The following is a 72,089-nucleotide window of genomic DNA, read 5'->3' as shown; positions in this document are numbered from 1 at the left end:
TGTCACTCTCTTTGAAGAAGGTATGGACTCTGTGCCTGTCAGTCCCTTTGAAGAAGGTGTGGTCTCTATGCCTGTCAGTCGCATTGAAGAATGTGTGTCCTCTGTGCCTGTCAGTCTCTTTGAAGAAGGTATGGACTCTGTGCCTGTCAGTCCCTTTGAAGAATGTGTATCCTCTGTGCCTGTCAGTCTCCTTGAAGAATGTGTGTCCTCTGTGCCTGTCAGTCTCTTTGAAGAAGGTATGGACTCTGTGCCTGTCAGTCCCTTTGAAGAAGGTGTGGTCTCTATGCCTGTCAGTCGCATTGAAGAAGGTGTGGTCTCTGTGCCTGTCAGTCTCTTTGAAGAAAGCATGGCCTCTGTGCCTGGCAGTCTCAATAAAAAAGTATGGCCTCACTTCCAGCCAGTCTTAATCAAGAAGGTGTGGTCTCTGTGCCTGTCAGTCTCTTTGAAAGAGGTGTGGCCATTGTGCCTGTCAGTCCCATTGACAAAGACATGGCATTTGTCCCTGTCACTCTCACTCCAAAAGGTGTGGCCTCTGTGACTGGCACTCTCAAAGAAAAAGGTGTGGTCGCTGTACCTGCCAGTTTCTTTGAAGAAGGTGTGGCCTCTCCACCTGGCTGTTTAATCTAAGAAGGTGTGGCTTCTGTACTGGTCAGACTCAGAAAAGGAGGTGTGGCCTCAGTTCCTATCAGTCTCACTCAAGAAGGCGTGGCCTCTGTGCCTGTCAGTGTCTTTTAAAAAGGCATTACCCCGTGCATATTAGTTTCACTGAAGAAGGTGTGGCCTCTATGCTTGTCAGTCTCACTGAAAAAGGTGTGGCCTCTTCTAAGAATAGTAATAATGGCAAATAATTAAATCCTTCACTTCCTGTAATGGTAATGTAATTTCATTTTGCTCTAAACAAGTTAAATTAGACAAACCCTAACCCTGAGGACTTGTTCAAAGCATAAGACGAGACAGTGGCGAAAATTCAGAAGCTGATTATCATGAATTAACCATCACACCAGCTGTGGAGTCCCACTTTAACCTGCACAATCATGGTGATGTCACCTCCCTTTCTGTAATCACTGTAATTAAAAGTGTTATTGAATTATTTTGCAAAGTAAAACTCCTAAACTCTAACTAATTCCCTGGCTTCTTTAGTGCACAAAGGGTCTGTAGAAGTGGAATATTGAGCATTAATATTGAACATGAGAAATTCGTGAGGCTAAACACCATCCTTCAAAGATGAATACTTTTCAGGTTGTGTGGTGAAATCCATACACACGCCGAGCTTAAGGCAAGATACAATCTGCACTTTTGCGTGAATATAAGAGATGTTCCTGGGAGCGAGGGTGCGTTCTGTATCGGTTCAATCTGTCTAGCTAATGAGGTGAGCCGGTTTAATTAGAATTCCTGCTGTTTCTCCGGGTGAAGCGAGGTAAACTTCTGCTCTGCTGAGTCCCGATTCAATGCCTGTTCACTTTCCCTCGCTGCTAGCACTTGGGTAAACAAAGCTATACCAACAAGTTTACTTATTTTCATTAAAAGGTCTTTTCTCAGCATTTAAATCTGTAAGCTTGTTGGGCTGAAAGTTCATCCAGTACATTAGTGTATCACACACACACACACACACACACACACACACACACACACACACACACACACACACACACACACACCCTGATTTCCTGCATCTGCATTTTATTTATTTATTTTTATATTTAGTCCGTATTTCTTAATTTCTGTCATCCACAAATTAATGACAAATATGCAAACTTTTTATAACAGCACTGTAAACCAAGGTCTCTGGAGTCAGCTTATAAGAGAAGGGAATAAATAATTAAGGAATAATACACTCAGTGTCATGCTGTTAGAGGAAAATAATCAACAATAGCATGGTGTGTTGATACAAAGTTACTGGTATCACTCTGACGTTGATTGTTTTCCAGTAATAAAACATCCTGAAATGGGTTATTCCTCATATCTATAGCCTATAGCAATTTGCAAATAATTATTATAATTTTTTAATTAATGAGCAATGCTATAGTTTCTATTATTTATCCATTTATAGTTACATTTAATATCATGGTAGTTCCTGTTCTCACTTACATTATAGTAGCTATAAACAGTCGTCCCTTCACCAGCCTCTCTTATTTCTCATCTCATTTCATCTCATCTCATCTCATCATCTCTAGCCGCTTTATCCTGTTCTACAGGGTCGTAGGCAAGCTCTTGATAATAATAATATAACATAGAGACTGTGACTAAAGGCACAGTAATTTGCGCTAGCTGTTACAAACCGGGACGTCTAGTCACCGTACGATATAGATCCAGAATGGAAAGAGATAGAGAATGATGCTTAGTGAGGAAACGTTGTGCCCTGCCGCCCTGAACAATTTTTTTTAATGATTGAAAAAAATCATGAAAATTGACAGTTATAAGTGAATGAAAAAAATCCCGTTTTTCATGGGTCATTCTGGATCAGTGATCCAGATCAGTACCAAAAGTCATAGCAATTTAGTTCAGCCCAGAGGTATTTTTCATGTGAAATTTGGTGATGATTGGTTGAAAACTGAGGAAGAAATAGCATCCTGAAAAACTTTATAATAATAATAATAATAAAGTAGAAAGATCCTGAGTGAAAGTAACAATTTGCACCAGCGCTGCTAGCACAAATTAATAATTCTATCTATCTATCTATCTATCTATCTATCTATCTATCTATCTATCTATCTATCTATCTATCTATCTATCTATCTATCTATCTATCTATCTATCTATCTATCTATCTTGTCATGTTAAAAAGAAACTGCAGAAATGTAAATGACTCTGCCCTGAAGATTTTCCTGTGTCTGATTACTACAAAGTGCTGACACTGGAAGCTACTGGTGTCACAGGTTTTCTTTCTTTTTTTTGTTTAAATATTTTTAAACAAATTTATGTCCTGAAAATATGAACAAACTGGCATTCTGAAAAAAACAAACACAAAAACAATAATATACACTGAGCCGGCCGTCATTGCAAAATAAACTTCTGATGCCAGACCTGATCACCTCGTCTGGGTACAAAAGTTATCGGCGCCCCTTTTTTCCTTTTTTTTTAGTAGGCCTACAAACTTTATCAATGTTTATTTGATGGCGTCTACATTATCAATTTGGTACAAAAAAACAAACATTTTTAGATTCCCAAACATTACTATTTACTTTTCCAGCACAAAATGACGTACATCAGGAAAGAAAGCAAAGCAGCGTATGACATAAGAGACACTTTTCAGACAAAAGATGTAATAATATCATAATAAAGGCTACTGAGTTTTGCTTGCCAAATAAGAAGAAAGTGTGACAGTCAACATGTCCAGAAGAACTGTGGCTGGTTCTGGAAGGTGCTCAGTAAAACTTACAGCTCTTCTTTGGGGTCTCCACAGCAGATCTGTTCCGCATATTTGATTTGGCGTAGGTTTTACACCGGACGTTGCCCTTCCTGACGCAACCCTGCTCAATCTATCCAGGCTTGGGACTGGCACTCAGTATGCGCTGGCTTGTGCAACCCCAGTGGCTGGGTATTTTACTGAATCTGCATGTCTTTGGACTGTGGGAGGAAACCAGAGCACCCAGAGGAAATCCACACAGATACAGATACTATCCCAGCTGACTACGGGTGAAAGGCGGGGTACACCCTGGACAAGTCGCCAGGTCATCACAGGGCTGACACACAGACACAGACAACCATTCACACTCACATTCACACCTATGGTCAATTTAGAGCAGTGGCGGCTGGTAGTCTTTCAAACAGGGGAGGCTGGTCGGTTACGATATTTCCAGATTTTAAAAGAAAAAACACATCATTTTTGCCCATACTCTTGCCTCTGATCTGGCTGATTGTTGGCAGGGTCACAAACTGTGAAATAACAGGTTCTTTTGGCCCATTAGCCTACTGTCCAGTATACATGATGGTGGTGTTGGGGGGGGGTATATTTTCATCTCATCTCATTATCTCTAGCCGCTTTATCCTGTTCTACAGGGTCGCAGGCAAGCTGGAGCCTATCCCAGCTGACTACGGGCGAAAGGCGGGGTACACCCTGGACAAGTCGCCAGGTCATCACAGGGCTGACACATAGACACAGACAACCATTCACACTCACATTCACACCTACGCTCAATTTAGAGTCACCAGTTAACCTAACCTGCATGTCTTTGGACTGTGGGGGAAACCGGAGCACCCGGAGGAAACCCACGCAGACACGGGGAGAACATGCAAACTCCGCACAGAAAGGCCCTCGCCGGCCACGGGGCTCGAACCCGGACCTTCTTGCTGTGAGGCGACAGCGCTAACCACTACACCACCGTGCCGCCCGGGGTATATTTTAACATTTTATATTTTAAAATTGTGGCATGTTGTTTAAAAATTGATCATTATTGAAAGCAGCTCTTTGTCAGGAACCTCAGCAGTAACAGCAGAGTGTTCTGGAATAGGCACAAGCACTGACCTTGGGGAGCCAAACATAGAGCTGGGTGCCACACATTTCATTCAATGACACTTTCCCTATATTTTACTTATTTTGACTGAGAAATGTTTTATTGACAATTTTGATAACCCTTCACTTTTAATCCAGGTCTGTAGTGTGAAATGTTCTCGGCTGTGTTTTTGTTTAAAAATGTTTTCCAAATTGTAGCTGTGTTTAATTCATATCCAGAGAAATATATATTCCAATATAATATACTCAGCATAAACATTTTAAATAGATTCTATATTTTCGGTCCATAAATTACATATTACTAAAGTAGCCTATTTACTGTTGTTGATGTGGGTCACCACCATATCAGTATTATTTAAAAGAAAATTCTGCCCTCCTTTCTTTTTCTAGAAAATGTTCAGTTACCCTGTCATACCAGGTGGGAGTCTTCTCTAGAGACTTCACTAACTTCCTCTCAATTGCAAGTAGAGCAAGGTTGCTGAGTCGACTTTGACCCATGGTGTTTCGGCTGTATGACTTCACCCGTTTCAAGCAGGAGAAGCTCCTCTCTACACCTGCCGACATAACCTAGCCTGGGCCCGCCCATCCTAAGTGTGACGCAACACGAGGGCCTGTTGCAAGCTTAGTCTGGCAAGGCAAGCTATCTCCAGCTCTTCCAAGCTCCCGAAAAATCGGGAGCCAATCAACTTTGAGCATCTCCAACGGTCCTGGGTAGAGGCGTGTTCAAGGCAGTGACGTAGTAGAACTGCGACCGGAAGCCATAGATTGTTTACAGAATCTATGCTGGAAGCGCTTCATTCACTAGAAACATTACGAACATGGAGCAGCGGCAAGCTTTTGGCACAGTGGTAGATGCTGTATTGAAAGCATTCAGTGGGAAGTTCTCATTGAAAACGGAGCAAAGAGCAGCCCTGGAGGTATTTATCTTCTTCCTGTTACTCAAGCAGTTTCCGTTGCGTCACATACGTCAGAGGAGTGATGTGATTGGTTTAAGCTTTGTCACAGCCTTTTCTGGCTTCAACCAGTAGCAAACTGAGGCATTTCAGGGAGGCGGGTCAACCACGCCTTTGGGAAACGGTTGGGCTTAATATCTTTGCCAGACCAATGCTCGCAGACCTTTGAAGTCGTGTTAGCCAGACTAGACGTAACCCCAATTGTTGCCACTAAGGTCAACAGCTTGTACAGCTCAGGCATTGCACAATCCAGCCCCATGTCTTTAAAGAAAAGCAAATGTTCGCACAGCTTACCCCTGTTGCCCTGCAAGTCACGGTCTGCGTACAGGACTTGGAGTTCAGATCTCAGTCTACCTGACTCAAAGAAATGGCCATACATTTTCAAAACATTTTGAAATGCCTCCGTGCGCAGCTTTCTTGCTAGCTGACTAGCCCCCTCAAGTTCAAGTTCAGCCACTCAAATAAACAAAATTTCTGGAACTAAGATAGCAAACTTGACAACACTATATTTACACTTTATTTACAATGAAAATATATACAAACTAAAAAAGCTGGTAGAAACCGTATGTAATGAATGAAATCGAAATGTAAGCTGATCTCTTACAATACACCACAGCACTTGCGAATCCGCATGGGACTGAACTGAGATTCACCGCTGCCTGTCTATATTTGAAACGAGCTGTCAATCAAAGAAAATATCCGTCCGCTTTCACCAATCACCAGTCTCCTTGCGGAAAGCTTTGCCATGTCCCTCCTACTGTGAGGCTGGGAGTCCGTGGGCGGGCGTTTGCGCAGTATTTGTCCAATGATCGTCTTGCATTTTGATATTGAAAAGCGCATAGCTCCCAAATGCCATTGAAGTGCACTGAGGCTGGGCTGCATCGCGCTGTCACGATGGGGAAAAACTCACGCACACATTAGGTGAACTGGGGAAAGTTATAACGGAATGATTTCGCACTGTAGTTGGGTTGAGCACATATATTTCTATGATTCTGGATCTGAAATAGCAATGTTATAAGGTCGGCTATAACATAAGCCTAGCGCAATTCATCCTACACGATGTTCGTCATTTTTAGAGGAGGCTGAGCCTCCCTTGTTGTCTTAGAGCAATCGCCCGTGATTTAGAGTCACCAGTTAACCTAACCTGCATGTCTTTGGACTGTGGGGGAAACCGGAGCACCCGGAGGAAACCCACGTGGACACGGGGAGAACATGCAAACTCCACACAGAAAGGCCCTCGCTGGCCACGGGGCTCGAACCCGGACCTTCTTGCTGTGAGGTGACAGCGCTAACCACTACACCACCGTGCCGCCCCAGGATTGACTTTTTTTTTTCTGTTAATGGCTTTTTTATGTAAAAACATTTAATTTCATTATTTTTGAAGGCATCTTTGCTCTACAACATTTCTTTGCTTGTGCCTAAGACTCATATATATATACACATATATAAAGAGAGAGAGAGAGGCCAGTACTATATAACCTTGCCAGGGTGTGTGTTAGACCTCTAAAAATAAATCTGATTAGTGTTGCAGCCCAGGGCTGCGGAGGCCAGACCGATGAGAGTATTGATGAGTGGAGTTCAGCCTGGCAGGCAGCAGGGAGAGAAAGAGTGAGAGAGAGAGAAAGAAAGAAAGAGGGATAGAGGGAGCGTGGGGAAACAGCTACTGGCCAGCGGCCATAGTAAACCTATTGATCCGGCACATAGCCCATCTGTGTACGGCACAGTGAACGCACAGCCAATTCCCACCTCCCTTCCTCTCTCTCTCTCTTTCTCTCTCTCTCTCTCAATCTGTCACACTCTTAATCTGTCTCTCTGTCACTCACTCTGTCTCTCTCACTTTTTCTGCCTGTCTGTCACCCTGTGTTTATCTCTCTGTCACTCTCTCCCTCTGCTTCATTTACTTCGTCAATTTAGAACAAAAAGATGGGGGAAAAAACCCCAAATGAACTCGTGTTCTAAATGGAGTCATGCTGTAATTTCCTGGCGTGTGTTTATGTGAGTAATATGCGATTACACACGTCACAAAGCATGCGAAAGGACGTTATACCCTGAAGTCCCACATCATGTCAATAATGTGTGATAAATAAAAGCACATGTGGAAAAAATAATCAGGTGGGAGGGATGTGGGAGGGGTGTAAATAAATAATTCAGGTGCAGAGAAAAATGAAATAAATAAATTGCGGGGAAAATCGTTTGAAAATTGATGAATCATGTGTAAAAAAAAAAAGACGTGAAAATAAATGAATCATGCGGTAAAAGTGACACGTGAACCTTAATGAGTCAAGAAAAAAAAGAATCATTTGGTGAAAAAAATGACCGATAAACCGATCATGAATGAAATCGACTTAATTTTTCATAAGGTAACTTTTTTATATCAGAGAGCTTAAAAATGTAATTCAACTAAAAAATGTCAAATCTAATGTAGGTGAGAATTATTATTATTTATTTGCGTATTACACAACATTAAGATTGTAAGCAAACACACAAACAAAACACACAGATACGGGTGAACTAATACTTCATGTATTAGCATTCAGCTAGTTTGTATTGTTTTTATTATGCTAGCTAGCATATTGAGCATAGCTGTCTTTAATTAGTTTTAAGTTGATGATGAAACATGTTCCTGGTTTCCTTTCTGACTAATTTCACGTCTGTGATATGAATGAATTCACTCCACAGTGTGATCTGAGACGTCTTTTGTGTTTGTCGTTCCTTCTAATTTTACGATAATATTTAGGGTAGATTTAAGAGTTGGCATATTGTCTAGAGTAAGAAAATTTGAAGTTATATTTTAAGTCTTCACAGAGTTTTATTTCAGCCAATTGTACTGATCATCATGGATAAAAATCTCTCTCTCTCTCTCACACACACACACACACACACACACACATACACACAATGCAGTGTATGGGCAGTCACTTAGGCTTCCTCTCTCACTCACTTCTCACGTCTATCTGTGTGTAAAACCCAGAGATTAAAAGGCCTACAGTGAGAAAACAAGCATCACACCACTGTATGAATGTGAATAAGAGTCTCATATGTTTTGGCTGTTATTGATCCACTGAGTTCGCTGCATTAAGGGAAGAACAGAGGGAGAGAAAATCCTGGACACCCCCCACCCCACCTCACCCTCCCGTGTGTGTGTGTGTGTGTGTGTGTCTGTATCTATCCAGCCATTCATTTATTCCTCTATCCATCCATCCATCTTCAGTAAACACTTTATCCTGCTCAGGGTCACTGTGGATCCGGAGTCTCTCCCGGGAATACTAGATGTGAGGAAGACAGAACTCTATACTGCACATGTAGCAAATTCCAAAACTAAACCAGATTTTATTCTCTCCACATTCACTGGATATGAGCAATCGTGCTCTCTGATTGGCTACTCCACTATTAGGATATCAGCTCATATACCGTGAGTAGAGAAAAACAAAATGGTGGCGCGTGTTGCTGAACCAACCAAGGACAAAATAAAGACTCTACTCGAAAACAAAACCCCAAAAAATACAAAAAAAGCAACAAAATATGGAATAAAAGTATTTGATAGGGGCGGCACGGTGGTGTAGTGGTTAGTGCTGTCGTCTCACAGCAAGAAGGTCCGGGTTCGAGCCCCGGGGCCGGCGAGGGCCTTTCTGTGCGGAGTTTGCATGTTCTCCCCGTGTCCGCATGGGTTTCCTCCGGGTGCTCCGGTTTCCCCCACAGTCCAAAGACATGCAGGTTAGGTTAACTGGTGACTCTAAATTGAGCGTAGGTGTGAATGTGAGTGTGAATGGTTGTCTGTGTCTATGTGTCAGCCCTGTGATGACCTGGCGACTTGTCCAGGGTGAACCCCGCCTTTCGCCCGTAGTCAGCTGGGATAGGCTCCAGCTTGCCTGCAACCCTGTAGAACAGGATAAAGCGGCTACAGATAATGAGATGAGAATGAGAGATGAGTATTTGATGGTAAGAATGTGTCTCTTTTTTTTTTGCAAGACTTAATATTGCATTTTTCACAAATTGTTCCTGTCATTTCACCGGTTTGTTTACAATCTAAGCGGAAATGATTTTGTAAGACGTTTTGTATAAAGGTATTATTTATCGAATTTGAAAAAAATAAAAATGAAAACGCTCCATTTATCAAAATCCCGTGAATGTGGATAGAATAAAACAGTTATTCCACCCAATCTCGTCGTACATGGATTATAGACAACTCAGTGCTACGCGCCTCGTCATCTATCAGCTCATGTACGACTCGATTTCATGGAATAACTGTTAAATATTCATTAATTTTACAAAAACACCATCAGAATAAGTCCAACCAAAAAGAAACGAGCAGTAACAGTTTAATGTGTAACTTCACTCCCAGCTCTGAGTCTAACTCCACCCACTGCATAATTTTTTAAAAGTGCGAAAAAAGTGGGTGAGTGGCTGAGAGGTGTAGTGGGGAGGGGCTGAGATGACGTAGGATGGAGAGGGTTTTTGCATGGATGTGTGAGGCGTATTTGAAACTAATTAGAGGGTCCTTGCTGCAGCTTTCAGCATAGGGTGGGGCAGAATGTGGGTGGAGCGAGATATCACACACTTACCATATAAGGACAATTACAGAATACACCCTAACCCTAACCCTTATACATCATAGCCCATACTGTATAAGGTAAGTGCGCAACATCCCACAGGTTGCAGTGATGGATTCTTGAAAATGAGCTCTGTTTCACAGACTCCCACTCAAGGGCGAGGGCTTGGGCACGTGAGCTGCCCATCTCTGTTTAGAACATATTAACATCCTTTCTTCTTTTTTAAAAATACCATATGTAAAATTTTCATGGCATAAATAAATCCCAAACGGTCGACTCTACATCAGCATCGGCCTTGCAAGTTCCAGGATGATTTTAACCAGTAGGTGGCGTTTTGAGCCATTTTCATCCCATAAAATTTATAAAAAGAATTGTATTTTTTTTAAATATTAACACCAGCGTTGATGTGTTTCATCACAGTAGAGTTATATCGTTTAATTTACAGCTAAAAAAACACAATTAACTGTGCAGTATCTCTTTAAATGAAATATAAGCCATTACAATTATTTGTAGTAAATAGCCTGTAAACAGTTGAATGAACATAGAGTCTCGAGTTTAAGCTATGTACAATGAAATAAATAATAAAACAGGTCAGAAGGTGTGGATTCATTTTGTATGTCGGATGTTCCACATAATCTAAGACTAATACAACCCCCATTCCAAAAAAGTTGGGACAAAGTACAAATTGTAAATAAAAACGGAATGCAATAATTTACAAATCTCAAAAACTGATATTGTATTCACAATAGAACATAGACAACATATCAAATGTCGAAAGTGAGACATTTTGAAATTTCATGCCAAATATTGGCTCATTTGAAATTTCATGACAGCAACACGTCTCAAAAAAGTTGGGACAGGGGCAATAAGAGGCTGGAAAAGTTAAAGGTACAAAAAAGGAACAGCTGGAGGACCAAATTGCAACTCATTAGGTCAATTGGCAATAGGTCATTAACATGACTGGGTATAAAAAGAGCATCTTGGAGTGTCAGCGGCTCTCAGAAGTAAAGATGGGAAGAGGATCACCAATCCCCCTAATTCTGCGCCGACAAATAGTGGAGCAATATCAGAAAGGAGTTCGACAGTGTAAAATTGCAAAGAGTTTGAACATATCATCATCTACAGTGCATAATATCATCAAAAGATTCAGAGAATCTGGAAGAATCTCTGTGCGTAAGGGTCAAGGCCGGAAAACCATACTGGGTGCCCGTGATCTTCGGGCCCTTAGACGGCACTGCATCACATACAGGCATGCTTCTGTATTGGAAATCACAAAATGGGCTCAGGAATATTTCCAGAGAACATTATCTGTGAACACAATTCACTGTGCCATCCACCGTTGCCAGCTAAAACTCTATAGTTGTTAGGACTAGGACTGTTTTGGCCTCTAGAGGCCGCTGTTATTTCCTTTTCATGTCGTGTTTATTTTGGCCTCTAGAGGCTGCCACTGTTCCTGTGTTTTGTGTTTGTGTTAATTGCCTAATTATCTTCACCTGTGTCCTTAATTAGTTTGTCTATTTATACCCCTGAGTTCAGTCCTCTTGTCACGGAGTCTTTGTGCTGTTATGTTTATCTCCAGTTTCCTTTGTACTGTGTTTTTTGATCTTCTTAGCTTTTGTATTTTTGCACTTTGCTTTTCTTTTGGATTTTACTCTTTGGTTTTTTTTTTGTCTTTTGTTTTGCCCTGTATATAGTGTATATAGTTTAAATAAACCTTTTGATTCTTTTTCTACTTCCGCCTCACGCCTCTGCATTTGAGTCATCCCCCTGGTGGCCTAGTGGGGGTTTGCTGGATTATCACACCAACGAACCAGGTTCGAATCCCAGCAAAACCCTAACAGAAAGACTCCGTCATGACCGACTCAGCAGAGGCTGCTTCAACTGTCTACCCGGCCAACCTTCAGGGAATTATGGCAGCTTTGACACGCTTCGGAGCGACCATGGACGCTCATGGACGTACGCTCACCAGCCAACGTGAGGCCCTCGCTCGCCACGAGGAACTGCTTCAGCAAATTGGGAAAACCCTGGCACAGCTGACATCTCTGCCTGCATCTCCTGATCCAGTTCCTGCTCCTGATCCAGCTCCCACTCCTGCTCCAGTGCCTCCTGCAATGCTGCCTTCTTCACCTCGCGAACCCAGCCTTCCTGCACCACAGAGGTATGACGGCAAGCACAGTGAGTGCCGAGAGTTCCTTACCCAGTGTCAACTCACCTTTGAGCTTCAGCCTACCACCTACACTACGGATCGCCGCAAGATTGCCTTTGTGATCACCTTATTAGCTGGTAAGGCGCGAGCCTGGGCTACTGCTATCTGGCAAAGACAGGGACCTGAGTGCTTTGATTTCCAGCTGTTTTCTGAAGAGATGCTTCGGGTCTTCGATCAGGCAGACATCAGTACCGACGCAGCCCGAAAGCTCATGTCCATCCGGCAAGGAGGAAGCGTCGCAGATTACGCCATCTCGTTCCGAACACTCGCAGCAGTAAGTGGATGGAACGAGACTGCCCTGGTGTCAGCCTTCCACCATGGTCTGTCTGACCCCATCAAGGACGGTCTGGCCTCTATTGGATGCCCAAGTGACCTCGAAACCCTCATCTCACATGCTATTCGTCTGGACAACAGGATGAGAGAACGCCACCAAGCCTTGAGCCCCCCCAGCCTCCCTACCTCTACCTGGAGACCGTCTACCTCCTTCAGTGACTGTCCAGAACCCATGCAAGTGGGTCGTACTCGCCTCTCCGCATCTGAGAGGGAGCGCAGAAGGAGGGACAAGTGCTGCATCTACTGTGGCAAGCCTGGTCACTTCCGAGCATCATGTCCCGAACTCTTGGGAAAAGGACCGCCCCGTCCAGCCGAGGGAGGGTTGTGACGGGGCCTACCCTCTCTCCCGGACTCCCTGGCCAAGGAATCTACATCCCGGTCTCCATCTCCTGGGGTGAGTCTGTCCACTCTTGTCAAGCTTTGATAGACTCAGGGGCGGCTGGGAACTTTATGGATATTCACTTCGCCCAAAGCATCAATATACCTACTGCACCTCTTGAAGTCCCTCTGTCTGTGTCTGCCCTCGATGGCCAAGCGTTAGGTGATGGAAGAGTCACCCAAGTTACTTCTCCAGTCTTCCTCCAGTCTCAAGGTCACAAGGAAGAAATATCCCTGCACCTGATTCCTTCACCTGAGTTCCCAGTTATTCTAGGCCTTCCTTGGCTTATTCGCCACAACCCTCGCATAGACTGGGTAACAAGCCAGGTTGTGGAATGGGGCCCTGCATGCCATGCCTCTTGTCTGCTCTCTAGCTCTCCTGTGTCTCCTGCCGAGCCCCCTGATCTCACCGAGTTATCTCAAGTTCCCACAGAGTACTGGGATCTCAAGGAAGTATTCAGCAAGAGCAGGGCCGCCGTTCTTCCTCCGCACCGGGCCTACGACTGTGCCATCGACTTGCTCCCTGGGACTACCCCTCCTCGTGGCAGACTGTTTTCCCTCTCTCAGCCAGAACGCAAGGCTATGGAGGAATACCTCAAAGACGCCCTGGTCTCTGGGTTTATTCGACCCTCCACTTCACCTGCTGGAGCCGGCTTCTTCTTTGTCGGCAAGAAGGATGGGGGGCTCCGACCATGTATTGATTACAGGGGCCTGAATAAGATCACTGTGCGCAACCGATATCCCCTTCCGCTGATGTCCACAGCTTTCGACCTGCTCCAAGGCGCCACCGTCTTCACCAAGTTGGACCTACGGAACGCATACCACCTCATCCGTATCCGACAGGGAGACGAGTGGAAGACTGCCTTTAACACCCCGTCTGGGCACTACGAATACCAGGTGATGCCCTTCGGACTCACCAACGCACCAGCTGTTTTTCAGGCCCTAATCAACGACGTCTTAAGGGACATGATTAACCTATACGTTTTTGTCTACCTCGACGACATCCTTATCTTTTCCAAGACCGTGCAGGAGCACCGCCACCATGTCCGCCAGGTTCTCCAGAGGCTGCTACAGAACAATCTGTTCGCCAAGGCCCAGAAATGCGAATTTCATGTTCCCGAGGTCTCCTTTCTGGGATTTATTGTACGGACAGGCCAACTCCAAATGGACCCTGCCAAGACCCTGGCCGTCCGGGATTGGCCTACTCCCAAGTCCGTTAAGGAGGTTCAGCGGTTCTTAGGATTCGCTAACTTCTACCGCAAGTTCATCAGGGACTTCAGTTCTGTGGCAGCACCCATGTCAGACCTCACCAAAGGGACAGGTGGATCTTATGGCTGGTCTCCTCAGGCAGAAAAGGCGTTCAAAGACCTCAAGGACCGCTTCTGCACGGCACCCATTCTGGTTCTCCCGGACACCTCCCAACCATTCATCGTGGAGGTGGACGCCTCGGACAGTGGTGTCGGCGCGGTGCTCTCTCAACGTTCGGAAGGAAAGCTGCACCCCTGCGCTTACTTCTCCCACCGCCTGAGTCCTGCTGAGTCCCGGTACGATGTGGGGGATCGAGAACTGCTAGCGGTCAAACTGGCCCTTGAGGAGTGGAGGCACTGGCTGGAGGGAGCACAACATCCATTCCTGGTTTGGACTGACCACAAGAACCTGGAGTACCTCCAGCAAGCCAAGAGACTGAACCCTCGACAGGCTAGGTGGGCCCTGTTTTTCAGTCGGTTTGACTTCACCCTCTCATACCGCCCCGGCTCCAAGAACACCAAACCTGACGCACTGTCCAGACTGTTCTCTGCCACTAACAGGGAGAATGAAGTCGGGCCTATTATCCCTGTGTCCCGGATTGTGGCCCCTGTCCGCTGGGGTATTGAGGAGGCTGTCCGACGAGCCCAACGCCAGGACCCCGGTCCTGGGACGGGGCCACCAGGCCTCTTGTACGTCCCACATCAAGCCCGGGCCAAGGTTCTCCAGTGGGGTCACTCTTCCCCTCTCACCGCCCACCCGGGAGCTCGGAGGACCCTGGACTTCCTGAAAAGACGCTTCTGGTGGCCTAACATGGAGAAGGAAGTAAGGTCATTTGTCCTGTCCTGTGAGGTTTGCACCAGAACCAAGAACCCACGACAGCGTCCCCAGGGTCTCCTGCATCCTCTGACCATTCCCCGGCGTCCCTGGTCCCACGTGGCAGTCGACTTTATCACGGGTCTCCCTGAGTCACAAGGTAACACGGTCATTTTGGTCTTAGTTGACAGATTCTCCAAGGCCTGCCGCTTCATACCACTGTGCAAACTCCCCTCTGCTCTTGAAACTGCGAAACTTTTGTTTAATCATGTCTTCCGAGTCTTTGGTCTTCCACAGGACATCGTCTCAGACCGAGGGCCCCAGTTCTCCTCCCGAGTGTGGCACGGGTTCTGCAAGGTCATCGGAGCCACTGCCAGCCTCTCCTCTGGGTTTCACCCACAGTCCAATGGTCAGACGGAGAGGCTCAACCAGGACCTGGAAACCACCCTGCGAGGCCTGGCTATGGATAACCCGACATCGTGGAGCACCTGGCTGCCATGGGCGGAGTACGCCCACAACACCCTGCAGTCATCGGCCACCAAGCTGTCGCCATTCCAGTGCCAATTCGGGTTCCAGCCACCTCTGTTCCCGGACCAGGAGGAGGACGCGGGGGTGCCCTCGGTCAACCAATATGTGAGACGGTGTCGCAAGACCTGGAGCAAGGTCAGGAAGACCCTCATACAGACCTCCAGAACCAACCAGACTCAGGCCAACCGCCATAGAAGACCTGCACACGCTTTCCGCCCTGGGCAGCGTGTTTGGCTGTCCACTAAGGACCTTCCACTGCGGGTGGAGAACCGCAAGCTTGCTCCTCGCTACTTTGGCCCCTTCAAGGTGGTGCGCAGGGTGAACCCTGTCTCCTACCGGCTCCAGTTGCCCCGGACTCTGAGGATCAACCCCACTTTCCATGTTTCCCTGTTACGGCCCGTACTGACGTCTACGTATGCCCCTGCCCCTAGGAACCCCCCACCCCCCCGCATCTTCCAGGGGCAGACTGTGTTCACTGTGAATCGCCTGCTTGACTCCCGCCGGGTCCGCGGCGGGTTGCAATATCTGGTGGACTGGGAGGGCTATGGTCCTGAGGAGCGCTGCTGGGTTCCTGCTCGGGATGTCCTTGATAAAGAACTATGTCGGGACTTCCATTCGGCCCATCCGGATCGCCCTGGGAACGTCAGGAGACGCTCCTAGAGGGGGGGGTCCTGTTAGGACTAGGACTGTTTTGGCCTCTAGAGGCCGCTGTTATTTCCTTTTCATGTCGTGTTTATTTTGGCCTCTAGAGGCTGCCACTGTTCCTGTGTTTTGTGTTTGTGTTAATTGCCTAATTATCTTCACCTGTGTCCTTAATTAGTTTGTCTATTTATACCCCTGAGTTCAGTCCTCTTGTCACGGAGTCTTTGTGCTGTTATGTTTATCTCCAGTTTCCTTTGTACTGTGTTTTTTGATCTTCTTAGCTTTTGTATTTTTGCACTTTGCTTTTCTTTTGGATTTTACTCTTTGGTTTTTTTTTTGTCTTTTGTTTTGCCCTGTATATAGTGTATATAGTTTAAATAAACCTTTTGATTCTTTTTCTACTTCCGCCTCACGCCTCTGCATTTGAGTCATCCCCCTGGTGGCCTAGTGGGGGTTTGCTGGATTATCACACCAACGAACCAGGTTCGAATCCCAGCAAAACCCTAACAATAGTTCAAAGAAGAAGACGTATCTAAACATGATCCAGAAGCGCAGACGTCTTCTCTGGGCCAAGGCTCATTTAAAATGGACTGTGGCAAAGTGGAAAACTGTTCTGTGGTCAGACGAATCAAAATTTGAAGTTCTTTATGGAAATCAGGGACGCCGTGTCATTCGGACTAAAGAGGAGAAGGACGACCCAAGTTGTTATCAGCGCTCAGTTCAGAAGCCTGCATCTCTGATGGTATGGGGTTGCATTAGTGCGTGTGGCATGGGCAGCTTACACATCTGGAAAGACACCATCAATGCTGAAAGGTATATCCAGGTTCTAGAGCAACATATGCTCCCATCCAGACGACGTCTCTTTCAGGGAAGACCTTGCATTTTCCAACATGACAATGCCAAACCACATACTGCATCAATTACAGCATCATGGCTGCGTAGAAGAAGGGTCCGGGTACTGAACTGGCCAGCCTGCAGTCCAGATCTTTCACCCATAGAAAACATTTGGCGCATCATAAAACGGAAAATACGACAAAAAAGACCTAAGACAGTTGAGCAACTAGAATCCTACATTAGACAAGAATGGGTTAACATTCCTATCCCTAAACTTGAGCAACTTGTCTCCTCAGTCCCCAGACGTTTACAGACTGTTGTAAAGAGAAAAGGGGATGTCTCACAGTGGGAAACATGGCCTTGTCCCAACTTTTTTGAGATGTGTTGTTGTCATGAAATTTAAAATCACCTAATTTTTCTCTTTAAATGATACATTTTCTCAGTTTAAACATTTGATACGTCATCTATGTTCTATTCTGAATAAAATATGGAATTTTGAAACTTCCACATCATTACATTCCGTTTTTATTTACAATTTGTACTTTGTCCCAACTTTTTTGGAATCAGGGTTGTAATAAACGTTTTGTTTAAAATGTGTTTGAAGAAAAGAGAAAAGGGTATAATCGATTTTCTGTTATGAGACGCGACGTGATTTTACGTTTATGGACGGAGTCCTGGGTGTCAATGCTTCGGACCCAGTGCTTTGTAAAGCTGTCTTAATGTTTGACTGTGAACGCACACTCACCATGCAGCGTGGCACAAACTTCACCATCTGTCTCTGTCTCCGATTATCACAGTATTTCTCTCTTTCTCCATTTTAACATTTATCTCTGACCTCAGAAATGTAGCATGGCCCCCCGCTGTTAGTTTGCTGCATGCTCTGGCCTTCGATTGGACAGTTTATTTTGGACACCTTCCCTATCAACTCTGTGACTCTCTAAATCATTGATGGTGGTTTTATTGTACTTGGAATGCTACACACACACACACACACACACACACACACACAAGTCAGTCTTCATGGTACCTACGAAATTACTCTTAAAACTGATTCTGCAATCAATACCAAAACATGTCCACCAACCAGCAGGGCCAAGAGAAGGTCGAGTGGTGTTCAGTGACTCGGCTGGAGAGAGAGACAAAACACACTGCACTTTCTTTCAAAAGTGCTGGGAAAGAAAGGCAGGGAGAAAGACCGAAAGTGCCTTCAAGTCACTGTGCTGTATTACGTGATAAACTGAAAGCGAATTATTTCCTTATGAAGCCTGAATATAAAGATCTGAATGGGGAAAAGTTTTGCTAAAACACTCATCTCTTAACATGTTTATATTTTTCGATTAATTTTCAAAGTAAAAGCTGGGTGTGTACATTTCCAGACAAAAGTTCCACAAGCACAATATTACGTATTACAACCCCAATTCCAAAAAAGTTGTGATGCTGTGTAAACTGTAAAAAAAAAAAAAACAGAATGCAATAATTTGCAAATCATGGAAACCCTATATTTCATTGAAAATAGTAAAAAGATAACATAGCAAATGTTGAAACTGAGAAATTTTATTGTTTTTTGAAAAATATATGCTCATTTTGAATTTGATGTCAGCAACACACTTTAAAAAAGTTGGGACGGGGGTGTGTTTACCACTGTGTTTCATCACCTCTACTTTTAACAACACTCTGTAAACGTTTGGGAACTGAGGAGACCAATTGCTGTAGTTTTGAAAGAGAAATGTTGTCCCATTCTTGCCTGATATACAATTTCAGTTGCTCAACAGTTCGGGGTCTCCTTTGTTGTATTTTGCACTTCATAATGCGCCAAATGTTTTACAGTAAATGGGAGACAGGTCTGGATTGCAGGCAGGCCAGTTTAGCACCCGGACTCTTTTACTACGGAGCCATGCAGTTTTTATATATGCAGAAAGCAGTTTGACATTGTCTTGCTGAAAGAAGTAAGGCCTTCCCTGAAAAACATTTTGTCTGGATGGCAGCATATTGCTCTGAAACGTGTTCATATCATTCAGCATTAATGATGCCTTCCCAGATGTACAAGCTACCCATGGCATGTGCACTAATGCACCCTCATGCCATCACAGATGCTGGCTTTTGAACTGTACACTGATAACAAGCCGGATGGTCCCTCTCCTCTTTAGCCTGGAGGACATGGTGTCCATGATTTCTAAATAGAATTTCTACTTTTGATTCATCAGACCTTGGGACAATTTTCCACTTCACTTCAATCCATCATAAAAGAGCTCGGGTCAAGAGAAGGTGGCGGTGTTTCTGGATATTGTTTATATCTGGTTTTAACTTGCATTTGTGGATGCAGTAATGAACTGTTTTCACAGACAATGGTTTCCTCAAGCATTCCTGACCCCATGCAGTGATTTCCAATGCAGACATGTGTCTGCTTTTAATGCAGTGTCTCCTGAGGGCCTGAAGATCACAGGCATCCAATGTCAGTTTTCAGCCTTGTCTCTTGTCTACAGAGATTTCTCCAGATTCTCTGAATCTTTTCATGATATTATGTACCATAGATGATGTGATCCCCAAATTCTTTGCAATTTTACATTGAGGAACGTTATTCTTAGATTGTTGCACTGTTTGCCCATGCAGTCTTTCACTGAGTGGTGAACCCCTCCCCGTCTTTACTTCTGAGAGATTCAGCCTCTCTGGGATGTTCTTCTCCAATCATGTTACTGACCTGTTGCCAATTAACCAAATTATTATTATTTTTTATCATTACACAACTTTTTCAGTCTTTTGTTGCCCCTGTCCCAACTTTTTTGAAATGTGTTGCTGACATCAATGTCAAAATGAGCATATATTTTTAAAAAAACAATGACATTTCTCAGTTTCAACATTTGATGTGTTGTCTTTGTACTATTTTCAATGAAATATAGGGCTTACATGATTTGTAAATCATCATATTCTGTATTTATTTATGTTTTACACAGTGTCCCAACTTTTTTGGAATCGGGGTTGTAAAACTGAAATACAGAAATACATTTACAATCCAAATTGAAAGAATAAAAAAATACTGTTAGTAATCATTCACCTTTTTTTTTCTTGCCAACACATTCTTTTGCTTCCAGAATTTTCTGTGACAGTTTGTTGAGTGGGTGTGGCTAAAGGCCAGAGGGCTTTAACCCAGCAGATATCTTCGGAACCTGACCCAATCATGGAAATGTGTCAAAACAGACAGCGTCATCAAGAAGAGTAAAGAAGCAAGTGTCTAATTTTTAACTGTGTTCATTTCCTAGTGGATCTAATCATAGTTTCTAATCTAAGTCAAAGTTAGTCATTTGAATGTAAGTTTATATGGACACAAGTTTAAAAATAGTAAAAATAACTAGATAGAGACTGTGACTAAAGTCACAGTAATTTGCACTAGCTGTTACAAACCAGGACGTCTGGTCACCATACCCTATAGATCCGGAATGGTAAGAGATCGAGGATGATGCTTAGTGAGGAAAAAAGCCCGTTTTTCATGGATCATTCCAGATCAGTGATCCAGATCAGCACCAAAAGTCATAGCAACTTAATTCAGCCCAGAGGTATTCTTCATGTGAAATTTGGTGATGATTGGTTGAAAGCTGAGGGAGAAATAACATCCTAAAACATTCAGAGAATAATAATAAGAAGAAGAAAGTAGAAAGATCCTGAGTGAGAGTAACAATTTGTGCTACTGCTGTTAGCGCAAATTAATAACAGTGCGTAAAGACCTGAGTAAGACAAATAGGTTTGTATTTTTTCTTATCATAAAAAAAACATTCCCTATCACAGGAGATCGCAAGTTAGAAATCTGTGGAGCTAAAAGTGTAAAACTGGCTCTTTCTTCCCTATGACAGCAGCCATACTGTATGTGGAAAAGGGTAGATAGTGCTTTCCTCTGAGTGTGTTAGGGCCCGGTCCCACAACACCGATCTGGTGCTCACACCAGACCGATAATGATCCCTATAGCCCAGGCCTGGGCTTATCCGTATCTCTGAGATTGCTTCTGGAGCGACTTTTCCAGGCCTGGACCTGATCCTGTAAAACATCTCACCAATCAGGTAATTGTTTACGTGTGTCGTTGTCTGAGCACATGCTATTTTCCTTGGGTATCTTTGTACATCCTTGTTGTATCATGAAGTCATGGAAAATAAAAAAAAAATACAAAGTATGGATCTTTTATTCACAGATATGTGATATTTTCAGTGAAATATCAATAGTAAATTAATAAAATAAATATATAAATGTAGATAAGATATTTTAATTATGAACTTCAGCATTCCAAAGATTTAATTGTTTTCAACTTCTTCATTTTTTATCCATGATGCAGCATCCGTATGAAATCGGTAACCAATCTGTAATATACTGAAACCTCCGTGTCGCGTTCATGATGCATCCGTATTAAAATCTGTAACCACTCTGTATTTTGCATCCTTTTTTTATTACATTTCTGTAATCCGTGACCTATCTGTATTTTATTAACCACCGGAGTGTGTGCATGAGTTGTTCTGGAGTCCAAGCTGTACAGTATGACCCGGAATAATAATGTGCTACTATTTGGAGAAAACTTCCATGACTATTCCTAAGTTGCATGCATTTATTTCCCTGAGTGTCAGGACCAAGCGATATTATAGTCGGGATTATAGTTGTGGTGTTTCTGCTCCAGACTAGACCTAAATTCAGGCAGAGGGAGAGTCAGAGTTGGAGTTATAGGTATAGTTATAGTTATCGGTGTTGTGGGACCGAGCCCTTACACTGCCCTGTCATGCAACAGGAGCAGCAGTTTGAAAAAATGTCTCAGAGGAAGCATGTGTTAAGCCTTCACCCTCGTCAGTTGGCAGCTGTTGTGTAACAGGAATGAGAAGGTGGGTGAGAATTGGTACATGGCCAAAATTAGGGAGAAAACTTTTAAATCTCTTGGTTTGAGTTATTTTTTCAGTTTAGCGTTAGCCTGCATACCGTGTACGGCGGTTGCACGATTCCTTCTCCCACTGCGCTATGATTGACTGGTGTGTATTTCAGTCTATGATACAACAATACTAACTTGCTGTACCCTGTAACGGTGACTTTACCGAAGCAGACTCCCTGAGTAGATACAGATTTTCCTCTAAAGGCTGAAATGTGTGTTGAATGTGTTGAATTGTAGGGCCGCTGTCACTGACCCTGACTTAAAGGTCGTCAGCGTTGATATAATGACGACTCTTTTACAATCCAGTTGTCTGTCATATTCGTCACCATGGTGACATGAGAAAGGGCATTGAGTGGTTTGAGAACACATTCACAAACACAAGAAAAAGTGAGGAAATATAGAAAAGACACACAGTGGGGCATTAAATACAACGATTTAGCCAAAGGTCAATGTGAATCATAGTATAAGACATAAAACTAAACATGGCAGGGTGTGCTGGTATAGGAAAATAAATAATCAACGACAGGGTGGAGTGATGACATGGAGTTCCTATTACCACCCTGAAGTTGACTATTTTCCAAAAAAAAAATAATAAAAGGGCACATCCTTAATTGTTTTAGCGCAGCAACCTAAAAAACAAGTTACTTCCTTTTGACAAAATACAACACCTCTTGTCATGTTATCAAGAAACCACGGAACTTAAACTCCTTCCATGTTGTAAAACTTTATTGCTGACTGGAACAAAGGACTGAAACAAGACACTCCTTCCAAAGAAATGCGAAGTAAACTTACAATAACCTCAACCACATCAACGATTTCGCATTTTTAAGAATACTGTTTATGTAGAGCGTTTGCCAGAAAAGTCCACATGTAAGCTGTTACTATAGATACTATATATAGCTCACTCACTGTTCAGCTTTTGATTTATGTTGGAAATATTTCTTAGAAATGTGAAATTTCTGATTATAATTCTATCTTCATGTATCTCTAGTCAGGGCTTGTCTAGAGCGACCCTTTTTCAGGTACAATTTTCCTAATACAGGCGGCATGGCGGTGTAGTGGTTAGCACTGTTACCTCACAGCAAGAAGATTCTGGGTTTGAGCCCAGTGGTTGACGGGGGCTTTTCTGTGTGGAGTTTGCATGTTCTCCCCGTGTCTGTATGGGTTTCCTCTGGGTGCTCCGGTTTCCCCCACAGTCCAAAGACATGCAGGTTAGGATAATTGGTGGTTCTAAATTGACTGTAGGTGTGAATGTGAATGGTCGTTTGTCTCTGTGTCAGCCCTGTGATGATCTGGCGACTTGTCCAGGGTGTACCCCACCTCTCGCCCATAGTCAGCTGGGATAGGCTCCAGCTTGCCTGCGACCCTGTAGAACAGGATAAGCGGCTACAGATAATGGATGGATAGATGGCTAAACGCTTCTTATACAAGAACGGCTCCTTGTTTGCAAGAATTCCTAGAAGATTCTTGGAAGAAATTATTCAATGTGAAAGCAAACCTGTGATAATAAGCCCTGCCCCCAAACATGTCCAGAATTGATCTTGGGTGTGGCCATGAATATTAAAGTCAACTGTAAAAGTTTCTACTTGGAACACTTCTTGAAAGAGAAACACTCTGTAAGAGCATACGAGAGCATTCTGTTTATATAAGCACTATATATGATATGGCATAATGGGTTTTACACCCTGTGCCAAATGCCCAATAAAGAGCTATTTGGAATAAAGCTCCTTCCTCCAACTGCACTCCATCATGCATGCTAGAAAAAGCTAGAACTGTTAACCATCCCAAAAAAAAACAAGAACAAAACCATAAATGTTCAATATCATCATCCTTTCTGTACAAGGACACTCTGTAGGGTATGAAAATAATGGCATTAACAACCAAAGTAGTGCATTACATGGAATCCATCTCCTTACTCCCTATATAACTTCACTACCTTGGGTATTAAATAGTCACTAATACATCCTATGTAGTCCCTTGGTCCTTAGGGTATGAAACAGTGGCGGCTGGTAGTCTTTCAAACAGGGGAGGCTGGTCGGTTACGATATTTCCAGATTTTAAAAGAAAAAAGAAAAAACACATCAATTTTGCCCATACTCTTGCCTCTGATCTGGCTGATTGTTGGCAGGGTCACAAACTGTGAAATAACAGGTTCTTTTGGCCCATTAGCCTACTGTCCAGTATACATGATGGTGGTGTTGGGGGGGGTATATTTTAACATTTTATATTTTAAAATTGTGGCATGTTGTTTAAAAATTGATCATTATTGAAAACAGCTCTTTGTCAGGAACCTCAGCAGTAACAGCAGAGTGTTCTGGAATAGGCACAAGCACTGACCTTGGGGAGCCAAACATAGAGCTGGGTGCCACACATTTCATTCAATGACACTTTCCCTATATTTTACTTATTTTGACTGAGAAATGTTTTACTGACAATTTTGATAACCCTTCACTTTTAATCCAGGTCTGTAGTGTGAAATGTTCTTGGCTGTGTTTTTGTTTAAAAATGTTTTCCAGATTGTAGCTGTGTTTAATTCATATCCAGAGAAATATATATTCCAATATAATATACTCAGCATAAACATTTTAAATAGATTCTATATTTTTGGTCCATCCATGACATATTACTAAAGTAGCCTATTTACTGTTGTTGATGTGGGTCACTTGCTGTTAGCCAATTCACTTTCTCATACCAGGAGAGCTGAAAGGAACGAGTATTATTCCCTACCTTTTTCACCAAGTCAATTTGAGGCGTTGGTCTACCCTGCTGTTTAATTTTAATTTTTTCCTCGAAAGGAAGACTGGCAAATGGCTTCGGCAAAATTAAATCAGCAATGCTTCGCATCCGTGCGCAGCTTTCTTGCTAGCTGACTAGCCCCCTCAAGTTCAAGTTCAGCCACTCAAATAAACAAAATTTCTGGAACTAAGATAGCAAACTTGACAACACTATATTTACACTTTATTTATAATGAAAATATATACAAACTAAAAAAGCTGGTAGAAACCGTATGTAATGAATGAAATCGAAATGTAAGCAGATCTCTTACAATACACCACAGCACTTGCGAATCCACATGGGACTGAACTGAAATTCACCGCTGCCTGTCTATAGTTGAAACGAGCTGTCAATCAAAGAAAATATCCGGCCGCTTTCACCAATCACCAGTCTCCTCGCGGAAAGCTTTGCCATGTCCCTCCCACTGTGAGGCTGGGAGTCCGTGGGCGGGCGTTTTCGCAGTATTTGTCCAATAACCGTCTTGCATTTTGATACTGAAAGCGCAGAGCTCCCAAATGCCATTGAAATCCACTGAGGCTGGGCTGCATCGCACTGTCACGAGGGGGAAAATCTCACGCACACATTAGGCGAACTGGGGAAAGTTATAACGGAATGATTTCGCACTGTAGTTGGGTTGAGCACATATATTTCTATGATTCTGGATCTGAAATAGCAATGTTATAAGGTCGGCTATAACATAAGCCTAGCGCAATTCATCCTACACGATGTTCATCATTTTTAGAGGAGGCTGAGCCTCCCTCGTTGTCTTAGAGCAATCGCCCGTGGTATGAAATGAGACCATCAATGACGGTGTAGCTCACTCCGGCCCCATCTACTCCAGAAGGAATGATCTAAAGTGTGCAATAAATGTTGCAAGCTATATACACTTTATACAGGCTATACATATAGAAGCGATATCCACTTTAGGAATACCGACCTACTGGCCAGAAAGAATCCAAAACAGCAAGGAATTGACTTAGAAGAAGTGATTTTTGTTGAACTGCTGTTGAATTAAGACTTAATTAGTCCATAACTTCATGGCCTCACCCGGGACGGAGTCCACCAGGGGGCGAGGTATTGTTTTTGGTTGGGTTTCTTTGTTTGTTTCTTTGTTTTTTTGTTAACGATATTAGGGGAAAACAGCTGGATCAGTCTTCATGAAACTTTCAGGATAGATGGGCATTGGTCTCAAATAGAACCTCCAACATTTTGAGGGTCATCTGGTCAAGGTCACCAAAAAGGTCAAAATCATTTTTGTTGTGGCTACTGCCTCATATAGAGGCACCAGCCACTACGTCATCATGCTGTAAGAGTGTAACAGTCACGCACTGTGCATGCGCATACACGTGTTCCGATTAAAATGGCCGGTGAGTCTATACAATTCAGTTCACCGTTCGAAATAAATGGACTAGACTAAAGAAATCGCTTTCAGACATGTTTCTGCTTATTACAGAGGGAAAGTGCGTTCCACTGAGTTCTAGCGCCGGGCCATTTCCGGGAAATAAGAATTTGGGTCATGGTGACAAAGTGTGTATGTCAGCCTCGGTTCGGAGGTTTCAGTTTCCAAAACTGTAAGAGTAGAATAATATAAAGTACAGACACTTGGTATATTTTACTTCTGTGATTTTTAAATTGTTCATTTTTGAATTATGCTTCATTTTTGTGGCTACTGCCTCATAGAGTAAATATATATGCTATAGTTACTGTATGGACATGGGATCAGAAAACTATTTTATTTATAAGCAGTAGCCACATGGACCCATAGAGTACCTATTTTTTTCGCGATATCTTCCTTCATATTCATCATAAGTGCTACCTAGCGAAGTTTGTTTTGCCTGGCAACACTTGTTAATAATTGTAATTAAGCAAATCTGGGTAGAAGTTATATGCACCCTAGGTCCCCCTACCTTCATACCAGAAAGAATCAATATCGGTGAAGAATTGAGAGACAAGAAGCGATTTGTGTGGACACTGCTCATTAGGGATTGATTAATTACTTCATATCTTCATTATTAATTGCAATTATGCAAATTTGTGTAGAACCTATATGCACCCCAGGCAGACCTACCTTCCTGCCAAAAAGAATAAAAATCGGTGAAGAATTGAGAGAGAAGAAGCGATTTTCGTGAAATGTGGACGACGCTGGATGGACAACACATGATGGCATAAACTCATCACCTGTTGGCCGGATGAGCTAATAATAGGTTCTGCACTTTATGTAGTGCACTAATTGTATTATATGGAACCATTTAAAATTCCCTACCCCCTATTCAAGAGCACTCACTTCCTTTTTGAGTACATATATGATTATTACTTCTAATGTAGTGCACTACAGCTCTGGTAGAGTTCAGCCCAAACTTTGAGACTCCTGCTCCAGTGTCCTACTCCATCCTCTCTCGTCTCGTTCTGTCCTCATTCTTTCTTTCAGCCCTTGGAGAGATGAATGGTCTGTCTCTCTGGTTAGCTTCCCCCCAGGAGGTAGGACGAAGGAAATGAGGGGAAACAGTTAACCCTCTTGCCCAGAGTGAGCCTCCACATGCGGATCTTCATTAACCTCCTCAGCAAGTGAACTGTTCATCTCCGCCATCACCTCTTAATATGGGCAATAACAAGGCCACCTCTTTCTATTTTCCAATTAAGAAGGAGCCACGTTCTATTAACCTCTGGTCCCCTCGGCATGTCTCATCACGCGGGCCGTGGCGCTGAATCATGCGCTTCTCGAAGCCGTATATAACCCATGACTATCACCAAGTTTTCACCAGTTGACAGCAGCTGCCCAATCCGGACTAAAATATTGCAAAGTGTTCACGGGTGCAGAATCATATTTTTCTAAGCTAGGACTGGTGAATAATAAGGTGCATTCAATCACAAGCATGTCTTGGTGAGGAATTGTACTGAAAATCACCATTCCACTGCTCTGAGGAATGAAAATTATTCTCTCAGGCATTTAGGAGATGGTCACAGTTTCAACTGTAGTATGCAGAATGGGAAATTCAGACCTGCGCAGAGGAAACCATTTAACTAGCACACTTCAGATCCTACCATAGGTGCTATCAGCTACACATCTATATTTAAACAGCATCCCAAGAACCATAAATGTCGCTCGTGGATTCTCCTTCTGAGACTCAAGTGTCATAATCCAAAATGGGGGTCAGACCATAAGTGGACAGGGTCAATAAAAGAGATCCATATTTGTGGTCCTTAACACAGGTCAATACCAGAAACACTAGAAATAGGAGACTCGGGGAAAATAGAAGGGGTAGTATGGTGGTGCAGCAGGTAGCTGTGGCTCCAGGGTCAATCCTGAGCTTGAGTTACTGTCCATATGAAGTTTCACATGTTCTCAGTTGGGTTTTTCTATTTTAAATTGCCCCTAGTTATTGCTCAGTGAGAGCGTGATTTTTTTTTCTTTCTTAAGAGTGTAGGATAGTGTAATAAAAGTTTCACAAGTTGTATTTATTGAGCCTGGGTTTGCCTCCAAAATATGATGTTGAAGTGCACTTTGAATGGTATTGATGTAGCTACAGGTCAGGAAAAAACAGGCCTGAAGGCCAGTGTCCCTCAATCCGCTGGTGGACGAAGTATGGTGGCATAGCAATATCTGGAAACCCTGTAACTTGACTATATTTCTTTAGTAGTTACTGTCCAAATTTAGAGGAAATTGAAGAGGATAAAGGAGTCAGTGGTGGCAAGAAGGATGAATAAATCAAGGATGATTGACCTAATTAAGTCATTCATTTATTCATCTTGAGTTACCACTTCATCCTGGTCAGGGTTTTGGTGAATCCGGGTTCTGTCCAAGGAATACTGTGTGAATGAGGATGCTAGTCCAGATGATTGCATTGTATGCCAAAAAACAGCATTACTTCAATTCTATATTTGGGCAGAAAATAACTTCTTTTTGAATCGCTACACAACTCCTGTCCAGTGATAGGCACATTACATTAATAGCATTTAGCAGACGCTCTTATCCAGAGCGACGTACAACATACCCAGAGCAGCCTGGGGAGCAGTTGGGGGGGGGGGGGGGGGGGGGGTTAGGTGCCTTGCTCAAGGGCACTTCAGCCATTCCTGCTGGTTCAGGGAATCAAAGTGATTACCTTTTGGTCCCAAAACTGCTTCTCTAACCATTAAGCCATGGTATGGCGGTTCAGGGCTTCCAAGTCCTCAAAAGTGCATGGCTCTGGGAGAAGAGGGCACACCAGCAGATGTTCCATAGTCTGCTCCTCTTTGCTGTCACAAATCACTTCACCATCATCATATCCCCATCTCTGCATAAGGGATTTGCATCTTCCAGTAGCATACATGTCAACCTTTGGTCAATCAAACCTGTATAACCAACCTCCAAAATCCGTATTTCCCTTATAAAATCCGTATAAGATGCAAATTAAAATAATTTACCTAAAATTTGAATGATAATTAACAATGATATATCCCAGTTACTTTTTATTCAATATTAATAACAATAAACCTTCAGAATGAATACAAAGCTCCAATGTTTGACAAAAACACAAAGTGTTATCAGCGTAGTTACGAAGGAAATACTTCGTTGTTTGGAGATAGGTTTCACCGAGCGGCTATTATGCACGAGACTTCATATTAGCCACAAAGTCAGGAAAATCTGTTCGTAAAATTACGTTATAATGACCAAATACAATGAAAAGTATTTTTCCAGTCTCACCTGTGAAAGGTAATCCCATGTGATCTCGTTTGGACGGTAAACCTGTTGGTACAGTTAAACGCAGCACATGAATGAGGCATCTTTATTCTCGGCTACTGTCTAGACGCTATACCAGAGACGGGTGAAGAATCTCCACTTTGCCACATCCAATATGGTGGCGAGGATGACGTATGATTCTACGCAGAAGGCGGCGTCTATGTTTATATGTCTATGACTTCACGGTTGGCGGGATTCTCGCAATGCAGTGTGCGCATGATCAAAAGTGGAACGAAGTCTCGCTACCACAAGATAACGCGCGATTTCATAAGACTCTTTACTGGCTGTTTGTGCTTTCTGTGGTGTACAGTACGTTTGTAAATGTTATGCGCTCTTTTATCATAGTGGGAATTGATTATAGCTCTAAATAAATATTGAAGTTTTTTTAAAGAATCCGTATAACTTTATTTATATGCCCGTATACTACGTTTATTGAATCAAATCCGTATAAAATACGGACATTCCGTATAGGTTGACATGTATGCAGTAGCAGTTCTCAGACGGTTGAGACATAGCCAAAAGGGTCTCACTAGAGCCAGATAGGAGGGACTCAGAAAGTAACTGCTGCATTAGAATTGTGGAATATGGAATGTTGGAACTGTGGAATGTCATTCAGCCAAAATTATATATTTAACAGTTATTACACGAAATCGAGTCGTACATGAGCTGATAGCTGATGAGGTGCGTAACACCAAGTTGTCTATAATCCATCTACGATGAGATTAAGTGGAATAACTGCTTTATTCTATGCACATTCACTGGATTTTGAGAAACAGAGCATTTTTATTTTTTGCAAATTCGATACATAAAAACTTTATACAAAATTTCTTACAAAATCATTTCCGCTTAGAATGTAAACAAACCGGCGAAATGACAGGAGCAATTTGTGAAAAATGCGATAATAATAATAATTTATGAAAAAAAATTCTTACCATTAAATACTTTCATTCCATATTTTCTTGCTTTTTTGTATTTCTTGGGGTTTCTTCTTCTTCTTTAGGGTTTTTTGATAGTTGGCAAACCAACTTAAAGGTGCATTACTGCCACCGACTGGGCTGGAGTGTGGAACAGGAGATGGGGGGGGCTATATTCTTTTAGCTATTTCTCATTCTTTTAAATAACTGATGATAATTTTTGGGGTTTTGTTTTCAAGTAGAGTTTTTATTTTGTCCTCGGTTGGTTCAGCAACACGCTCCACCATTGTGTTTTTCTCTACTCATGGTATATGAGCTGATATCCCAGTAGTAGAGTAGCCAATCAGAGCACACGATTGCTCATATCCAGTGAATGTGGATAAAATAAATAGCTATATATATTACATATATAGCTCCCTACTGTGCTATATGAAATATAGAGCCACTATTATATACTCTATGTAGCATAACGACCAACATAGGAAGAACAGGAATTCTAGCTAGCTCACCATTTGTGCATTTGGTGCACTACATAAGGTGTTGAAGCCACCTTCAATATTTATGCCCTATGTAGTGCACTAACACCATTGATTCAACTTTTCCATGAACAAAACTAGGATTTAGGACACACAGGACAGAGTGGAGATCCTCTGATTGAGAGTGATTAACCCTGTCAGTCACTCTGCTGAACAAAAGCACTTATGCTATCACTTGATTTGTCAATTTGTGAAGTGCCAATCTTGGAACTTGTTAGTGGTTTCGTTCGTAAAGTGCTAAAAGGCCTCTCGTCTTTTGGCCCCAATATTGACTGGAACAACATTTGGATAAATAGCGTTGGGGGAATTTACTGTTCAGGACTACATTAATCGCTCATGAGGTGGAAAGAAATAGGCGCATCTGGGGAAAATGGCAAAATGTACGGCAGCCCTGAATGAGTGAGTGAACGGGAAAAGAAGAAAATGAAAATATGATCATTAATTCATTTCAGTGATATCACCTCCCAAGCGTTCTGCATCGCTTTCAGGGACAGGTCTGGAGTTGCCTTTTGTTTTACTCATTTATAAAGTTGGTTTTGATGGTGAGAGGGGAAAAAAATGTGATTCATTCATCTACCAGCCATTCCATCTACTGGCATTATTTATTAATGCTAAAAGGCTTCGTGCTTAAGGCATTAGTAATTATGCTTTCTCTCTCCAGCTCTAGCCACAGCGCAGTCAGACCTCGCTTTAGCTTTAATTTCCTTTAGTCTACATAAATCCACCAACTCTGCTTCCTCTAGGTTTATTAGCACCCACCATATATTTTATCTCCTCCAGTGTGGATCATTTATTAATGCGATAAGCACCTCGGGTGATGAGTGCGACCGGCCAGGACATCTTCTGAAACACTTCAGGGGAAACGCAGAGGTGAGGAAGATGACACCGGCGATGAAGACGAGGGTGTGAAAGCAACAGAGGCAGGACGCTGGGGAGGGGGATGCACTTCAGTTGCGCTGGTCCCGTGTAATGTGTAACATTAATGACACGCAAATATAAAGGCCACTTACTGCTTTGACAACAGTGCCCCCTTTATATTAATAATATCTTGAATCATTTATGAACTTTGTTATTAAATTATTCATCATATTATTAATATCGCCACACTGATGGAGAAATTCAACACTCGTCATGGGACTGAAAACAAGAACGAAAAGTCGTCCAGGTCTCCAGAGGCCAAGTAACTCTGAAGGAGCTGGAGAGATCCACAGCTCAAATGGGAGAAGCTGCTCACAGATAACCACGGCCCAGACACTCCACAAAGCTAGGCTTTATGGAAGAGTGGCATGAAGAAAGCTATTACTAAAGAAAAAAAAAACATGAAATCATGTTTGGAATCTCAACAAACGTGGAAAAATCTCTGGTGTGATGAGACCAAAACTAAGTGCTACATCTGATGAACTCCCATGGAGAACCATATGAAGATCCATGGTGGTGGTAGCATTAGCATTAATGAGTAGGAACTGGGAAACTGATCAAGGTTGAGGGCAAGATAGATGGAAAACCTGAGAAGAAAACAGGTTGCAGTCTGCAAGAGAGTTTCTGACAGGACAATGACCCTAAGTATACTGCCAAAGTTGCACTGGAGTTGTTCAAGACCTTCATCTTATTTAAGAATCCATGGCAAGACTTACAACATCCTGTTCACCAACTGTCTCCTTCCTTCCAATCTGATGTAACTTTAGCAAGAACAATGAGCAAATATCTCATGATCCAAATGTGCAAAGCAGATATGGACATAGAGTATCCCAGAAGATTATCAGCTATAACTTCAGCCAGAGGTTATGGACCTTTATATCACAATTAACAATATGCACCTCTAAATGTTGGACATATTGTGTCAATCAAATGGTAAAAATGTTCAAAGGTGGGTGAAGACACTGTATAAATCTGGTCTCCTTCTTCCTCCACTCTGTCTCCGAGTCTCTCCATCAGTAATTAGTGCTCAGTAAATATCCAGCAGTCGTGTAGGTTCACCTTGCAGTGATCAAGAGGAGCTCCGGTGACTCTGAACGTTTAATTATCAACCTAAAGATTAAGATTAGGTGACTGTGCAAGTCAAAGTTTATTAGAAGACTCTTTAAAAAATCGACAAGCTTATCGACGCTCTCGGACGTCTTCTTTTTTGTGTGAAGGGTTATCAGAAGAGAAAAATAGCATTGAGGATCCTTTAAACTTTCAAAGGTCTGAGCTAGATTAAGTTTTACTTTGATTTCTTTGCTCAGGCTTTGAAATGCATGTTTGAGAAGACACGTGGTTGCCGGGTGGTTTGGCATCTCCGTCTCTGTGTCTGGATCGGTAACCAAACCTGACATCAAAAACCACCATTTCAGGCTGCGTATTACTTATTAATGGATTTCAATTTTGAAATATCAAGAAGAAGAAGAAGAAGAAAGAGAGTTAGCATTAGACAGAGTTAGAGAGAGTTTCGTTCCTTGCATTAGAAATGTGCATTGATTTTAGAGGTTATGGAAAAATTAGGCGTATATAGCCGACCAAAGCGTGTGTATGAGAGAAGAGGAAAGTGAGAAAGAGAAACGCAGAGGCCTCTCACGGGTAGGAGAGCTGATCGTTTATGAATGAGGACTCGTCCTGTTCCCACGGAGACAGGTTAATAGGTACGGCTCGTCTCATCACTCAGAAAGGGCCTGAACGCGGCCTCACATATAATTCAGCTGCTAATTACCACGACCAAGATTACAATTTCTCCCTCTGACAGATATTGTCAAATATTCTGCAAAGGCAAATCGATATTTTATCATCTTTTCACATTACTCGGAGTTGGGTTAACAGCATCGAGGCAAGGATGGGGTAAAAGGGGTTTTTTGGGGGGTGGGGGGTTGGAGAGGTACTGATTCTGGGATTCAGAACAATTCACACGCGCGCGCACACACACACACACACACGCACACACACACACACAAGCATTATTTCGTGCCGTATACAGTGTTCTAAATCTAATGCCATCAAAGACCAGATGCAACTTTTTGCAAATCAATTTTTTAACACTGAATCTAAAAACCTCTCTCTCTCTCTCTCTCTCTCTCTCTCTCTCTCTCTGAGTTGATTTCTTTTCTAACCACAGAATTAGCACTAGCATCCATGCTAACTGCACTTTAAATAGATTTCTAATTAACAACTTACGTTCAGTTTATAATTTAAGTACTTTTAAAGCTGGCCTGCCTTTCAGATTTTTCAAGTGTAGGTCATGAAAAGAATTTTCCCCAACAACCAGTTATTTTTGTTTAGTGGATTGAAAGCTACTGAATTTGAATCACAGACTTCCAATTTTATTAGTTTTTTTTTTAAGTAGAACAATTAATGAATTTATCTCCACATGGCCCTAAATTCTCCGCTATTTTTTCCTGCTTCACCATGACCTAATACAAGATACTACGTCATGCATCACGTGGTGGGCTTTCCGTGTTCACGCAAGGCATTGTGGGATACAAATTTGAAACAGGAGAGAAAAATGGAGGACGTGAGTGTGCGAATGAAACGTGAAAGAGCGACTACAGTAACGGAAAGAAAGCGAGAAGAAAAGACGTTATGTTATATACGAAGGAAAGGAAACGCAGGACCAAACTAATAAATATTGGCGCTCAGCGAGCACCTCGGTGTGATCAGCTGTTCGTTTAGCGACAGAATGATGGAACTGTCAGTGCACGCTCAAAGGTAAACCTGTAGATGGCAGTATAAAACCCAAAAGAAGAAGAAGAAGAAGGTAAACCTGTGCATGCGCACACACACGGACTTCCTCTGTCTGCTTGACTGCACCAAGCGAGCAATTTCATGCACATTATTTGCTTTAATCCCCTCAAATTAAATAACTTCCCAGCCACAGAATGGCCTGATATTTTGAGATATTACAGAAATAAACAGATATCACAATGAGCACATTTCAGATGGAACTAAATTTCACTGATTTTATGAAATCGAAAGGCTGTCTAGCTTTAAAGTGACCTTCTTGGTCAGTACAAAAATATCGTTGAAAATAAAGATTCTTCCCATGATCGTCAGATGATGCAACTTCCTGTTGAACATGTGACTTGTGGAATATTCCAAATAATTCAGAGGGGTGAATGTGTTTATGTAACAGGGATGTGTATATGAATTAAAATGCACATTTTTCTATAAACTCTAATGGATGATTCATGGAAAAGTATGTTTCAGGCATGAGGTGTGAAATGGATTCAGACATTACTGCAAAAACAAGAATTTTCAAAACAAGTATTTTAACGATTTACGTATTTCACAGTAAAGTGTAGTTACAGTGAAATGGAACAGGTGGAAGGTTTATTTATCTGAAATATGGACATAGGTTGTTGCGAAAGTCTTAACGTACGATTACTCTAGATACAGATTTTACAGGTTTTTACATTTTACAAATACTTTGTCTCATCTCATGTCATCTCATTATCTCTAGCCGCTTTATCCTGTTCTACAGGGTCGCAGGCGAGCTGGATCCTATCCCAGCTGACTGCGGGCGAAAGGCGGGGTACACCCTGGACAAGTCGCCAGGTCATCACAGGGCTGACACATAGACACAGACAACCATTCACACTCACATTCACACCTACGCTCAATTTAGAGTCACCAGTTAACCTAACCTGCATGTCTTTGGACTGTGGGGGAAACCGGAGCACCCGGAGGAAACCCACGCGGACACGGGGAGAACATGCAAACTCCACACAGAAAGGCCCTCGCCGGCCACGGGGCTCGAACCCGGACCTTCTTGCTGTGAGGCGACAGTGCTAACCACTACACCACCGTGCCGCCCAAATACTTTATATAAATGTAATTTCAGTACAACACAAATTGATTAGATTAGATTAGATTAGATTAGATTAGATTAGATTAGATTAGATTAGATTAGATTAGATTAGATTAGATTAGATTAGATTAGATAGAACTTTATTGATCCCTTTGGGAGAGTTCCCTCAGCGAAATTAAAATTCCAGCATCATCATTACAGGATAAACAGAGAATAGAAAATAGAGAAAACTTCTAGATAAATTAAATTAAGTATTTACATATACAAATATAAAAAAGAATAAGATATGGGAAAAGAAGAAAGAAAAAAGGGGAGGGGAGTCCAGCAGGAGAGATATTGCACATTGTCCAGTATTGCTTTTTGTCAGGCTAGGCTATTGCTCCTTCCCATCCTCTGTCCTCCTGTTACTCCTCCTCCCCCCCAGAGAGGAGTTGTACAGTCTGATGGCATGAGTTTTTAAGTCTGTTCATCCTGCACTTGGGAAGGAGCATTCTGTCACTGAACAGGCTCCTCTGGTTGCTGATGATGGTGTGCAGAGGGTGACTGGCATCGTCCATGATGTTCAATAGTTTGTCCATAGTCCTCTTCTCTGCCACTGTCACCAGAGAGTCCAGCTTCATGCCGACCACAGAGCCGGCCCGCCTGATCAGTTTGTCCAGCCTGGATGTGTCCTTCTTGGATGTGCTGCCCCCCCAGCACACCACGGTGTAAAACAGGACACTGGCGACCACGGACTGATAGAACATCCACAGGAGTTTCCTGCAGATGTTAAAGGACCACAGCCTCCTCAGGAAGTATAGCCTGCTCTGTCCCTTCCTGTACAAGTGGTTGGTGTTGCAAGTCCAGTCCAGCTTGCTGTCCATCCACAGCCCGAGGTACTTGTAGGAATCCACAGCCTCCACCTCGACTCCCTCGATCAGAACTGGTCGTGACCTTGGTCTGGACCTCCCAAAGTCAATGACCAGCTCCTTGGTCTTTGAGGTGTTGAGCTGCAGATGGTTCCTGTTGCACCAGATGGCAAAGTCCCTCACCAGGCTCCTATACTCCTCCTCTCTGTTGTCCCTGATACACCCCACGATGGCTGTGTCATCGGCAAACTTCTGAATGTGACACAGCTCCGAGTTGTAGCAGAAGTCCGTGGTGTACAGGGTGAAGAGAAGAGGGGCCAGCACCATGCCCTGGAGTGCTCCGGTGCTGCTAATCAGTGTGAGACGTGATGTCCTTCAGCCTGACGTACTGTGACCTGTCAATGAGGTAGCTGGAGATCCAGGTGACCAGGCAGGGGTCCACTCGCATCCTGTTCAATTTGTCCTGAAGCATAAGGGGCTGAATGGTGTTGAAGGCACTTGAGAAGTCCAAGAAGAGGATCCTCACTGTGCCATTTCCCTTATCCAGATGCGAGTGGGCTCGGTGTAGCAGGTAGAGGATGGCGTCTTCTACACCAACACCTGCCCAGTATACAAACTGCAGACAGTCCTGGGCATGTTGCACCAGGGGTCTGAGGAGGCTGAGGAAGAGCCACTCCAACGTCTTCATCAGATGTGAAGTGAGTGCCACTGATCGGAAGTCATTCAGCTCACTGGGCCGGTTCTTCTTGGGAACTGGAATAATGCATGATGTCTTCCAGAGGGTGGGCACTCTCCCCAGCTGCAGGCTGAGGTTGAAGATGCTTTGGAGTGGTTCACCCAGTTCAGCAGCACAGGTCTTCAGTAGTCGGGGACACACCTTGTCTGGGCCTGCTGCTTTCCTGGGGTGAAGCTTCCTCAGTTGACCTCTGACCTGGTTTGCAGTAATGCAGTCTGTGTTGAGGTGGGGGAGGAGGGGGCTGCTACGATGACTGGGGGGAGGTGTGTTGAGGGAAGAAGGAGAGATGGCTGCAGTGAGAGGGAGGGTGGGGGGGACGTGGGCTGGTTGAACCAGTTGAAGAAGTCATTAAGCTCGTTCGCCCTCTCCACTGTCCCCTCAACGACTCTGGTCTTTGTGTTGTGGCCTGTGATGGTTTTCACACCTTCCCAGACCTCCCTCATGCTGTTCTCCTTCAGCTTCTGCTCCACCTTTCTCCTGTAGCTGTCCTTAGCTTCCCTCATGTAGCGTTTCACCTCCTGCTGTGCTGCTTTCATCGCCTCTCTGTCCCTGTTCCTGAAGGCAGCCTTCTTCCTGTTGAGGACAGCTTTGACTTCCTGTGTTACCCATGGCTTGTTATTAGATTAGATTAGATAAAACTTTATTGATTCCTTTGGGAGGGTTCCGTCAGGGAAATTAAGAAAATTAGGGTAACACCGTACAGTCTTAGTGGGGGAGACCACGTCTGCACAGAAGTTGAGGTAATCCATCAGACAGTGTATCAGCCCCTCTATGTCCTCACAGTGTGGGCTAAGCAGCACATCCCAGTCCGTGGTGTCATAACAGTCTCTGAGGGCATCTTCCATTTCAGGGGACCACCTCTTGATGGAGCTAGTTGTTGCAGGCTGCCTTTGGACCAGGGGGGTGTACTTCGGCTGTAGACGAACCAGGTTGTGGTCAGACTTCCCTGGTGGGGGAAGGGGTGTGACTCTGTATGCATCCCTTACATTAGCATACAGCAAGTCAATTGTCCTGTTGTTCCTCATTGGACAATCCACAACCTGGTAAAAAGCAGCCAAAGTAGAGTCCAAGGTAGCGTGATTAAAGTCCCCAGAAATTATCATAAATGGCTCAGGGTGCTGTGTCTGCAGCCTTGCTGTGACAGAGTGAATCCTCTCACATGCAGCGGCTGCGGCTGCCCTCGGAGGGATGTAAACACAGATGGTGATCACATAGCTGAACTCCCTTGGCAGATAATATGGCCGCAGGCTAACGGCTAGCAGCTCCAAGTCCGGGCAACATAAGACTGTCTTTATGGAGATATGTCCTGGGGTACACCAGCGGTTGTTCACATAGATGATGAGTCCCCCACCTTTGCCTTTCCTGCATGCTTTAGTGTCTCTGTCGGCTCTCACAGCAGTGAATCCCTGCAGGTCCACGTTAGCGCCCGGTACGAGGTGTGTTAGCCATGTCTCCATAAAGACAAACAAGCTGCTGCCACGGTAAATCCGCTGGTTGTTCAGTGCGGATAGCTCGTCGACCTTGTTCGGTAGCAAGTTCACATTCCCCATGATAACGGAGGGAATGGATGGTTTGCAGCGCCAACACAATTGGCGCTGCAAACACAATTTTGCAAACAAAAGTTTGGCGCAACACAAGACAAACAAAAGTTTGGCGCAACACAATTGCGCCACAATTGTGGAATCACACAAATAATTAACCCCAAGGCCAGTGTGTGATTTCATCTTCATTTCCCCTTCATCAAGTTTGTCACTGATGGCAGTCAGCATTCATTGTTAACAAGATCAATGATCAGTAAGGTGAAGTAATCAGTCGTACCTGATAAGAAAGCAGGATTGCGTAAGGATTGCTACTGTCGCGTTCTCCCTGAGCTCTTTATGGCACTCCTATCTTAAGTGCTATCTAACTCATGTCCCATGAAAGAACTTCACAGCACTGACTTCTGTCTAGTCGTGTTATTTACTTACCCAGAGCTGTTTTTAAGGCAGAAATGATGTGTATACATGGTCTATGATCTATAAAATGGTCTATGAACTATTTTGGCTATTGTTTGACCCAAACTTTTAATCCAAATTAGATCTAATGTTAGTTTGGTCTGTTTACCAAAATGAGATCTTAAAATAAGCCAAAATATTTAAATGAGTTTGACCAACATTTGGTTGAAATTTTGGTCGAGTCCTCGGCAAATTTTGGTTTAAAGTTTGGATTCATTTTGGTTTAGTTTTTGAAAAATTTTGAGTTGATTTTGATTTTTTTTTATTTCATTTTCTCATGTGGTGGCACTTAGAAATTTTTTTAGCTTAAAGCTAGACGGCCTTTCAATTTTATAAAATCAGCGAAATTTAGTTCCGCTTGAAATGTGGTCATTGTGAAATATGTTTATTTCTGTAATATCTCAAAATTTCAGGCCATTCTGTTCTGTGGCTGGGAAGTTATTTAATTTGAGGGGATTAAAACAAATAATGTGCATGAAATCGCTCGCTTCGCGCAGTCAAACAGACAGAGGAAGTCCGTGTGTGTGTGTGTGTGTGTGTGTGTGTGTGTGTGTGTGTGTGCGTGCGCAGGTTTACCTTTGAGCGTGCACTGACAGTTCCATCATTCTGTCGCTAAACGAACAGCTGATCACAGCGAGGTGCTCGCTGAGCGCCAATATTTATTAGTTTGGTCCTGCGTTTCCTTTCCTTCGTATATAACATAACGTCTTTTCTTCTCGCTTTCTTTCCGTTACTGTAGTCGGTCTTTCATGTTTCATTCGCACACTCACGTCCTCCATTTTTCAAATTTGTATCCCACAATGCCTTGCGTGAACGGAGAAAGCCCACCACGTGATGCATGATGTAGTATCTTGAATTGGGTCATGGTGAAGCAGGAAAAACAGCAGAGAATTTAGGGACACGTGGAGATAAATTCATTAATTGTTCTATTTTTAAAAAACTAATAAAATTGGAAGTCTGTGATTCAAATTCAGTAGATTTTGGTCTGGTAAACAAAAATAATTGGGCGTCGGGGAAAATTCTTTTTATGACCTACACTTGAAAAATCTGAAAGGCGGTCTAGCTTTAAGCCTCCATCAACTCTAGACTTGTAATGATTCACATCAGACTGGAGAATTCTCTCGACCAAAATTTGGTCAGGGGATTGCTTTTCATTCCTGAGAGTATAAACCAGACCAAAATTTGGTCAACTGAGCGAGTGTGTAAACCAAAATGTGGCTTTAGGACACAAGTGAAAATCTGGTTATGTCTTAATTTTCCATTAATTTAACTTCATTTCATTTATTTATTCATAAGGACAGCACACATTAATCAACATTTCTGTAAATGTGCCAGTGTTAGCCAGCAGGCTAATTTTCATCTCTAGTCCTTTGAGAAGATGTTTTGATAACCATTGATTGACTAGTAGTTCTTTAAAGCCAAATTTAAAAAAATAAAATAAAATAAACCACTAAACAGAACACCAGGATACTACAGGACACTATAAAATGACAGCAACAACACTAAGACTTGACACCAACCATATTGCCTGACACAAAACCATAAAACATTCAACCACCACAAGTGCAGCAGAAAACATTTTTGGTTCAAGAACAGGGAATAAACCAAATTTAAGTCTAATGTTGACCAAAATCTGGTTTATTCAAGCCAAATTATTTCATACAGGATTTCCTCAGAAATATCCTCACATCACATCGACAGATTAAATGTTTGTGAATAGCGAGCTTGCTATTATGACCAAATTGCTAGCTTTAATTTCAGAACTTTTAGGCTTTTAATTTCATATTTTAAATGTTACGCCAAATCACAAACATCACACCTATCTTGAGCTAGCAAATTCAAATAAAATGTTAAGCAACTCCGTGTTATACTAGCCAACTACTTTAGATAATGTTTAGCTTTTTAACAGTTTGTTGTAGAGCTACATATGTGATATGTTCAGTAAATATTTGGTTGTAACCAGTATTTGATCTTTACTTTAAATTAATATTACTTAGCTAGCTTGCTAAACCTGCAAACTATCATGCTAACTAGCACTCTAAACAACTGCTACTTTGCTAACTTTCTGTTTTGAGTGGAAAATATTGTATTTCTCGGTAGGTTATCATTCTATCCTTTATTTTTACTCTTACAGTTCCGTTGTGTCTTTCTTTAAACTCTTTTTAATTGTAGTATTCATACGTATGTATTCAAAATCATTTATCTAGAATCATATTGAAGGTATTACTTTTGCAGCACTTTGCCGATGAGATTTTATTGACCTGGAGAGAGAGAGAGAGAAAGAGAGAGAAAAGGATGAAACCATCACACTTGTCCATGTTTCGACTGCATCAAGTCCTTAATTCTATTCTTAGTCAAGTGTGTGTGTGTTTGCTAGACTTGCATGTCTTCTCCATTTCCTTAACTGCTTTGACACACATATTTAACGATATCAGCTTGGGGTAAAGCACAGGGTCTCAGGGAACACCACAAGAATGTGATAAGGCCCGAGCTGGAAAAGTGAAGGACACACAACCTCTGTGAATGGATAAACTATTAGCCACGGCTAACACACACTCAGTACTGTGCCAAGAGGAAGAGCAGAATGGGAGCTTTGTGTGCTTGAAAGCATCAAACGCTGATGAAAATCAGAGCAAACTCACTTCTCAAAGCAAATATTTATCCAGTGAGGACACTTACAGATGAAGGACACACCTCATGATTTTAACACTGACTCAGATGATAATAATGTACGACATGAATTCGGTTAAGTCGTCTTTCCTTTATTTTATTTTATTTTATTTTATTTTTAAATGATATAATTATTCATAAAATGGTATTCATATTCAACAGTGGAAATTTCCCCATACCATTTTGTTATTTTTAATGATGAATAATTTCTAAATGACATAAAAACAAGAGTAGAAGCTATTTTAAACATACATAATTTTAAAAACATTTATCCAAATAATCATTGGATAATTCGCAAAATATACACCATAAAAATAACCAAAGGGGGAAAATATATATTTTTAGTTTACAGTCTCTGTATTTTGCTTTGTTTTCTGTTTGTCTATCAGAAATTTCGCATTTCATTATGTAATATTTTTTTCTTTAATTTATGAAGAAATCAATGTTTTCACTCTTTCTACATATTTTGGTAAATAAAATTACTACACTTTTTAAATATTTTTGAAGAAAAAACATATAATACAGTTTTCAAATCCCACAAAATATACAGAATATTAATAAGTATATTTGTCTACGTTATGGACGTATAGTTATATTAACATGAAGTACAATTCATAAATAATTAAAAATGAATCATTTTAGTGTTCACAGTAACAAACCAAGCATTCATGGAAAGCCCAGGTATTTTCCCTGGCCTCTTATGAATGGTATGCCAAAAGTATTGGAATTTCCCCCCTACTTAACACTTTTAATGGATTCTCGTTAAGAGTCTCAGACACAGATTCAAATGGAAGACCCAGAGCACACTATAGCAACCTGGGCGTTCCTTTCTTCACTTGTTGTCATGACAGCAGGGGTGAAAGTTCACTCCTATTTTGTCATGGGTGTCAGACAGCAAGGGTGACATGCTGGGTAATGGCCACCTCATACACATCCCCCCATTTTTCTCTTTCTCGCTTGTTGTTTCATCAGTACAGACTGTAAGGAGTCACGTAGATCTCAACATGGAGCTGGTGTGTGTGTGTGTGTGTGTGTGTGTGTGTGTGTGTGTGTGTGTGTGTGTGTGTGTGTGTGCCATGTAACATGGAACCCAAGTAGACACATCCTCACTGTACAGCAAGAGAGAAATAAAACACTGTAGCGCACAGTGAAACAATTCTTAGACGGAAGGAAAGATCATGACAATATAAGAATTGGGGAAAAATAAGTTAGAGCGTTTATTGCAACAGGTCTGCTCAGAAAACAGCATCGCTCAGATCGAACGTTGAAAACGTTTGGACCTCTAAAGTTGCTGTTCAATTTTTGGTCTCTACTGTTGGGTTTTTTTGATTGAACACGCCCCACTGGGGGGTTTGAAGTAGTTTGCAGGAGGTTATGAGGCCATAGTCATACGTCCCAACTTATCTTGTGTTCTGGAACATTTGAAACGTAACACTGTAGTACATAAGGCGTCTAATCTTCTTTTGAAACGCTAACCTCAGTTTTCTGCTTGTTTCTGTTTATGTAGTGGACTTACAATTGTAACATAAAACCTGGTCAGAGTGATATATAATATAGTCATGCACAAGAGAAACTAGGATTTGAACAAGCAAAAATAAGTATATCAAGTAATTATCTAATAAGTCATTAAAGCTAGACTGCCTTTTAGATTTTTCAAGTGTAGGTCATAAAAAAAAATTTCCCCGACAGCCAATTATTTTTGTTCAGTGGACCGAAAGCTACTGAATTTGAATCACAGACTTCCAATTTTATTAGTTTTTTTAAATAGAACAATTAATGAATTTATTTCCACGTGGCCCTAAATTCTCCGCTATATTTTCCTGCTTCACCATGACCCAATACTAGATACTGTGTCATGCATCACGTGGTGGGCTTTCCCCGTTCATGCAAGGCATTGTGGGATACAAATTTGAAACAGGAGAGAAAAATGGAGGACGTGAGCATGCGAATGAAACGTGAAAGAGCGACTACAGTAACGGAAAGAAAGCAAGAAGAAAATGTTATGTTATATATGAAGGAAAGGAAACGCAGGACCAAACATAAATATTGGCGCTCAGCGAGCACCTCGGTGTGATCAGCTGTTCGTTTAGTGACAGAATGATGGAACTGTCAGTGCACGCTCAAAGGGAAACCTGTAGATGGCAGTAATGCGACACTGTGGATGCCAGCTGCTGTAAAACCCAAAAGAAGAAGAAAAAGGTAAACCTGCGCATGCGCACACGGACTTCCTCTGTCTGCTTGACTGCGCGAAGCGAGTGATTTCATGCACATTATTTGCTTTAATCCCCTCAAATTAAATAACTTCCCAGCCACAGAATGGCCTGATATTTTGAGATATTACAGAAATAAACATACATCACAATGACCACATTTCAGACGGAACTAAATTTCACCGATTTTGTGAAATCGAAAGGCCGTCAAGCTTTAATGCTTGGACCCCTAAAATTGCTCCCCAAAGCTATAAGTCTGATTAAAAAAAAAAAAAGCTGTTGTTCTGTGACATATCCAGAGAGATAAGTCTAAACGATTTCAAAACAGCAACCAAACCACTAAAAAGTCTTATAATTATCCAAAAAGCCATTAGGTATCACACACATGGAGTCATAATAAAAACATTTGCATGGTAAAGTGCTTGGACCCCAAAAGTCGCTCTTCAGAGCAATAGGTCCGATTGTAAAAGCTGTCACCTCCTGGTTTGTGATCTATCAGGACCATTAAAGGGGAATAACATCGACTGGAGGCTCCATCTGAATACATTAAGAGCTCAGGTTGAATACTTTGAACATGAACAGAGTCATCTAACAGTGGAACAGCTCATGGGTTGGGGATAAAGCGATAAAATTATGTATTCAAGGCTGGCTTTTGCTCGTTTTCAGGTTTAATTGAATGGAACCATTTGGGAGGCCGAGTCAACAGTCAAAGCTGCAACTACAGCACTTCAGGGAATCTTCTCTCTGCACTCCATCTGGGACCAACAGCCCATAAAGATACTGATTACATTTTTTTCTGAGATGAGCTAAAATATGCAGTCGATGTGATATAATTTCTTCTGCTGTTGATGAGAGGCACTTGCTGTTGCTGGGAAAGTGATACTTATTCATTTGGTTTGATCATTTGGGCTTCAGGTTCCTGAGTGAAAGTGGAAAGAGAGGGATAGAAGAACAAACTGAAAGTAGGATATGGATGGATGGATGGATGGATGGATGGATGGATGGATGGAATTGGGACAACTACAGCCAACCACAAGTATTTGAATCTTAAAAACACTGAAAAATCAGAAGTTCTTGAATATGACTTTAAACCGCACCCAGTGGTGAGTCTCAGGTCCGGGAGGACTTGAGTATTGGGGAAAGTGGAGTTACCCCTTAATCACCATCGCTCCCAGGTCCGCTCTGACCCAGAGTGGTAGAACCTGCCTGGGTTCCAGCTATGGGTTAAATAGTACATCATCAAAAGGGCGCTTGCAGCAGGGCACTTTTCAGTGCCATGTGGCAGATGAACCCAACAGGGTCAATGGTGCACCACCATATGGCATGCAGAAGAGCCACTCAAATGGCCAACGGATGACATCACCTGGCAAGTCAGTTGTCTACAAACTTTTGGTCATATAGCATATAGATTTTAAATGGCAAATACCTTAGAAGGGATTTTTTTTTTTTAATTTAAGTTATTTTGTCCCAGTTTGTCCTGTTGTAGGTGTTTATGTACAGTACAACCTACGACAGAGTGTTTCTCTTTAAGAATGGATTTCCAAATAAAATCCATTTAAACACTAAGAATCCACACTATCCAAAGAACTCCTGAGAAACCTGTATGTTGGCAAATGACGTGATTACGAATATATCAGTGATTAATGCTGAAGTTTGATGGTGAACGTTGGTGTTATGAATTATCCCCTCAACATTTTTTCAGAATATTGAGGTTTACAGAATCCAAGATAATAATTACCCACTTTATTCCTTTGCAACATGGTATTCAGACTCTCCACACCATTGTCCAACCATCAATCCATTTCGGCGAAGCTCTGACATTGACAAGAGCACAATGCAAAGCTGTCTGCATGCTGAGATTTATGGTGCTGTAGCTTCATCTCTCTCTCTCTCTCTCTCTCTCTCTCTTCTCTCTCTCTGCAGAACTGTCCTAATGAATGTGTGTGTGTGTGTGTGTGTGTGTGTGTGTGTGTGTGTGTGTGTGTGTGTGTGCGCACGTGATTGATACTGGTCAGCTCCACTGTGCGGAAATTGATCCAATGCAGCTCCAATCAGGCCAAGGCTCCCTGGTCAACCCATTGCCTAGCAACCGCAGCTCTGCTCGTCCAGCATGAGCAACCTGTACCACCCCCCACACCCTCTTCACCAACACACACACACACACACACACTCAAAACACAGATATGTAGCTCTCTAAGCCACTGACCTCTGAGCCATACATCAAAAAGCCCAGGACCATGTCCTCTCCTAACGCTGCTATTCATCTTGCCCACATCCCATCAAAATGGCCACCGTTTAACCTGAACATGACTCAGACTCAAGGCCTCATCCTGTGCCGCAATGCCCCATAGCTCATAACATATTTACCCTCTCTCGCTGTTCAGAGAAGATTGATTCTCACTCTTTTTTTCAGCTACCTGCTGTCACCAATGAGTTTCCACAACTATAATGAACTTCAAGAGGTCAAAGGGGTTGGAAAGGCGTGAAGTAAACACAAGACTCACATTGTTTTACACATGCATGCACATTTTTGGCTGTACATCCCCTACTGTAATCTTCCATTTACATCTGCAATCTGACTTAGGCCGTGTCTACATGTACAATATCAGGATATTTTAAAATTCTAGCGCCTGTTCAAACAAAAACGCTGTTTTGGGTCACTGAAAACAAACACTGATGTCACAGCATCATGAATGTACTAGGACTCCGTGTACCATGGTTTCTCTGGATAAGACCCAAACCAACACTGTAACCTTAAGCAAGCTTGTTTTTACGCAATTTCATCCTCTCTACTGCTCGATACGAAGATCATGGCATTATTCTTGAAGTGTTTAACATAACAATTTATGTTTATGATGCACTCTTACTGGGCTGGGGTGCTCAAGTGAACTTCAGATTGCTATTGCGTTTTCATGTGGACGGAGAAACGTTCGAAAACGCTGTTCTCGGAAATATCCATATGTGTTAACAAGGCCTTAATTTCATGCTCCTTTGAAGCTAAACTTCATTTGCTCATGCACAGGCTAGATGACATCTGGTGATTTATTGAGTATTCAGATCATCAATGGTGCTCGACATTTAAATAAAATTTATTTGACGCTCAAAAAAGGTCATGCATAATCTTTAATGTTGTGTTTTCAGAGATCTCGATATACTGATGTTAAAGAACAGCAAAGCCTGTCGAGAGTAAGTTCAACCATAATAAATGAAAACCCATATGAAATAATTTGGCTTGAGTAAACCAGACTTTGGTCAAAATTAGACCTAAATTTGGCGTATTCCCTGTTAATACAAATTAAACCATAACCAGATTTTTTGCTTGTGTCCCAAAGTCAAATTTTGGTTTACACACTCGCTCAGTTGACCAAATTTTGGTCTCGCTTATACTCTCAGGAATGAAAAGCAATCCCCTGACCAAATTTTGGTCGAGAGAATTCTCCAGTCTGAGGTGAATCGTTACAAGTCCAGAGTTGGACAGTGCTTAAGCTTGAAAAATGTCTGTGTGCCACCACCACATGAGAAAATGAGAATTTTTTTGTCAAAATCAAGCCAAAATTTTTGCCAAAACTAGACTTAAAGCGAGACGGCCTTTCAATTTCATAAAATCGGTGGAATTTAGTTCCGTCTGAAATGTGGTCATTGTGATGTATGTTTATTTCTGTAATATCTCACAAAATATCAGGCCATTCTGTGGCTGGGAAGTGATTTAATTTGAGGGGATTAAAGCAAATAATGTGCATGAAATCGCTCGCTTCGCGCAGTCAAGCAGACAGAGGAAGTCCGTGTGTGTGCGCATGCGCAGGTTTCCCTTTGAGCGTGCACTGACAGTTCCATCATTCTGTCGCTAAACGAACAGCTGATCACACCGAGGTGCTCGCTGAGCGCCCATATTTATTAGTTTGGTCCTGTGTTTCCTTTCCTTCGTATATAACATAACATCTTTTTATTTTTTTCACGGTCCAAATCCTGCGCTCTGATTGGCTGGCAAGCGGGTCTGTATCCTATGGTACGGACCCTGGTTATGGACCCCGGTTACAGACCTCTGGCGACTCGCTCGTTCACAACAACAACAAACATAGTAGCTTTTTTTGTCAACATTTATTTTCGCATTTCTCAGGAGAATAGCATTAATTTTACAGCATGGATAGCGATAACGACAGTCTTCACAGCGAAAGCGAGTTTTACTACCCTGAGGAAGAAGAAATAAAAGAAAACATTTCAGGAGAAAGCTAAAAACCTAACTTGCTAGCACCGAGCAAAAACATGGCTGAATCCTGAATGACTCAATTTTGTATAAATAGGGGACTACATAGGTGGCAAAATGTAGTGTTTTTCCTGCCATGGAAGTGCACTTGTATACCGAAGAGAAAGCAATTTGCATTACAGCCGTGAATGAGGATTCAAAATGGCGACCCGGCTCGGTTTTCCCTTTCGGGCGCTCTCGTTTTCTGTTAGAATTTGGTAAAGAAAAAAATAAATATATTATTTACCAGCTTAAGGTCGGTCCGTATGGTGAAATACCGTGACCTCGGCCTTGAATACTGACCTCGGCCCAGAGGCCTCGCTCAGTACTTTCAGGACCTTGGTCACGGTATTTCACCATACGGACCTCCCAGCTGGTAAATAACATATATTTCTTCTCACTTTCTTTCTGTTACTGTAGTCAGTCTTTCACATTTCATTTGCGCACTCACGTCCTCCATTTTTCTCTCCTGTTTCAAATTTGTATCCCACAATGCCTTGCGTGAACAGGGAAAGCCCACCACATGATGCATAACGTAGTATCTTGTATTGGGTCATGGTGAAGCAGGAAAAAATAGCGGAGAATTTTGGGCCACGTCGAGATAAATTCATTAATTGTTCTACTTTTAAAAAAAACGAATAAAATTGGAAGTCTGTGATTCAAATTCAGTAGCTTTCGGTCACTAAACAAAAATAATTGGGTGTCAGGAAAATAATTTTTATGACCTACACTTGAAAAATCTGAAAGGCAGTCTAGCTTTAAATTAATCAAAACTTTCAACCAGAATTTGCTCAAACTTATTTAAATATTTTGGCTTGTTTTTAAGGCCTAATTTTGATTAAAAATTTGAGTGAATTTTGGTCAAACCTTCACCAAAATATCTCGTAAGGGTAATATCAATCGTTGGATTAGATTTATGGTTAATACCACAACCAATGTTTAATTCTCGATTCTGATTGTTCAGAAGATGTTGATTAATCTTGAATTACTCTAAAGGCAGTTCAGATAGTAGTTTGGTTGCAACCTGAAGCAAAGGTTTTTTTTTTAATTAATGTGCTTGTTTTAATACATTATAACGTCGAATATTAGTTAGCTAACTCACAGTAAAGTGTAACTGAAACTGCTTTTGGAGAAAGAGTCAAACATTCCAGGGGTATTTGAACATAGAGCACCTCAGTTCCACACAAATTACACACAACCTCATCATGATGTAACAGCGAAAAAAGAAAAAAAACTGTCTCATGTGATTAGCCTGGTTTTGGCCAAAGTGCTTCTTGGCCAGGTCATTAACCTAAATGGGCTAATGGGAGATTCATGGGGCTTTGATTGGCTCGCGTTCTTCCAGCCCATTAAGCAGAGGGAGAGAGAATCTGACAGATCCCTCCAAGCATGGCCAACCGTTAATGCAGCTACACAACACAGTGCTGAACGCAGCAGCAAAATGCTCCGCTCTTTGTCTTCTCTAATTATTATTATTGATGTTGTTAACTCTACCACTGCAGTAAGATTGTTAATTACATCAAGCTTTTGTTAAACCTGGACAGTTCTACACTGTATCCTCTCACAGCGCAGGAATATTCATAAAGCTATGTGTAATTGATATCAATGGGACAGAAAGACTGACAGTCTACGGAGAGTCTTAGTGGAAAGACGACACCACACTCCTGAAATCTGAAATGGGGTTTGTCAGTGTTTTCTGAGTAAAACCAAGTCATCATGGCAAAACTGGCATAATTCAGTGTTTTGATTCACTCAACACATTGATTAAGGACATAATTTTCTGACAATCTCAAAACCAAACCTTTTGTTTTTGTTACTGTGCCGTTTCTGTGACTCAAGAAAGTTCTTCCTTTGTTCACATCACTTCATTTAGCTAATCACTTCTTTTACTGAAATAAAGTGTTAGATTTCTGAAGGTAAACGTTAATGTCTGGTGAAGAATGTTGGGGAAAATTTTTTTTTAACGTTGGCATTTGTGAATAAAAGTGTTGTTGTTTGGTGGTGAATGTCCATATTTGGTAGATATTGTTTGTGCTGGCGGCACGGTGGTGTAGTGGTTAGCGCTGTCGCCTCACAGCAAGAAGGTCCTGGGTTCGAGCCCCGGGGCCGGCGAGGGCCTTTCTGTGCGGAGTTTGCATGTTCTCCCCGTGTCCGCGTGGGTTTCCTCCGGGTGCTCCGGTTTCCCCCACAGTCCAAAGACATGCAGGTTAGGTTAACTGGTGACTCTAAATTGACCGTAGGTGTGAATGTGAGTGTGAATGGTTGTCTGTGTCTATGTGTCAGCCCTGTGATGACCTGGCGACTTGTCCAGGGTGAACCCCGCCTTTCGCCCGTAGTCAGCTGGGATAGGCTCCAGCTTGCCTGCGACCCTGTAGAAGGATAAAGCGGCTACAGATAATGAGATGAGAGATGAGATTGTTTGTGCTTGATGGTGATTAGTGGCGATTGTTGTTTTTTGATGGAGAATATTGGTGTTTGAAGGAGAATGGTAGGGTTTGATAGACAGACAATGCTGGTGTTTAATGATGAATATTAGTGTGTGATGGAGAATGATGGGATTTGATGGTGGTTGGTGGAGAATGATGGTGTTGTTGAATATTGGGATTTGATAGAGAATGTTGGTGTTGATGAATGATGGTGAATTGTGCTGTTTGATGGAGAATATCGGTGTTTCTTTTTGTAGGTGTGTTTTAGTTTTTGATTATGTACATTGGTGTTTGATGGTGACTGTTGGTGTTCAGTGATGAATGATGGTACTTGATAGTGAATGTTGTTGTTGGAGAATTTTTGTACTCCAACACAATGATGGAAAATAATGGTGTTTATTGATCATTGGTATTCAATGAAAATGTTTGGTTTGATGAAGAATGGTGGTGTTTGATAGTGAATGTTGGTGTCTAATGGAGAATGTTGGTGTTTGATGGTGAACGTTGGTGTTTGATGGAGAATGTTGGTTTTGATGAATGATGGTGTTTGATGGTGTACGTTGGTGTTGTATGGTGAATGTTAGTGTTTGATGGTGAGTGTTGGTGTTCAGTGATGAATGATGGTACTTGACAGTGAATGTTGTTGGAGAATTTTTGTACTCCAACACAATGATGGAAAATAATGGTGTTTATTGATCATTGGTATTTAATGAAAATTTTTGGCTTGATGAAGAATGGTGGGATTTGATAGTGAATGTTGGTGTCTAATGGAGAATGATGGTGTACATGGGTGTTTGTTGGTGAATGGTGGGATTTAATCAAGAATGTTGGTGTTTAATGCTGAATGATTGCATTTGATGTAGAATTCTGCTGTTTGTTGGAGAACATTTGTCCTTGATGGTAAATAACTCTTTGGTGCTTATTGGTTTTGATACAGATTTTTGGCATTTGGTTCAGAATGATGGTGTTTAGTCATGAATATCAGGGTCTGATCCAGAATTTGGATTTATTGGAGAATGTTTATGTGTTGGGGGACGCAAAGTTTATTGTTCACTAGCGGAGGTTGTGGGATTTTGGTATTTGTTGGAGAATGTAGATGAGTGATGATGAGTGACACTTCAATTCATTGTGGCACTAATTCATGTCAAGGATGGACTGGCTCAATAATGGATGTCCATCTTCTCAATATCAACCAGCTGAAAAATTAATTTGGTCATTCAGTCATCTTCAGTAACTCCTTTATCCTGGTCAGGGTCTCGGTGGAACCTGAGACGACGGAGTGTGAGTTGGTTGAAGGATATTATTAATTATTTGCATCACGGTTTACATTTTTGTTGGTACTTGTGATGTGTGTTTGTGCTGCTAAGTTCATTTTGTGAATGCATACAGTTGTGTAGCCTCAGAAATAAAGGTACCAGAGGTTTCCTGATATGTAGGCTGCTTTTAATAGGATATGTGTAGATTATTTACTTTATGATGTAGCTTTAATTAGGCGCCAAATCATTTTTCATGTTTCCAGGTGAAAGGTACCAAGCATGCCTAGTTCATACCAAGCAGAAGAATATTTTGGTACTGTACTATGATCTAGCCTATGCAGTGTTGTAAAGCAGGCACCCGGTGCTCCGGTTTCACCGATTTGTTTATTCCTCCAGTTTCTTCCCAAGACGAGTCTCCTTTAAATATCCACCGGAGCGCATTTATTAACCCGAAAAGCTCGCGCTTTCCCCCAGAGTGCTCTTTCTCACCGGAGATCCGCCATGGCAGCTCGGTGCACAGGTTCATCCCGGGAGGGAGCGCGAGGACCCGGAGAACGCGAGCAGCATCTCTCCGTTGCAGCATCCCTTCCATCGTCGCGAGCGCATCCGACATCCGGTGTGATGGGCTTCCCGTAGACTTGCATATGAATGCATGCATTTGCGTTGTCTCGCGCATCCTTCGGCATCCTGTTGTTGTTGTTGTTTGTTTGTTCTTTTTTGCCCCTGGCCGGGGAATGAGAGCAAGGCATCATGGTGCGCATCCTCAGCGCCCTCGGCTTGGTCATGTTCAGCGTGGCTTTGCTCATCCTGTCTCTCATCAGCTACGTGTCCATAAAGAAGGACGCCATCTTCACGGGCCCCAGATACCCGAGCGGCGGTGGCGGCGGTCCGAGGATGTACATGTTCCACACGGGCTTCAGGTGAGAGAGTGAGTGAGTGACAGAGTGAGGACCTCCGGCCATGCATGAACACCTACAGTGCTGATTTACACGGTTGGATTTGTATGAGCTGTTATTGCTTTCTTACACCAACATCAAAAATATCAACACTGATCCCTACATCTAGTGGGTGTTTATTTGTTTGTTTGTTTGTTTGTTTGCTATATACAGAACAAAAATCTCTACCCATCCACATCAGAATGCTGCTTAAGACATCACAGGAGCCATTATTTTCCTCAAATAAATAATCAAGTGCATGATTCTTCACGTCACTGACTATTTATTTATTTATTTATTTATTTATTTTAAAGGGCCTCAGTTTTATGGTACAGTAACCAGCTCCATCACTGCGCCTGCGCACTGAACGCCACAAAAAAAAAAAGGCATAACAATGACGAAGCAGCTCATATAGCTACTGTAGCAGGTACTAAAAATAAAAAGGCTCTTGCTGAGAGACTTATCATGTTTCAGCCCAAGAAGAATATATAAGGGTCCGTCTCAGAAACTGGTCTCTCATTTGGGACATTATGGTCAAAAAAGATTTTTCTAATTTTACTTTTTTTTTTTGCATTTACCTAACAATGTTTCTTTTGTCATGTTTAATAAGAATAAAGATAGCATTCTGATTACAATTCAAATGCTTTTGTAAAATCGATTTACATATAAAATAACGACATCATGAAGAATTAAAGCCCCTCCTTCACAGATGAGTGAAAATATTGAATAAATTTCCTCTTTTTGATTGCTTGGGTTAAAAATGCCAAGTTATGATGACTGAATTGATTATTCACTTAAATATGAATGATATGATGCATTTTGGGTATTTGATATGGCGAAATAGGACACAATGGAAAAATCAAGAACACACTGGAAAGATGAGAATAATGGCGGTGGTAAAAGAACAGCGACTGTACCGGCTGAAGGTTGCGCGGGTCTTTGCTGCGGCGCGTGAGCAACGAGACATCACTACCGCACTGGACGGGGCAGGGGTGGGGCAAAATGACTGGCCGTAGATTCTATCAAAAGTTTGATCTAAATTGACCGTGGTTGCAAAATATTGGCCAAAAATACGTAAACACTACGAAATATGAAAGTAAGATGAAAAAGAAACATTCTATTGCCTTATACTGCAAGACTAAAACAAAATAAAACTGTCAAAACTCACCTTTTCAGTGATAACGTCCGAACAGATCACTCGCGTAACAGAAAGACCGCAAATGGAAGTGCGATCAACTTCTAACTGTTGGAGTGGAAAATTCCATTCTACACGAGCAAATTGTTAATGCGTGTCCTTCCCCGCACACAAATAACACGCTACGGTAAAAAATAGACCACAACTCATTTTATAGCTCAGAAATTCATACAAGACCAGCTACCATCGTAACATATTCTGTAAGAAACGTATTCTAAACCTAACTTTCAGCTTTCGTTTTAAAAAACAAAATCGCAGATTTATAACTAAATTTTTATACGCCATAGTGATTTTAAGTTCCTACTTTTGGTGAGGTCGTGACCTTGACCCTGAGGCTTTCCGTTTAGATCAAAACACACGATCGTATTGGTTTTGGGTTTGCGGAAAACGGAGTTACAACGGTGATCAAATATTTTGCATGATGTTTTATTACGGTTATGATTATTCTGTGAGCGCACCAATCCGTAGGTGTATAAAGTTACAACTTAAAATACAATTAGTGATAACTGTAGACTTTTCAGTGGGCTACAACCTTTTTAAGGGAATGCGATGGAGTCAACCATTTATCATGTTGCAGATCAAGCCGCCATTTTCCCACAAATTTGCAGAATTTTTGCCAAATTCTGAATATTCACATCAAAGATTTAGTTTTATCTGTATTATTTCTTTCATCATTTTATTTCAAATTAAAACCAACATCACCATTCAAAACCGTATAGTTTATTGACTGTGAGTATATTTAGTGGGGGACCCCCACAGTACCCAGTTTCTGAGACAGATATATATATATATATATATATCATCTCATCTCATTATCTGTAGCCGCTTTATCCTGTTCTACAGGGTCACAGGCAAGCTGGAGCCTATCCCAGCTGACTACGGGTGAAAGGCGGGGTACACCCTGGACAAGTCGCCAGGTCATCACAGGGCTGACACATAGACACAGACAACCATTCACACTCACATTCACACCTACGCTCAATTTAGAGTCACCAGTTAACCTAACCTGCATGTCTTTGGACTGTGGGGGAAACCGGAGCACCCGGAGGAAACCCACGCGGACACGGGGAGAACATGCAAACTCCGCACAGAAAGGCCCTCGCCGGCCACGGGGTTCGAACCCACAACCTTCTTGCTGTGAGGTGACAGCGCTAACCACTACACCACCATGCCGCCCACAAAAACAAACAAACAAAAACAGAGAAAATCCATTATAACCTATGTATAGGTTATTTATTTAATGAGAACGTTTTGTTAATGTTTAGATCACAGTTCATTTCAATCACAGGATCCAAACCACTTACACTGTATTCAATTGAAGGTCTAAAACATTCCTCATACAGAGCTTATTTTTATACAGTAGTTGAATGAAGGTGGTTAGATTAAAGGTGCAAGAGTTGATTCATAGTTTTGTTTTGTTTTGTTTTTTAAAGGTAGACTGCCTTTCAGATTTTTCAGGTGTAGGTCATAAAAAGAATTTTCCTGACACCCAATTATTTTTGTTTAGTGGACTGAAAGCTACTGAATTTGAATCACAGCCTTCCAATTTTATTCGTTTTTTAAAAAGTAGAACAATTAATGAATTTAGGGCCATGTGGCCCTAAATTCTGCGCTGTTTTTTCCTGCTTCACCATGACCCAATTTAAGATATTACGTCATGCATCACGTGGTGGGCTTTCCCCGTTCGCACAAGGCATTGTGGGATACAAATTTGAAACAGAAGAGAAAAATGGAGGACGTGAGTGTGCGAATGAAACATGAAAGACTGACTACAGTAACGGAAAGAAAGCGAGAAGAAAAGACGTTATGTGCTATACGAAGGAAAGGAAACGCAGGACCAAACTAATAAATATGGGCGCTCAGCGAGCACCTCGGTGTGATCAGCTGTTCGTTTAGCGACAGAATGATGGAACTGTCAGTGCACGCTCAAAGGGAAACCTGTAGATGGCAGTAATGCAACACTGTGGATGCCAGCTGCCGTAAAACCCAAAAGAAGAAGAAGGTAAACCTGCGCATGCGCACATGGACTTCCTCTGTCTGCTTGACTGTGCGAAGCGAGCGATTTCATGCACATTATTTGCTTTAATCCCCTCAAATTAAATAACTTCCCAGCCACAGAATGGCCTGATATTTTGTGAGATATTACAGAAATAAACAGATATCACAATGACCGCATTTCAGACGGAACTAAATTTCACCGATTTTATGAAATCGAAAGAAAACCTCTTTGGGAAACTAACACCCAATCTAGAATACTTGTTTGTGTTTGGATACACCTCCTGTCAGTCATTTTATAGTCATGTAAGATCATGGGGGCGGAGCTTTGTGAACATGGGCAGGAATTATTCAAATGTCAAACCTACCTAACTATTAGAGACCTAATAGAAAAAAATAAAAACACTAATCTTACCTTGATAATTGACTTTGAACTTTAAAGTTGCTGAGTTTTAAATCAAACACTTTCAACATTCCCAGGAATAAAAGTGTACCACAAAATTGTACTATTCCTTGGTGATGGGCTGGCACCAAGAAGAGGACATATTTTTGACCTTAAGTATGTATCTTTCACAGTGAAGACAGAATACATTATCGGACTGTAAGGACCACTGATGCACCTTTAAAGCATTACTCAAAAAGCTGCTTAAAGGCGAAACTTTCCAGGTAAAAATAAAAACATGAAAGGTGCAAAAGATGTACCCTTGTTGTACCACCCCGGTGATAATGAAAAGGAAAAGTAGAGCTCATTGCCTTTTTGTCTGAGAGTGAATTCAAGTGGCCCATCAGTTATGATGATTCATTCATTCATCTTCAGTAAGAACTTTATCCCACTCGGGGTTGCAGTGGCGCTTATCCCAGGAGCGCTGGATATGGGGCGGGAATACATTCTGAATGGGACGCCAATGTCACAGAGCACAACATGCACACAATCACAGGAGGCTAGGAGCAATTTAAAGTAGCCAATCCACCTAATAGAATGCTTTTTGGAGGAAACCAGGCATCACAGGAAACCCACACAGATACAGGTAGAACATGTGAAACTCCATACAGACAGTAATCAGGTAATAACAGGAAACACAAACACTACAAGATGCAGTTTAGGAAGACGCAGCATCTGAGAACCGATGCCAAACAGAAATTCTAGGCATGCTAGACATGAACGGTGTCTCTGTTTTGTTGTTGGAAGGCCGTGAAACGGTTGCGATGTGGCAGATTGTAAAACTCTTCTCTCTGATTGAGACCGGAGTGGAAGCCCGAGGAGCTGTCCTTGGTCCTGATTTACTCAGCTGGCAGTTCAATTTCCTGCCAATGATCATCCTGCGTTTTGTTGCATCCAAGGTTATAAAATGGGAGCCATTTTGCTGAAGCGTGTAGGAGTTGCTTTCTGGGAGGGAGGGAGGGAGGGAGGGAGGGAGGGAGGGAAGGAAGGAGGGAAGAAAAGAAAGAAGGAGGCTTGGACCATCTGCTGTCGCAGTAGGGTGATTTGTTGACCTCACCATGACTTGCTTTTCAGTTAAGGCTTATGAACTTCAAGAACGATGACATTCAGAAATCGTATACTCAAACCACATCATTCGGAACAACAGCACTCCGTTCAGTTTAGTCATGCTTGTTCTCAGATTACCATCTCCCTCTGACATTTCTGAGACAAAGTTCTGAGACAGCAGCCCCATCCTTAATAACCTTACTAATAAACCAGTACAAGCTCTTAACGAGTCAGGCTGAGTAACTGACCAGGTCTGAAGTCTAAAAAGAGGCAGTTTAATTAGAATGGCCATCGACTGCCTGAGGCAGGGGGATTGGTGCTGGGGCCGATGGGGTGGCATTGATCTAAGCTACTTTCAGCAGCTGCCACCGCTGTGACATCAGGACCGGGTCTTCCTGTGAAATGGAACGGAAACTCTATTTTCCTGTTGCCCCCACTGACCAGCTGCCCCCCTACTTAGACCTAATTTTTTCATGCTTTTTTCCCCCTTTATTTCTCTTCCATAGATCCCAACTGGCAATGAAGTTTCTGGACCCAGCATTTACACCCCTGAACAATGCCCTCAATGAAAACCTCCGGGACAATTCATCCAAGTGGAAGTTTAATAAGACGGGCTATTTAGAGCAAAGGTAAAGTACTATGTGTCATCAATACGATGGATGTGTCGTGGTGTTATTAGTACCAACATAAGCCATACATTATCCAAAGCTGTCCGTACTCTATTATATATTATAGCATGGATCATCTGAGAAGATTAAGTCATTAAAAAGTAGAACACATCCAACCAAGTAAGGCCCCGGTCCCACAACACCGATAACTATAACTGTATCTAAAACTCCAACTCTGACTCTCCGTCTGCCTGAATTTAGTTCCAGTCTGGAGCAGAAACACCACAACTATAACCCCGACTATAATATCGCTCAGTGCTGACACTCAGAGAAATAAACGCATGCAACTTAGGAATAGTCATGGAAGGTTTTTCCAAGTAGTAGCACATTATTATTCAGGGTCGTACTGTACAGCTTGGACTCCAAAACAACCCATGCACACACTCCGGTGGTTGATAAAACACGGATAGGTCACGGATTACGGAAATATAATAAAAAAGGACACAAAATACAGAGTGGTTACGGATTTTAATACAGACGCATCACGGATGCTAATAATTTACGGATCAGTCACGGACGTTTCAGTATATTAAAGATTGGTTACTGATTTCATACGGATGATGCACCATGGATAAAAAATTAAGAAGTCGAAAACAATTAAATGTTTTGACTGCCGAAGTTCATAATTAAAATATCTTACCTACATTTATATGTTTATTTTATGAATTTACAATTGAAATTTCACAGGAAAAAATCACATATCTGTGAATAAAAGATCCATGTTTTGTATTATATTTTTTTATTTTCCGTGAATCCGTATTCCATGACTTCATAATGCAACAAAGATTCCCGGGGAAAAAAGACCACGTGCTCAGGCATGTAAACAATGACCTGATTGGTCAGATGTTTTATCAGAACAGGTCCAGGCCTGGAAAAATTGCTCCAGAAGCAAATCTCAGTGATATGGATAAACCCAAGCCTGGGCTATAGGTATTGTTATTGGTCTGGTGTGAGCACCGACCACATAAACTGCAGGGGATGCATTTATTTATAGTTATCATCAGGGGCGTGTTTAGCCTATTTTTGGGGGTGCTCAAGCACCCCCAAAAACGAGCTCAGCACCCCCTAGCTCAGCACCCTCAAAAACACTGCTTTTGCACGTAATTTTCAGAAATAAGTGCCCTTGCGCACTGCGCAATGAATGTGTGCGCGGGCGTGTGTGTGTTCTTGAATTCACCTGTTACGTGATAGTTCTATGACCAGTAAAATACCTCTCCTCCTTGAGTCCCCTCTGATTGGGTTGCCTGTCCGCGTGAGTGCTTGCTACGACATGGTGTTTTTTTTAACTGGATTCCACGCCGATGAGGAACTCGAAGTAACACCTGAGTATTACTGGCATAGCGAGATGTGAAGGTACGGACTGGAGTTACAATTGTTAAACACAACACAATAATATGCATAATGCAATATTGATGTTCCCTGGTCTATGAACAGAATGATTAAAACGACATTTATCATCTATATCGAGATACTTTTGTGCAGAGCTGTACAAGTGCTACGGTGCTAGACCACCGTGTGTTAGTCAATTTTATTTAATGTAACATAGCGTTTACTAATGTAAACTAATGTAAAATCATAATAATACACACTATTATTACACAATACACAATAACACATTAATTAACAATTACCACTGTTCAAAATGAATAGCTCCAACATTACAAATGCAGTAGTAGGTCTTGTTTAGTTAAAAATATAACGTAAATATTTGTGTCAGTGGTTGTAAATGTGTAGATATCATAGTTTATTGGGTCAGCTTCTGTTAAAACATTGCATAAGTCTAGTCTTGTCTAGTCTAGTCTTCTTGTCTAGTTAAGTCTAGTCTAAATGCGGAATAAACGTGGAAACACTGTCGTTCAAGCCAGGTGCCTCTGTCAGCTCTGGGGGCTAAGCACCCCCAAAGATCAGATGCTAGAATCGCCCCTGGTTATCATTATAGTTGTAGTTATAGTTATCAGTAATGTGGGACTGGGCCTTAACCCTGATGCTCCAAGGTCTGAAGTAACAAAAATAGTCTCCATCGAATGTTGAATATTACCCCTAGTATATATACCTCTATAGTACTATCAACGCTTTTTCTTCCTTAAGTGTAACTATTGCAGTTAAATGCTTTTTAATTATCAGGGATAAAGCTGTTTCTTTATATTTTGCTGTTTCTCTGTAACGTCAAGCTACATTTTTGTGTCATTTGACTTTTTTGAGGTTGTTCCACAATATTAAATGCAACTATAACCATGATACATATAAAGTTTTTAAAAAATCTTTTGAAAATTGCTGTAGTATAAGAGGAATAAAACAGTTTGTGTGTTACAGGAAAATAATCAACAGTAAAGTGATACCAGTAACTCATCATCACATCAGCTTCATCGCACCACACTGTCATTGATTATTTCCTATTATTTCCTAACAGTAAGCCACGTCATGTTTTATTCATTATATAACATATTTAACAAGTCTTCGAAGTATTAATCGTTATTTCATCACAAATTACAGTGTCCCTGAAGCTGTTAGTGATGAGTAAAGCAGTTAATCTTCCTTTTTTTTTCAACGAGCTACAGAAAAAAAATTGCCTCTGTGGAAGTAGGCAGTCCTTATTCACATTTATTGATGGAATGTACGAGACTTTCTATCGAATGCTCGTGAGACCAAAAATCCATGTTTCTAAGAATACAGAAAGAATGCAAGAAGTCATGGAAGTACCTGAAAGGATCTAGATCTCAGAAAATGTCCAAGAACCTAGCAAGCACCTGTACATTTAGAAAACAAAAATGTTAAAACTAGAAACCTTTCTTTGATGCGTCTGTGACGGAGCCCAGAATAAACCTTACATCAGAGTATTTTCTTGAGAATCAAAGAATTTGAAGTAAAATATTTTGAAGAAGAATCTTTACAACCCAGAGAACCCTTGGAGAACCCTGGTGTGTACTATGTTGATAATGATCCAGGGCGTATCCTAATCCAGTGTGATGTTAGTGATGGTGTGTGTTTTGCAGTAAAGAGATTGCCCAGTACATCGATGTGCCACGTAACTTTACCCTGACCAAGAGCAGCGTTCGTGTGGGTCAGCTGATGCACTACGACTACTCCAGTCATAAATACGTCTTCTCCATCGGCGAGAACTTCCGTTCCCTCTTGCCTGACTCGTCGCCCATCCTTAACAAGCGCTACAACACGTGCGCCTTGGTGGGAAACAGCGGCATCCTGACAGGCAGCCGGTGTGGTGCCGTCATCGACGCGTACGACTTCGTCTTCCGCTGCAACTTTGCACCCACCGAGGTCTTCCGCAGGGACGTGGGCCGTCGCACAAACCTCACGACCTTTAATCCCAGCATTCTGGAGAAGTACTATAACAACCTGCTCACCATCCAAGACCGAAATAACTTCTTCCTGAGCTTGAAGAAGCTGGACGGAGCCATCCTGTGGATTCCAGCGTTTTTCTTCCACACCTCGGCCACAGTCACGCGCACTTTGGTGGACTTCTTTGTGGAGCACCGGGGGCAGCTGAGGGTGCAGCTCGCCTGGCCTGGGAACATCATGCAGTATGTCAACAGGTTAGTCATTAATTACACCAGAGTGCATTAAATTCTGAGCTGATCTCACACACACACACACACACACTGCATATTTACAGTACATGCACAACTTCCATGGACAGTAGAATACCAGTGCTGCAATAGATCACACGTTCATGCCATTACATGGCCCGTTCTGTAACTGCGGCTACATTTCAGGTGTTGACGCTGTTAGTCATCGTCAACTCTGGTATCGTTAAACCGGGAAACCCATTAACAGAATCGATGATAACAGAGTTGACGTTTTTCCACCATTTTGTGTCTCAACGCTACATGCTAACCTCAAACTAGCTACCACACGACATGTATAAAAGTGAAGTTTTATGGATTTTAATCGTATTATTGTTGTTTTTAAAAAAAAAAAACGAGCAAGAGATTCACTCCGATATCACAACAACAGAGTTGACGAATAATTTATCTACTGTCGGTGTAAAATCCTCAACATTTTGTTCAAATTAATGAGAGAAGGAACATAACACTCTGCCCCTCACTGCCTTTCTGAAGTTTCCTGCTAGAGGAAGTGACATCACTCGGTGCAGGTGTCATGCGTGTTATTAAAAGTCTTTGTGGATTTTATGTGGTTTTGTAATGGAGTTAACAGAGTTGACAAGAACATTGGGATGGATGAAAAATATATTTCAGGTTGAATGGATGATTCAGGGGCGGCACGGTGGTGTAGTGGTTAGCGCTGTTGCCTCACAGCAAGAAGGTCCGGGTTCGAGCCCCGTGGCCGGCGAGAGCCTTTCTGTGCGGAGTTTGCATGTTCTCCCCGTGTCCGCGTGGGTTTCCTCCGGGTGCTCCGGTTTACCCCACAGTCCAAAGACATGCAGGTTAGGTTAACTGGTGACTCTAAATTGAGCGTAGGTGTGAATGTGAGTGTGAATGGTTGTCTGTGTCTATGTGTCAGCCCTGTGATGACCTGGCGACTTGTCCAGGGTGTACCTCGCCTTTCGCCCGTAGTCAGCTGGGATAGGCTCCAGCTTGCCTGCGACCCTGTAGAACAGGATAAAGCGGCTAGAGATAATGAGATGAGATGAGATGAGATGAGATGAGATGAGATGGATGATTCAGGAGTTGAAGACGGCCAATAATGTGGGGGGAGGGGTGGGAGTTGTTTAGTTAATGTTTTATGGATAAATTGGGTCTAAAACGTACATCGAGCATCACTATTGGTGAAAGTTTGTCATAATTAGTATTATAGTTAAAAACTCATTCAATAAAGATTTCTTTTGTGGAAAATAACAAAAGGTTTATCTTGGAGACGCAAAATGTACCCTGAATTCTAGAATGACCCACATACAAGATACAACTCAAGTGCGTAAACTCAGAGCGTGGGTCAGTACACAAGAAGGCAGTAATAAACCATGATAATCCATAAACACGAGGCTCGGACTTATAGATGCGTGATACAGCTTCGTAACGAAACAAAGAAACAGCAGGGTAGATAATGGAGTGGATAGCTGGTAAAATATTTCACTTGGTGAGCAAAGCACCAAATTTTGCATGAAACTTTGTCTGCATGTACCTGACCAAAAATCATCGTTGGCCACTCAAGTTTCCACCATTTTCAAGATGGCTGCCATGATTTTCAAAATGGTGTCATTTTTACAGTTTTCGCCTACTAGTTTTATTATTATATGTACCATTTTTAATTTAAATTCTTTTCTTTTGCTAATATCTACCTCAATATGACTCCCCATAGCCATAATAGTTATTTTGTACAAAACTAACGTGAATACTCACTGCGCATGCGCAAGACATTCCAGAAATACAGACTTTTTTTTATAAATAGCCGTTTACACGAAGACTCAGCGGATCTAATCTTCTGAGCAGTTACAACTACAGAGAGCAGTGCAAGACAGTCCTGATTTAAAGCATTTACAGTTGCCAGAACAGTTTATTCTACATCCACACTTGACCAGTTCCTGACATGATGCTGCTATAGGTGCTACTGACGTCCAATACGGCACCTAAACCCCATCATTTTTTGTCCAACCCCAACTTGATGGTGATGGTAAGTCCTGCATTTTACAAAGTGACTGACCCCATGTGTGTCCAGCCTGTAGAATTGATCTTTTGATGTGTTCGACTAGGGCAGCTCTGGATGGTAGGATGTTGTTATAAGACCGTTGTTTGCGGGCAAAAAGATCAAGACGAGTCTCATTAACTTTCGTTGAAATGCTTGACCGATCGTACATGATGACAACAAATTCCTCAATGACATCCATGTCTTGCTCTGTCAAAGAGTCACATGGTTTGCTTAGACTACGGAACGTTTCTGTGGTGTTGTCGCACACATTCCAGGCCTGCCATGCTGTCTTTTTCCCTTTTCTTTTCGACATAATTATCAAAACAAATGATCAAACAAACAAATTCAAATGTAATTGCAAAAAGATACAAACGCAGTAATAAGGAAAATGACTTGTCACTATCAATAACTGAAGGCCGAGGGATTATCCATTATTTTACCACCTACAGCTATAACACTTTAACGTATGGGATACAACTAGGTTCGAAGATGGAATTCCTACACCTAGCCCGATCGTTCATCCAGTGCAATTTAACTCCCGTGCGATCTGTACACCATTCGAGGGACTTTTAGCCCCGTCCCTCTTGGCTCGGCTCTCCCGCGTCGGCACACTCCGTCAATTCGGATATGACATCACGACCTGTATATACGGGGCAGATCGTAATGTATTTGGGAGACTTTGTATCAATAATGAACAAAGCTTACACTGAACCCCATGCCGAGTTTAACGGCAGTAAATTGCACCATTGTGCCCTGGTAGTGTTTGCAATTTACTCTTTTGAGAATATAAAACAACAGTTTCTTAGTTGCCCTTTTGAATCAAACTTTTATCATGCTCCTGGACAGTTTTGATCCAGGTTGAATTATTTTGAAAGAATAGTCATTATAACTTCACTCACATAATAACCAAAGCCTTCTACATTAAAATTGTGAAAATCCGGCCAAAAAAACGACCACGATAAAGATATATGTCCATATTTCGGAAATTTGGTTGTTGAAAATGACGCCATTTTGAAAACAGCGGCAGCCATCTTTAAAATGGCGGAAATCGCGATGGCCAGCGATTGTTTTGGAAACAGTATGGTTTGATCTACATGTGTGCCAATTTTCATGCTTTGCTCACCAAGTGAAATATTCTGGTGAAAATTTCATGTTCGCTGCTACACTAAGACAGGAAATAAACAAACTAACAAAGAACTAATGTAAAACAGATGAAGACAACGTGGTAAAAAAAATATGTATGACAGGAAAGGGGCGGAGACTCAACTAGAACCAAAACTAAGACAAAGAACAAGAGCAAGCAGAGATTGAGGACTGATGATGTTCTGTATTTCAAAAGTCAAGTTTATTTGTATAGCACTTTTAACAATAGACATTGTCGCAAAGCAGCTTTAAATTAAATGCTTTAAACATGAACTAATTTTATCCCTAATTTATCCCTGATGATCAAGCCTGGGCGGCACGGTGGTGTAGTGGTTAGCGCTGTCGCCTCACAGCAAGAAGGTCCGGGTTCGAGCCCCGTGGCCAGCAAGGGCCTTTCTGTGTGGAGTTTGCATGTTCTCCCCGTGTCCGCGTGGGTTTCCTCCGGGTGCTCCGGTTTCCCCCACAGTCCAAAGACATGCAGGTTAGGTTAACTGGTGACTCTAAATTGAGCGTAGGTGTGAATGTGAGTGTGAATGGTTGTCTGTGTCTATGTGTCAGCCCTGTGATGACCTGGCGACTTGTCCAGGGTGAACCCCGCCTTTCGCCCATAGTCAGCTGGGATAGGCTCTAGCTTACCTGCGACCCTGTAGAACAGGATAAAGCGGCTAGAGATAATGAGATGAGATGATCAAGCCTGTGGTGATGGTGGTGAGGAAAAACTCCCTCAGACGACACAAGGAAGAAACTTCAAGAGGAACCAGACTCAAAAGGGAACCCATCCTCATTTGGGTGATAACAGACAACGTGATAATAAATAACTCGCTTCTAGAACTGTGTCCTGTAGAGTCACAAAGTATAACTGTGAAACCAGGAAATTCATTATAGGTTTAACATGAAGTCTGTTTTGTTGACATTATAAACTGGAAACTTAAGTGTAAAACTGTTCATGACAACTGCAGTCCTAGAGTTAGCAAGTCAACTGTAGTCCTCAGACATAAAAGCATTACTGTAAGAGTCCAGAGCATCTTCAAGTGCGACTTTCGACTGTCCATATGGGGCCGTCCTCCACAGGAGTGTGGGTGCAATCAGTTAACTATTGAAATTAAGTGATCAATCTCGTTAAATCAGTCTCATTAAATTTTGAAGGTCAATAATTAAAATGAATCAATCCCATTGAATCGTTTAATTTGACTCGTTTGAATTGAATCATACCATAGAATCAGTCTCATTTGAAGTGAATCATTCAGTGAATCGTTCAATGAATCGTTTAGTGAATCATTTAGTGAATCGTTCAATGAATCGTTTAGTGAATCATACCATTAATCCTGGTGCTTAATAATAAATTACCAAACAGCTAAATTATGGTATATTTCCAAATTATTATGATCACTTACCATATTACATAACATGCACCCTTTTTGAATTCTTTGAGAAGATTGGGGACTTCAGATATTGTTGTTCACACAAATAAACACAGTTTGTTTAATAAATGAATTTATTATACAAAGATAAGATAAAATAATAAATCACTATATACAAGCAGTGAGGTGTGTGTGTGTGTGTGTGTGTGTGTGTGTGTGTGTGTGTGTGTGTGTGTGTGTGTGTGTGAAGGACTTGACCATGTGTTTAGCCTCGTGTAGCTAACTACACGTGGTGGAGGCCTAGCTTGTTGGTAGCTAAACAAAAGAATGTTATCTAAACAGAACAAAGGATTAGCTCTGTGTTTAGCCTTGTGTTGCTAGTGTGAGTTTGCTAAAGGCCCTATGGCCTAGCTAAAGTGTGTTTGTTAGGCCTGGTGAGGCCTACTGAGCACGTGTTGCTAAAGACAAAGGGAAACTGTAGCTAACCCACTAGCTCATAACCATACTGAATCCACTGAAATCTTAATGAGATCAAGATGTATAATAAGAGAACTATATGTTAGTAGTAAAGAAAAGCATGCACAGCCTATCTATTAAAAAAAACAATTGAGAGAACATAGAACAAAATAAATCAACACGCTGCGTGTCTAACAGTGCAACAGATAAACCTGGGTTTAAGTTCACACTATTTCAATAAAAGCAAATTCCTAAGACTATCATGCCCAAATGCCAAAATCTTACTTAATCCTGCCTTTAGCAAGATATGAAGAACTATTCGCCGGTGTAGTTTCGGGCCTCGCCGTGGGAGCACGTGAGCCGCTCGTGATGGAGGCGTAGAAAACTTTCGGGTCCAGCGGAGCACTTGGGTGGTTCCCGTGGAAAGCAGAGGATTCTTGGTCCGAACCTCAGCGTTCGTGAGGAAAAGTCTCTGATCAGAATAAGATGCACAGCGCTTTTGAGTTAAAAAGGATTCAATCGCTTCTTAACTTTTGACTGCCTGGGCTGCAGTCGTGACGTCACTTCTAATGCAAGTAAACCGGTTGTAACTCAGGTTGAGTTTAAAGATCGCGCGACTCTAGAGTTTACCTTTGCCAAGGGTAAGTAAGAAAATCGCGCTGAGTGATGGATCTTGCAAGAAAGAAGACGTCTTTTTGGGTGGAGAGCGCCTCTTTATACGTCCAGATTCATCGGAAGCCAGACGAGAGAGACGAAGATGGTGGAGCTTCCGCTTGGATTTATGCGTGCATGGCAGACTGACGTAGGTGATCCCGCCCACGCGTGACGTAGGTCACACAGAAGTTGCCTGGGAATTGTAGTCCTGACACAAGATGGCGGCATGATACCTACAGGAGCGATGTGATGAGAGTCCAGCCAGACGTAGGGCATCAGGATGGATCAGGCAGGTCCGAGGAGCAGAAGAGCATCTCGGTCTCAGGATCGACATGTAACTCACTTCAAAACACACTTCTGATTAGCGGATCCCCAGAACAAGGACTGAATATCATTCTCAAAATCAGATTTTAATTGATCATTTACGGTACGATTAGCATAAAGCAGTGCGGATCTAGACTTCCGTCTCCCTGTTTACTTTGCCAAGGTGGAATAGTTTGTGCATCCTTGGGACAACTTTTACAGTTTAAGATCAGACCGAGTCCAACCTGAGCCGCTTGGATTAGTATTGATTGTAGTAGTATTGCTGTGTATTAATGTATGAAAATGACAAAGGAGAGATGTATACTTGAAATATTATACAAGAAAAAAGAAAAAGGCCACACCTTTAAAAGAGACAGGTACAGATGGGGGGTGGGGGGACATACTGAAAATATCATACATATACTTGAAGACATTTCTACAATAAACAATATGTATTATGATACACACTGACCAGCCACTTCACTAGGAACTTGTTGATTCTAAGATCCCTGTTCTTGGCTGCAGGAGTGGAACCCAATGTGTTCTTCTCTCTCTGTTGCATGCTGAGATGCTTTTCTGCTCACCACGGTTGTAAAGAGTGATTATATGAGTTACTGTATGAGTTCCTTCCTAGCAGAAAATCACCTCAAATCTGTCCATTTTCCTCTGACCTCTTTTATCAACAAGGTGTTTGTTTCCACCCGCAGAACTGTCGTCACTCACTCACTCACTCACTCACTTGATGTTTTTTGTTTTTCGCACCATTCTGTGCAAACTCTAGAGAGTGTTTATTGTGTGTGAAAACCCCAGGAGGAGATCAGCAGTTTCTGAAACACTCAAACCAAAAATACTCATCTGGCTCAAACCAACACCCATACCACAGTGAAAGAAAGAAGGTCACACTTCACTGTGAGATCACAATTTTTCCCGTTCTGATGTTTGAACATTGTGAGCATTAACTGGAGCTCTTGATTTGTATCTGCGTGATTTGATGCGTCGTGCTGCTGTTGTGGGATCGGCTGATTAGAGACCTGCAGAAAATAAAACAGCAGGTGGATGTACGGTAGGTGGGTGTATAAAGTGCAAAAAAAATTATAATGTATGAAAATAGAAAAAAATATATTTCGAGGGAAAAAATAAAGAACGTATTGTGACCTACAGTGCATGCATGACGAGACGTACAAAGAACATACAAAGGCAGAAAAGAGACGCCAAGCGGGTGTATGAGAGAGAGAGAGAGAGAGGGAAAGAATTGGAGAGGTGTTGTTGAATGGAGCCCCGTCGAGGTTTATGAAGAGGGACTTAAGCATTTCAGCCACCAGAAATCCCTCACTGCACCGAAATCTCCTGAAATACCATTAAAGAGTCACGATCACTACCTTTAAGACGCTCTGATAGACCTCAGATACCCTCAGAGTTTAATGTTGACTGTAATTTAATAGACGTTGGTGCGGAAACGCAGTCTACACAAACACACACGTCGCGTGATTTTCACTTAAAACTACTAATCAATGTTTTCTAAAAAAATTTAAATAAAAAATGCCCAATCCTGAAGAACCATCCAAAAGTCACTTGTGCCAGGTTTGTAGCTTTGCTCTTTATAGACATTCCACATTCTTGACCCAGGTCCATTCAGGATTCTTTGAACCTTGGTGCTAGCTAGTGAACGGTTCCACGTTTTCACCAATTTTGAGTGGAACCGTTATAATCAAGGATGCTTGTTCTTTTTATTAGTTCAGCCGGCCGACAGGTGATGAGTTTATTCCATCATGTGTTGTCCGTCGTCCATCCATCCGGCATCATCCACATTTCACGAAAATCGCTTCTTCTCTCTCTCAGTTCTTTACTGAGTTTTATTCTTTTTGGCAGGAAGGTAGATCTGCCTGGGATGCATATACCGTACAGTAGTTTCTACCCAAATTTGCATAATTGCAATTAATAATGAAGATATGGAGTAATTAATTAATCAATCCCTAATGAGCAGTTTCCACACAAGTCGCTTCTTCTCCCTCAGTTCTTCACCGATTTTGATTCTTTCTGGCATGAAGGTAGGGGTACCTAGGCTGTATATAACTTCTACCCAGATTTGCTTAATTACAATTATTAATGAACTTATGGACTAATTAAGCCTTAATTCAACAGCAGTTCAACAAAAATCACTTCTTCTCAGCCAATTCCTCACTATTTTGGATTCATTCTGGTAAATAGGTTGGCATTTCTAGGGTGGATATCGCTTCTATATATACCTATATACAAGCTTGCAACATTTATTGTGCACTTTAGATCGTTGCTTCTGGACTAGACGGGGCCGGAGTGAGCTACGCTGTCACTGATGGTCTCATTCCAGATATTTGTTTTCGGTCCATTTTTTACTGAAGATGTTTCCTTTTCCATTGCGTTCTCCATTCCTGTGCTCTGCTTTCTCTCTAAACTAATGACACACCCACTTATGCCATCACGGTTCGTGATGGAAAAACCAAGTATATTTTGGTTCCAGCTGGGAACCAGCTTTTTAGGTTCTGAACCAGATTATTTTTGGTCAGAATGCTCCAGCCCAGCTGCATCTCAAAAACTGAAGAAGAAAAAAAAAAGTTCAGGTATTGGAAAACGGAGACGTCCCCTTAACCCTGAATTTATCCTTCGTACAAGAGTGCAGAAGGTTTCCAGTGACGTGTCAAAGCACTTTTCCATTTCAGATATCGTGATGACCCCCAGTAAGAATGTAATACACGAATTTTATTCTGTTGCATCCAAAACAATTTCTAAAACGTAAGTAATGAGTGCAAATTAGTAACGGTCAGTTTTATGTATTGTGGTTATCCAGAGCAACATGCAGTATACCCAGAGCAGGTGGGGGCTCGGTGCCTTGCTCAAGTGCACTTCAGCCATTCCTGCTGGTCCAGGGAATCGAACTGGCAACCTTTTGGTCCCAAAGCTGCTTCTCTAACTATTAGGCCATGTTTTAACGCTCAGGCGTTTCTTGAACAGGTGTTGTGTTTGTGTTTGCAGATACTGGAAGACGAAGCAGCTGTCCCCGAAGCGCCTGAGCACAGGGATCCTGATGTTCACTCTGGCCTCGTCCCTGTGTGAGCAGATTCACCTGTACGGCTTCTGGCCTTTTGGCTGGGACCCGAATACAGGCAAGGAGCTGCCCTACCACTACTATGACAAGAAAGGCACCAAGTTCACCACCAAGTGGCAGGAGTCGCACCAGCTGCCTACCGAGTTCAAGCTCCTGTTCAAGATGCACACGGAGGGCATCCTCAAGCTGGGTCTCTCACACTGCGCATAGAGGTCAAAACCCTGAGGTCAGAAGGTCACAGGCTGCGATTTTAAGCTTATTGGAGGTGGAAATTTGGGGTGTGGCATATCAAACTTTAAATAATTATGTACTCTATGCTACTATTGATGACGTCAAGTGCCAATCAGCAACCTTCAGGCCAATTTTATGATGCAACTTTTACAAACTACGCCCTGTACAGAAAGTTCATCAGCCATGCTCGCTGTTAGCAAACGCAGACCGAATCCCCAGATCTGTGAGCTTGTTCATTTGTATCTGACCAGCAATTCACTGAACCAAGACTTGACGACAGTTCAAGGCTCAGAACTGATGCACCGTTACGACAGAGACATTTTAAATCCCCGTTTGCTTTAAAGGCTAATATAATTAATAAAACGACACGCTAATATCATAGAATATAATTCTGTATATCTAGGTGACAACTCAGCGAACACATATCCTGAGGAAGGGTTCAAGACCAAGTGCTATCGAGAAGTTAAACGTGATGTGTGTGCTGACAGTTTTTTTCATCAGATGTGTTTCGAATGTAAAAATGAATGTAATCATGTCCTAGTCGTTTCAGTAGCTAGTGCACAGAGTGATGTTCATTCTTACATCACGCGTAGATCTTCATGTAAACAGGATCTCACTTATGTAGACTAGACACGTGTGATAAAGTGAATGTTTAGAGTTAGTATTGACTTCAGTAGGCTTTGTAGTGTCAATTCTGACAGGGATAAACCATTTTGACCGGACACCAGTCCTGTCAATCAATCATAAAGGCAGGGAATGATTTACCTCTCGGTAAAGGTTCTAGGATTATTTAAAGGAGGAATTTGTAACTTTTCAATGTATCTCCTGTCTGCAAGTTGAACTGCAGTTGCAGCGAAAACACAGACAAGCCTTTCATTATTCCCATATTTGAGCCCCTGGGTATCCCTTATGAGCTGCCTTTTCAGGAAATGGGGACGGAGCCGATTTCAGGGCCAGAAATTTTTAAGCAAAAAGCGTGAAATAAACACACTAACAAAATCTATTGCACGGAAGTCTTGCAAATTACAGTTTCTTTTCTAAG

The 72,089-nt window shown here is 42.0% G+C and overlaps 1 protein-coding gene across 1 annotated transcript; it reads left to right on the top strand.

The window, feature by feature from the left end:
• Positions 1-43,946: 43,946 nt before the first annotated feature.
• Positions 43,947-71,026, top strand: st8sia3 (ST8 alpha-N-acetyl-neuraminide alpha-2,8-sialyltransferase 3). Its single transcript, XM_060934967.1, has 5 exons — positions 43,947-43,956; positions 52,680-52,854; positions 58,055-58,177; positions 61,210-61,767; positions 70,744-71,026. The coding sequence occupies exons 1-5, from the start codon at positions 43,947-43,949 to the stop codon at positions 71,024-71,026; spliced, it is 1,149 nt and encodes a 382-aa protein (XP_060790950.1).
• The last annotated feature ends 1,063 nt before the right edge of the window (positions 71,027-72,089 follow it).

This window comes from Neoarius graeffei, chromosome 12 (assembly GCF_027579695.1).
Source record: "Neoarius graeffei isolate fNeoGra1 chromosome 12, fNeoGra1.pri, whole genome shotgun sequence".
NCBI classification, from domain to species: Eukaryota; Metazoa; Chordata; class Actinopteri; order Siluriformes; family Ariidae; genus Neoarius; species Neoarius graeffei.
Note: the sequence above shows the minus strand (reverse complement) of the source record. Positions and strands in the feature narration are given on the sequence as shown.

Excerpts from the sequence above, each read along its gene's own strand:
- st8sia3 (XM_060934967.1), top strand. Across the intron at positions 58,178-61,209 it reads ACGGGCTATTTAGAGCAAAG|TAAAGAGATTGCCCAGTACA; the intron begins GTAAAGTACTAT and ends TGTGTTTTGCAG. Across the intron at positions 61,768-70,743 it reads ATCATGCAGTATGTCAACAG|ATACTGGAAGACGAAGCAGC; the intron begins GTTAGTCATTAA and ends TTGTGTTTGCAG.